Genomic DNA, 72089 nt, shown 5'->3' on the forward strand with positions numbered 1-72089 from the left:
CAGCCATGTCCTCAGCCCTGGATCACATAGCCCCGCTCAAACTAAGAAATAGCAAACCTAAAAAACACCTCAATTCTTGGTTCACGCCCCACCTAAAAAATCTTAGGCTGGCCAAAAGAAAACTTGAAACTATTTGGAGACTTTCCCCATCAGTCAAAAATAAACTCAACCTCTCCAAAGCCTCCTCCCAATACAAGAAAGAAATATTATTAGCCAAACAAGAAACCTACAATACTAGAATATCCAACTCAAAATCTAGTGTCAAAGAACTGTTCAGCATTCTGAAAGAATTGGAAACACCCATTGTACCCCAAGAAAACTGCACCAAGGATAAAAAATGGTGCTCTAGCATACAACTTGCTTTAACAAACAAGGTAGCAAACCTACAAACCAAAATTGCCATCAAGAAGGCATCACTAACACCACACATCCCTCAGAGCTCAGCGCCACCGCCACAACCCAAGTTGGGAGCCCGTTTCTGCTTCTCTAAGGTATCGCCCATAGAGGTAGAAAAGGTCATCCTGGGACTCAAACCGTCTAACTGCAAAGGCGACCAATGCCCAGCACAACTCATCAAGGATGCTGCGAGAGAACTGTCGCCATTTATAACCAAACTAATCAACTCTTCCTTCACCTCAGGTTCAGTACCGATCAACCTAAAAGAGACCTGGGTACTGCCACTACTAAAGAAGCAAACCCTTGACCCTACCATTCCGACTAACTTCAGGCCCATCACGACTGTGCCCTTTCTCCTAAAAATTTTAGATAAAGTGGCTTACTTGCAAATTCAAAGCTTCCTAGAGTCTAACCACCTACTTGGAATCCGTCAATCAGGATTCCGCCCGCAACATGGGACCGAGACAGCGTTAATAGATCTTAAGGCCCAAATAGACGATTGCAGAGACAATGGCCAAGCGGCCCTACTTCTCCTCCTGGACCTATCAGCGGCATTCGACTTAATGGACCACACAGTGCTCTGTAGTCACCTCGACTCGGCAGCCCACTTCTCAAAAGAGGCCATAATTTGGATCAAGTCATTCCTGAGTAATCGGACCATGAGAGTCTTCGCTCCATCAGCCTCAGCAGATCCAATCCCTATAACATGCGGTGTTCCACAAGGGTCTTGTGTGTCACCCACCCTCTACAATGTCTTCACGAAGCCTCTCTTTGATGAAATGGATCATCTGGGTATCGCCTACACTAACTACGCAGACGATACCCAGATCCTCCTCCCGCTCTCAGGAGACTACGCCAAGGACCTGGCCCTAGTGAACAGGATCTATAGCATCGTTCAGGCATGGATGGCCACACACGGCCTATGCCTGAACGATGATAAAACTGAGCTTATCATCCTGGGCACCACTACCTATATATCCAAACTCAGCCCTGATTATGACAACTTCATTATTGATGGGAACAACATAAAAGTAGCTCATGAAGTAAAAACCTTAGGATTCTACCTAGACGCCACCATGAACTTTACCAAACAAGTTAACTCTCTAGCTTCTGCCACCGCATATACATGCAAACTTATCAGAGCGAGCAAACAATTCCTCTCCACAGATAGTTGCATTACACTTGCCAGAGCCTTGATACTGTCCAAATTAGACTATTGTAATGGACTTTACATTGGAGCTAATAAACAGACCATCCACAAAATTCAAGTGCTCCAGAACAATGCCTTGAGAGCAGCACTCAAGATTAATAGAAACGAGCATATATCCTCGACAAGAAGAGAATACAAATGGCTCGCCACCATAGACAAAATTCATCTCAAAATCGCTTCCCTCACCCACAAATGTATCAACAACAAAGCTCCACCTTACCTCATGGATAGATTACGCAAAAGGACTTCTTCCAGACCTACCAGAATAGCCAACGTAAACTGCCTCCAAGTCCCGCGTTTCAAACTTGCCACTATAGGAGGAAATAGCTTCCCGGTCAAGGCTGCGCAGTTATGGAACTCCCTCCCTCATGATGTCAGAGAACCTCAGCCTTTCGCAAAATTTAGACAAAACCTCACTAGGTGGCTGAGAGCCAACGACAGCTAACTAGTCCACTTGTCACATTGTACATTACTGTATATAACTTTATATTACGCGAACAGGAGCATGCTCCTTGCTCCCCTGTCCTTGATCTCTCCTTGTTCATATCTGCTTGCTGTAATATTGCTGATGTTTATGTCTACACTTCCTGCCTTTTCCTGTACTTGCAATTAGCCGAGCATATCTGTAACCAAGCTCAGCGCATCTCTGCACCTTCATCTGATTTCTATGTACCTGTAACCAAGTTGAGCATATCCTTGTCTGTTTGCGCCCTGATACTCCAGGGTATGGCGCGCTATACAAATAATAAACTAAACTAAACTAAACTAATATGGATTGGGGCTATTTTCCATATCATCTACAATCGAGATTGTAGATGATATGGAAGAGTGGCACTGTACAGGAAGTTGTTGGTGGGTAAGGGGACCAACTTGTATGGAATTATGGGTAGGGGATATGTTAAAGGTAATGTTAAATCAAATGCCCTGGTGGATCTGGAAAGGGAAGTACTTGAACTGCTTGGAAAAATTGGGGTGTCCCGAGAGCTATTGATTGCGAACCCTGTGAAGGTCAAGAGTTTATTGCAGCATTGCGACTGGAATACCACGGTCAGTGATGTTCTTCAAAAGAAACTTTATTGTCAATTGGTATCCAGTAATAAAAACTGGGCACTACTGAACCCTATTTAATTCAATTTCCAGAGAAAACGTGGAGGCAGGTTTTCCTGAGATTTCGGTTTAATGTGCTGTAGACAGGAATGATACTAAATATTAGGTCTGGTGATTAAACCACAGTCCAGCACTGTAGATTCTGCAAAACTGAAGCTCAGGCAGAAACATTGGGACATATCTTGACTGAATGTCTCGGTTTAAGGTCAGAGCGTATTAAAAGTTTTTCAGATTTTGTACCTAATACTGAATGTGTTGATCTTAAAGCCTTATGGCTTGATATCCTACATGGGAATCGAGTTAGACTCCAACTTGCTGTTCTTCGCTTCATAAAGACAAACTGCGGATTGTGATGATGATATTGTTGTAAGAATTGTATTGGGGCAAGATTTAATTGTCTTTTACCTGTGGATGTTATTTTATGAAGTGCTTTTATGTTTATCTGTTAGATATTAAGGTGCATATTAATTTCCCTGTATTTTTGTCATATGTTTGAATGTATTTTGTCTTTTCTCAAAGTCATAATTGAGTTTTGTTTTTGTAAAGGTTCCTGTGTAACCAAAACAAATAATAAAAAAAGACAATGTATGCAGTATGGTGACCTGTAGTGGTTGTGGCACCAGTGTGGTAGATTATGCCTACTGTTGTGAAGGTTTTCTTGCCAAGTGATACTTGCCCGTGTGTGAAGCTAGTAAGCTTGCAGATGATTTTCGTACCATCTGCGTTGTGCCTTAAAAGCACTAGTATTAAATATTGGCCATGCAAGTTTATGAGCATGGTGTAACGATTGTCTGAATTGCAAAATGTGCATAATATGGCATGATTTGCATTTTGCAACAGCTGATGAAATGGAATGGATTTAAAATGTGGGATATAAACATACACAAATTGTTCACTAGGGATGTGCTCTTGTAAAACATGGTTGCAGAGAGTGCATGTATGTTTCCATGTGTATGAAATCTGGAAGATTACTTTCATAGGTATGTTTTTGGTTTCCGGTACTTGTAAAAGGGCAGTAGATATTATTGTGAATCATCCTGTGTGTTTAAGGTGAATTAGCTTGTTCCTGTACAGTAGTCTACTTCTTGCCTTATTCCTGAGTCACTGTAAGTGTTTTCAGGATTATTTGTGGCATTTCTATGAAGGAGGAGCATTTGCAAACACAACTGGCCTGAACCGTTCAAGTAAATGTTTTTTAACAATTGGTAGCAATTGGAAGAGAAGATTGATTGCTAAATATGCATAGCAATTCACACCAGTTGTGTTTTGCGAAACTTAAATGGACCAGAGAGTTCTGTCTCTGTGTCATTTGCTGGACCGCCACTTGTGTTTTTAGAAGAAATGTTTCTCTTTCTATCTTCTGATGGATATGCAGTTCTGTTTGCACTAGACCATTTTGTGGTTGAACTGCTTGATGGAGTAGCAGTTGTTTTTTGTTGCTTTGGTGGTATTGTTGGGAGATATTTTACAAGTTCTGTTCTGTTCGGTTCTGTTTACAAGTAAAGTTTTTAAAACTTTAGCTTTTTGAGGAACAGGGTACATATCTAGATGGGGTGTGTAGAGTGTACGTAGTCTGCTGGACTCTAGGTTGCTAGGAATGTCAGCCTTAACTTTGTTTGCATCAAAGATGATTTGGAATAGTCTGTTGAGTGTACATAGATGGGAAAGTGCTACATAACTCATACCTTCATAACTTCTGACTGTGCTGCCAATGTCAAGCAATGCCTGATCTAGGGTTTGACCTTCAATTTGTGAATAGTGACAGCATATGCAAGAGACAGAGAGAATTTATCCCTGCGTGCATACATGTCTTTGAAAAGAAGGAATCATGCTGTTCAGCACCCTATTCTTTTAATGTATGCAAGTATGTCAAAGTGGATATTGACAAACCGAATGTTGTCATGTGGCTATGTTTGGAATCCAACAACTGTTCCAATTGCTCCATTGACTAAACCTTGTTCTACGTCAAGGCCACATTTAAGAAGTACTCTGCAGTTTAGACACAACATTAACATTTTCTCCAATCCAGCTGTGTTGGAGATATATTTTCCTAAGCTATTTAGTCATGCTGTTGCTTGTTGACACATAGGGAGTGTCATGCCATGCACTTACAATTTGTTTGTGGAGTTAATATGCAGTATGGGTTGCATTTGTTTTTTGACATTGTCTCGTTGACTTGACTACAGCTTGCTAAGATTGGCATTGAGGACATGCATTTTATATTTTGTTGAGTTAATAGGTCCATGGCATCAGGAGCAGATGTGTTATGCCCATGTAGCTCATGGATTGGTCTACTATTTAAGATGGATTTTGCATCTTTCGTATGCAGACCAGTTCAAAAGCTTTTTAAAATATTAGCATAGGTGAGGTCTGCAGATTGACACATGTTTTGAGTTAGTTATCTGTACTGACAATTTTGCCAGAAATGTACATTTCCTATGCTGTTGAGTGTGTTGCAGCATTGTTTGTTTCATAATGTTTTGAAAATAGGTTCTCCTTTTAATGGTGTTACCTGTAGGAGTCTCTGAAAACAATAATGTGTTGTCCATCAAGCAGTTTTTCATAGTCCATTTTCTAGGACTTCTCAATTTCTGAGGTGAATTAAAGCCAACATGAGGTTGGAAACCCTGCTTACCTCATATATAAGGTGCACTTTCATTTTGTTGCAGAATTCTGTGTACTTCAGTAGTAGCTACTGCTGATCATTTGCAGTATTCTAATTTGTTTTGGTGTTCTACTGGAAGGAGTAGTAATCAGTGCAAAGTTACATCTCCTATGTTTTAGGCAGCTAAACCTGTGGGGGCTGTTACAACAGCCAAAAGGTTGTTGTTTGTTGAGTTTTGTAGAAATGTGCTGATGATTTTCCCAGAACCAGCTTCACCACTTACATAGAGGAGGTTTATAATTTGTACAGCTACAATTTTTAGTTTCATGTTTAAAACCATGTTCAATTTCTTCAGTGACATGTAGATAAATGGCGAGTTGCTAATCATTTAGCTGTGATTTCAGCTCTGACAAGTCTTCTTCTGATTGTTTATATTGATACATGGTATTTTCTACTTCAATAATGGCCACTTCAGCTTCATTTAGAATGAGTGGTTGTCCAAGTGGTTCTTGGCTTCATGTAATGGAAGGTTGATTGCCTTCAGTAGGGTCTTTATCTAGCTGAGCTTCAATGTCTTCCTCTTGTTGGCTTTCATTGTACAACAATTCTTTGTATTGTTTGAAACGGATATTGTTTATACTGCTTTCATTTGCAATGAATAAAGTTTCAAATGAGTCATGATTACCTAACAAGTTTTCATTTTTTCTCCATGGTTTAAAAAGCTGTAGCCACGTAATAACGTTCCCCTTGTTGTGTATGTGTAAATGATAATTCATGTGATTAATTAGGCTTGGTTTGGTAGGTTTGACGAGGCATCTGTTACGCTCACCTGGTATCCACGGGGCACCACACGATATTGGATGGAGGTCTAAGCTACCCGGGCCCCTGTACTTGGTTAAGTGCCAGACGTTGGGTAGCACATATAACAGGAGAATGGAGGGTTAAGATACTGGTTCTGTGATGGGTGGACTCCCACCTTCCTCTGGTCCAAATCCACTCCCTTGGGGTTACTGCTCACCTTAGGTTTTTGTGCGTTGAACTCTCCGTCCTGCGTCTCTGCGCAGGGGCACGTGGTTGGTGCAGGCATTCCGTGGACCTAGTTGCTTCATTGGTCCGTGAGCCCTTATGTCGGGTCCAGACCGGCTGTGACTCCAACTCTGATTGCTGTCTTCCAGGTGAGTTATAATGTCTTTTCCGTCTTTATTCTGTCTCTTTCTTTCCCTCCGTTTTATCTGTCTTCTTGGCGTCTTGCTCCACTACGCTGTTTTCTAACAATGTCTCATTTTGTTTTCACAGGGAGGGTTGCGATCTCGGAGTTGCCACACCAATGGTGAAGACCACGGTGAGTTATTGATGTGTGGAGCGCTGCACTGTTTATTGGTGTTAATTGTTAACCTGTGTTCTCTTCCCTTTTTTGTATAGGTTGCGGTGATGTTCCGGGTTGATGAGCGATCATCAGGATTGTTCTGCTGTTGGGTGTGGTTTAAATAGCCCAGGTAAAGAAGTTCCAGGCCATGTAGTTCCAGGCCCAGCCACACCCAATGCACTAGACTGCATGGCTTGGTTCTAAAGAACTGAGCTATGTAATAGGCCTCCATGTTGTATTAAGGTCCAAAACTGGTATTGCTCTATTCCTGATAATGAGCCTGGTGCCAAAGGAGCCAGGACTGACTCCATGTGTTTCTGATGGAGTTTTAAGGCCCTTGGGGCCAGTGTGAAGGGCTTTAGCCCCACTGCTGCCAGAGGGCTGTTATACCAGAGGGGGTCGGGGCATGGATCGTGACAGTGTCCTTCACAAGTTGAGACTACATATTTGCCAGTTATCTCATCCGGTTTGACATTATTTATGAAGGAGTAGTTTCAGGCTATGTGGTACAGGCACATGCTTTTCAAAGCAGTACTTCTGTTTGGATAGTATGTGATGAGTAAATTGTTTTTTAAAATGTCCTGGATGTTGGTATCATGTGTGGCTATTTTTTCTATCTTTTGGTAGGATTTGAGTTCTCTTTTTCTGGATGAAGCTGGTCCAAGGTTTAGCCAGACAATGGGCCTCATTACGAGGTGGGCGTAAAGGGAAACTGGCACTGTTAAGGACATTGGTGCCAGTAATCCCTTCCCGCCCTATTCCGAGGTCCCTTAGTGGGTCCCTTCCTTAACGCCTGGTTTTACCAAGCGTTATGGACGGGGCCCGTTAAGGGACTTCAGAGCTAATAACGGTACCGCAAATTGCGGTACCGTTATTAGCTCCCTCCCCATTCCCATTGAGCCCTATGGGGGCTCAAATGTGAATGGGGATTGCCTTTTTCAATGGGGACTTACCAGTCCTGCAAAGGTCAGGCTAGACCGGTAAGTCCCCATTGAACAAGGTCGGAGTGGGAACCGGTTTTGGAGGCGGCCATGGTGCAAATAGCGCCATGGTTACCTCCAAACTCGGAATGAGGCCCAATGTGTTCATATTTGCCATATAAGGCTGTAACTGTTATATGGTCTGCAGCTTCGAAGCAGCCAAATTCTATAAGGGAGGGCATTTTTATACCAAAGCTGTACAATTTTTGTGACAGTGTTTTATCAGATGATATGTCATCTCAGAGGTCTTTTAGCTCTGTTTTCTCAGCTTTGGTGAGATAGGCTGTGATATATCTTGCAACAGCAGTAGTATTGTCTGCAATAGATTGTATGTCTATATTTCCATTCTAGAAAGCAGCAATGATAGCATGGTAATCAGTGATATACTTGAATGCTTTGTCCCTTTTAATGATGTATGTGTTTTTAGGCAATTTGCCTTTTATACTGTGTCTAACAGAGGACATGAAGCTATTTACTTGTCTTTTTGCCCCAACTGGTCGAGGGAAGACAAAGCAACATTTGGTATAGTATTTCCCTTTGTTTTTATATCTCTTTAAGCAGTATTTGCCACATTCATGTTTTTAGAAGCTTAAGATTTGTGTACTTTATGTGTGGTTTCTGAAGGGATGTTGCAGGTTATATATTTTTTCTATAAACTATAAAACGGTGGCATCACTGTCATGGCCAAATTTCGGAGCATCTGTTATCCACAAAAGCATGTGAATGTGTGACGCTCCTCTAGATTGATATTCTTTTCTCTAAAAGTAGTGTTCTACTTCTCTTAGTGGAGGGTTACTTTTATTGCAGATGAAGTGCAACATGGCAATAAAGCGATGGTGAAAGTACCATGACATGTTGACAGGGTCAAGAGAACAAAGTTCTCCTGGTATTTTGATATCTATTCCTACTTTGTTTTGGTTTGCTCTGCGTGAGAAGTTGTGTAAGTCATCCCATGCATATTCTGCACAATTTAATGTAACAAACCATGTGGGTGGGCCTAGCTACCTTAGCATACAACGTACATCAGCTTGGCATCAGAACAAGTATTCATTTGTCCCATGCATGTTTGCCAATAGATTTGTGATAGTTGACTGCAAAATGTCATCTTTGTCTTTTATCTTTAGAATCAGTTGGGTAGTGGACATGTTTAAAAGTTCGGAGCCTGTTTTTAATTTGTGTACAAATTCATAACATAGAGTTGCTAGTTTACTTTCAAACAGGAGGTGGAAAATGTATTCTACCTTTTGTGTGAATCGGGAGTCTTCAGAATACATTTGTAAAGAGCAATATTCTGATGCACTAATTTGTGTGGGCCTTTTGTCATATCTTTCCCCTTTTCCTGTAGGAAGGAGTAGAGGAAAAGTATGTGTTTCTTCACTTTTTTCCCCATATGCTCATTGGGAATCCTTTGGTTGGATGCATTTGATATGTTTCTAATGCATCTTCATTGGCGTCTTTGGAAAGTAGTGGGTGAATTGTATACTGGTCTAAAATGTTGGCTGCAGCAACATGATCTACACGTTCAAATTGGGAAATTGCTGGTTCATCTTGAATTATGTTGGTCTTTTCTTTTAAATCTTTCTCTATGATTATCTTTGTAGTATTCATTTCAGATATTGAAGCGCTTTTCTAACTTTGTTCAAGTCAACTAGTTGTTGCTGTTTTGTCATTTGTTGGTACACCAATAACTAGTACAATCAAAGATTGATCTATTGCTTGTTGTACGCCAAGAGTTTCTACATTTTCTTTAAGATTTAATGGCAAATATACTACTTTGCCACGGATGCCCTTTAGTAACAGAAATTGAGTTAATTTGGCTGTTTTCAGCTGAAGGCGTATTAAAGCTTGAAATTGCAGTATTGTTTGGATTATAATGTTCTCATACCAGTTAAGTTGTTGGGATAGTCTTTGGAAGTCTGAATATTTCTAAGTTATTAGTGATTGTAAGTTTTGGCATTTGGTTATTGTATATTATACAGGACGAGCAAAGTATTGAGAGGTCAGTTATTTTGTATTTATTTTCTGCTTTTAGATCTAAAGCTAATGGGAACCATTGTGATTCTTTATTGTCCTCTATTTTGTAGGCCATATCTACTGTTTTTGTTCTCTTTTTATAAAAAGTTCTCCGACAACAGACACATACTTGGTCTGATATTTCAATTTATGTGTTTTGAAACCTCCCTTTTTTCTTTTGTATTTTTTTGTTTGTTAGGAGGTTGGTGTGTGAGAGGTTTTTGGTAATGTTTGAACAACTTAAGTTCCAAAGTACTTACTTTGGATGTCCTATATATTTTGATGGAGTTCTTTGGCTTTTCCATGTAGGAGAATGTTATTTAAATGTTCTAGTTCTAGAGCAAGACTTTTTGCTTAGTATAGTCTATGCACAATATTTTGCATAGCAAAACTCTGTGTTGCTAAAATTTTGATGTGGTGGAAGGTGCTATTGGAAGCAGTTTCTGAAATTAGGCTAATGAATCTCCTCGCAGACCAGTGTGGCTGTGCACTGGACATGAGACCATGGTATGTAACGTTTTCATTCTACTTTTGTCTTTTAGTTTGACATAGTGATTGAGGACTTGTCTTAAATACTTGAAGGATGTTTGCCTTATGTTATACATTGACCTGCATGACCATTTGTACACTGGACAATTTGTTTGGGTGGAAGGAACATTTGGTTGAAATCTTGATTGGGACATTTCTTTCTATAAGGGGTTCTTTTGCCTTAATCTTGTCTCCTAACATGCCAAACCCTCGGCCATCACTGTCTATGGCAATTGTTTTTGGGTCTTGTTTATAAGCCTCTTCATTGAAATATGGTTCTGTGCTGCGTGTGTGAATCCATTCACCTTCACAGAAGTTTGAAAATGATTTATATTGACATTCCACATGTTTAGAAGTACTTTTTGTAATGTATGAATTCATTTAGTTAGTGGTTTCATTCTGTTTAAAATAAATATAACCATGTTTCTCTTTAGTAGAAATGTACTGTCAATTAGAGTTTGAAAAATGAGTCTCCTGTGGTACTTTCCAAGGGTAGATTATGACTTTTCAGTTTTTGTGATAAGATTGTAAAGTATTCCATGGTGGAACGTGATTTGTAACATTAATTTTTTGGATTGCTTTATAGTGGTTATTTTAAGACTGGTACATATAGGTCCTAATTCACAGAAGCATTTTATAATGGCAAAACCCTTTTGGAAAACATTCTGTAAATTAGGCCCATAGTTTTAGGTTAATTAGTAGGTTTGCTTTTCTATCTGGACATGTTTTACTTTTAATTTTTGCAAGAGGGGATTCACCTTTTTTAGTCATGTCTGGTTTAGTTTTTGAGTGAGGTTACTAGCTCTTTTCTTTTAATGTTTTCTATACATTAGGTCTTATTACAAGGTTGCCGGTCCGGTAAAATTGATGCAGGTATGGTAATACTGGCATCGTTTACCAGACCGGAGCATTACGACCTGCGATGCCGGTGTCACTGGCATCAGCAGGGTCCCGCCGTGACCGGCCTCATCCATGCCGGTATCAGCGTTGACACACGCCAGCCATGCCAGTGACACTGGCATGCCGCAGTTAAGTGCACATCAATTGTGTACGGACATGCTCTTACCGGCATGGACATGCCGGTAATAACGGATACAACGATGCCGTTAACACCGGCATCGTGTTGCCGGCATTAACAGGAATCTGGTGTGCAGAAACCTGCCACAGGTGGCCACAATCAGCACAGGTGGAGGCAATGGAGTCAGGCACAGCACAAAAGGAGCACACGCACACACCACACCCCTCCTAAAGCCAAAAGGCTACCATTAGCACTAGCTTTACTGGAGCAGGAGTACATGCATGAACAGCTACTCTATGAGGAGGCAGTGAGTCAGAGCATGCAGCTTATGGACCGGAGAAGGAGGGTGAGAATGGGCCAGCACATACCCATTGTGCAGACAGTAGTACCCCACAGACAGCACCAATCCCCCGCCTGAGGGCCAACCCTTTCAACCTGACCCCTGCCCAGATCCACACCCCGTACCTGCTGGACAGGGACACCATCCCCACAGTAGAGGACCTCATACACGATGACCTGGTGAGCGTAATCTACATCCAGATAGCCACCCCCCCTTGCTGAAGGTAGTGTTTGTGCAGGACTTCCTGGCCACAGGCACTTATCAGCACACAGTGGGCCACCTGCATGGAATATCACAACCCTGCTTCTCCCGTGTGCTCACCCAGGTCCTGGGTGCACTCCTGAATCATGTACACAACCACATAAGCTTGCCACCGACTGCAGAGAAGGTGAATGCTACCAATGTTTCATTCTATGCTATCGTAGGCATGCCCAACGCCATAGGTGTTCCCGACTGCACACATGTTGAGCTGGTGGTCAGGCATGCTGTGGAGGTAGTGTACCACAACAGGAAGCTGTACCATTCCCTGAATATACAGATGGTGTGCGATGCATGCAAAATAATAATGCATTGCTGTGCAATATTCCCTGGCTCCACACATGATGCCATGGTGCTGGGGAACTCCATGCTGCCCTGCTACATGGCACGACATGTCGGACGTCGAACATGGCTGTTGGTTGAGTCTAACCACTGGTGCATGAGGGGTGTTTAATGGGGGCAGTTAACAACATAGGCAACCTGTCTGCTGGGTGGGCCCTAAGGTGCGTGGGAATATAGCATACATAGTATTGCCCCAATGAGGAACCCAAGTGCACACTGCATGCATGAATTCATTGTGACTCCTGACAAAACCCATTAACATAACCAGAGATGCTATGAAGAGCAGAGAGAATGGGTAGGCCAATATAATGCTCAGTCAGATTTGGAAATAGAGCAACTATCCTCAACATTACCAACATGCACACCATGGACCCTCACACATTGATCAGTTGAAGACCACACACAGTCACGTTCCCTGAAGCATGATATCTGTAAATTACAAGATCATAAAGCACAGCTGATGCATGCAGAAATGCAATGCCTTCACAGCCGTCTCCACAATCAAATAACAGTCCGGAGCTCACACCAGCATATTTATCAGGTACATTTGTAAATCTGTACACATGTACCATAATGCAACACCCTGTACTGACAATGCATGAGATGGGATGTTTGGAAATTAAATCACGAGTCAGGATGCTCTGCCAGGAAGAAAACCATCTGTCACACACCCAAAATCAGGGACTGCACTCATTCCACTGGTATAACGCATATCAGTTTGCCAGTCCTGTTACCTTAAGGGACACCCACAAGTACAATGGTTTTAATATAGGAACACAGAAACGCACCATTGTTCACTACACCCAGATATGGCAGTGAGGTACGGTACACATCCACCATGTGTCCGGCACCATTCCACCATACTAGCACCCACCCAGATGTATCACTGTACCGTCACCCTCCAGCTGTGCCACATACTACCTATGGACATCTGACCTAATCACATGGGAGTATGTGTCGATGCATATGTACATGGATACCTGTGTATGTTTAATGCATAATGGGGAATATGCCTGCATCACGACGATGAGAGAAGGGAAATGTGTGAGTGTCATGGCCACAGAGCAAGTACCACAAGCTCCATCATGTAAAGGGTCCAGTTGGACCCAGTCCTGGTGCCTTTGGTGCCAGGCTCATGAGAAAGTGTGCTCTGCACACTTTTATTATGGTGCACATGTTATTTCCTCCCCTGCAGGGCCTCCACGTTGTGATGCTGGAAATGCATTGGAGGGACAGGGCCTCCCTGTCCTTGTCCTGTAGTATTTTTTCATTTGTGTTCTTTATTGTTTTCTGCCCAGGAGTCCATGTGGGACTCCTGGCAGTGCAGCTCTTCCTGTTTTTGGTTTGGTGCACAGACCCATGGGATATCCTTATGGCACCCATGGGTGGGGGTACAACCTTGTGCCCCTAGTGTATGTTTTTGGGCACCTGTGAGTGGCCCACAGAGCAGGGTATAGGCTGGTGGCAGCTCCATGCTGAATTTGACAGGTGCGCTGAGTATCCTCCATTTTAGGATACCCAGGCCCTGCCATTGGAATCAGTTGATTCCTGATGGAAAACAAGATGGCTCCTGTGGCCTCTTGCTTTCTATTGCCTGTTACCTTGTTTTCCCAAAGTCCTGGGAAGCCCTGACTCTGTCCCTTCCCCCTGACTGGCTGTTGGGTGGAAGTTCTGTATGTGGTGTTGTTGTGAAGTCCAGTCCAGACGGGCTCGAGCCTTCCCAGTGACTGTATGTTGTGGGTACACTATGTGGGTGGGACCTGGGTGAATGGAGTGTGTGACCAATATGCACTTCTTGTTGTGGCTGTCTGGTTTCTGGTATGAGAGACAAAGACTGAGACAGCCCTGCCCGAAACCCTGAATGCAGTGTGTACTGTTGAATGGCTAGGTACTTGTCCCAATCCACATTCCTTGTTGTGAGTGTCTGAGAGGGAGGAGGATGGCCGGAATGCACTGTGTGCCTGATTGGCTGACTGACTGCATGAATGCCCTTCTGTATGATTGGCTGCTGAATGTGAGCCAGCAGTGTGGATGAGAGACAGGATAGTATATCTGGAGACCTCCCACCACTGGAAATTGTTCAGAAGCTGTGTCTACACTTGAAGGGTAACTCGAACTGCTGATCCTCGATGCCCAGCTGGAAGAAGAAGACTTGCTGTTGCATTTGCTTCGACCTGATCTGAAAGTTGCCGAATTCGTCGAAGACTGATCCGAGAGAGGACCTGGTAAGGCGCCCTCTTTCCATGCTCCGAGGGACCATCGAGCACCGCTGACCTTCGCCGAAGCTCCCTGGAAGCCAGACCCTCGAAAGGCTGCCGACCCGACACGGGACCGCTGAAGAGAACGAGGTGAAGCACCCGGACTTTGCCGCCATCGAAGTCCATTGCCGTCGACCAGGGTTTGCAGGTTTGTGTAACCGCTGGAGGCCCATCAAAGTGTGTTGCCCCAGAAGAGGGGACCACTTGACGCTGTGCCGCTGATGACTGGAGCCGCCCGCTCCTTTGCCTAAGAACATTTGAATCGAAGGACCGCTTTATCCTGTAGGAGAGAATCAAGGTCGCTGACGCGCCAAGGAGAATCCGCCGGTGGGTTTCCCGCCACCTGAAGGCCACAAAGACTTCGACTACTCGACACCCTTGCTGGGCCACAGTTCTTCAGAAAATGTTTGCGGTCCTGAACAATCAATCGCCGAGGTGCCCCGCACACCTCATCCTCGCAGGACGTCGCCGATGAGCACTACCTGTATCGACGTCGTGGTCTCGACACCCTCGAACTTCTCATTGATGCCGTTGACGCCAAGTTCACCTTCTTCGACGCCTCTCGACGATCCGTGACTCCTGCTTGAAAGGGGGTCACTCAAGAAGGATCCATCGACGCTTCTTCGAAGAACTCGACTCCACGAGGTATATTGGGGGGGTAAAAACATTATAGGAGAGAACAAGACTATTGAGTAATATATGGACTTGGCTTGTGCTATATATCTTTATTTTACAGGTTGCCCAGATGGGGGGATCTCCACACAGAACTGTGCTTAACGGTGGAGGCCAGTATTCTGCCTATTGTTTCAACCATCTTCCTATCCCTATTCCTTCCTATCTCTATTGCTGGTTTCCTTGTTATTGATCTGTGTGACATTCTAACAGTATAGTGAATGCACTTTGATGCGATCTGATAATATTGGTGGTACCACTTTAGAATCGTGTATATTTATCATTGTTGATTTCTGAGTACAAAGTGCGTTATTGTGATAGTGTACATACCTTTGAATATTAATTATATAAAGACTGTGTTTTCATAATACAGTGTGTGGACATTCCTTTGTGGGGGTTCAGGGACTACACTGTACTTAAGAACTAGCCTGCATCACCTCCTGAGAAGCTAGTCCTTGATTGCTCATCCATTGCTACCTTATAGAGAATCTTGGCTGGGGTCCTCTGTGCCTCTCCTCTACCATATAGAGAGCAGAAGTACAGGCACCCCCCATCGGTATGTTTACACACGTGCATCCATGTCGGGCGTGGCCATAGGAATACATTGAGCTGCAGGTGCAGCATCTTCTGGGAGTGGCAGGGTGGGACCACAAGGCAGAGCAAAGGGGCATGGCTGGGAACAGGCTATTTAAGCCTGGCCCACCCGCATGCATGCGATTTGCTTTAGTCTATTTGTAGCAGCGTAACGCTCACCGCCGCCTGAATCGCTTCTTACCTGATTCCAGCAATACCATTGCCTGAAGCGCATCTTACCTTATTGCAGCAATATCATTGCCTGAAGCGCATCTTACCTGATTCCAGCAATACCAACGCATGAAGCGCATCTTACCTGACTCCAGCAATACCATCGCCTGAAGCGCGTTTACCTGATTCCAGCAATAATCATTGCCTGCAGCGCATCTTATCTGATCCCAGCAGTCACCGCAGTCAGAGCACATCCTTACCTGTTCCGGGCTTCCAACACTAACTCGAGAGCTCATCTCGGCCAGCATCCTCATGGATCCAGCCATCCATCACCCACCGGAAGATCTTCGGAAAGCTGAGCCCCTCTGACTTCGCCAGGCCATCCCTGCAGGAGAAAAGGACAAATAAGGTTAGAAACAACATAAAGCCATTACGCTAAGGTTGCGCACATCACAATCCTCGTGCTTGACCTTAGAACCAAACTTACCATCTATTTGGGACATCGTAAACTCCTCAGGTCTCCATTGGGGCTCGCTTCCAGCACTGCGACTCCGCTGGACCTCTAATAACCTATTGGGGAGAAGGAAAGACATTACAAGGGATACAGACAATAATCACAGAAAAAAAGGCATTGCAAAGTATATGGACAATCATCATTGTTGAAGAACACTTACCTTTGAAGTGGTTCAGCCACAGCCGGTCTGGGCTGCCACGCACATGTATTAGTGAAGAAACTAGGTCTATCTAAGGCGCCCCTGCACTTGAGAAGCAGGACGGAGAGCTCACCCTCATAAATAAACAGATGAGACTATATGGGTAGGCGCATGCTCACCACATTCTGGGAAGAAGGGTTCAAGGGAAACCACAGCCATATCACAACATTCTCACTGCCTCTCATATTCTCGCAGGGGCAGTATCAACAACCAGTGCAGTCCACAATGCAGGAGCAGAGGAAGAAGCTGGACCCAGGGGAGCTAGTTCCAGGGAGGACTGCAACCGGGCCCCAACATCCCTGCAAAGACCAGGTGAGCGTAACAGTGTGTAGACACTGCATATGCATACTCCTTTTTCTTTGGTAACACAATCCTGACAAGTGAGTCCACAGTGGTCTGTAGGACATGATTTATGCAGGTGCAGGTTCCCATTCAATGATCCATGTGTCAGCAACTCCACCTACCCCAACCCCCACAAGCGACAGCCTTACATACACTTTCCAAGCAACAGAGAATGTGAATTGCCATGTAATGTCATGCCATCCGGTGTTTCGATGTTTTTTTGTTAACAACACTGTACAGCCTGTGGTAACATGGAACGACCAAAATCATCACAAGTACCCTTTCTTTTGCTCACATGCAGGTGATGTCGGGTATCCCCTGATGGGCTCGCTCTTGACCCCCATCAGGAAACCACACAACAGACATGGGGAGGACTACAACAGTGCACATGCACGCACTCGCATGACCATTGAAGAGTCATTTGATCTGCTGAAGGGCCGGCTCCTCTGCCTCAGCAGGTTGGGGGGAGCACTCTTCTACAGTCCCGAGAAGGTGGGCAAAATTGTGCTGGTATGTGTGATGCTGCACAACATGTGCATCAGGCATAACGTCCCCCTACCCCCTGACATGGACATGATGCTACCTGAGGATGAGGATGATGAAGATGCTGGGATTCCTCAGCAACACCAAGTCCATGATGGACATGCCACATGGCAAGCATTAATTGATAATTATTTCTGATTGGATGTGGAAGACATGGAACTGGGTTTGGGTCACACTGGGTGCTGGACACTGTGCATAATTAAATTGATTCACACTCAAGAATCGATGTCCGATATATGTTTTTTGACACACCAGGTGTATTCCCCACTAGCCCTACACACAATGCCACAACACCCTCCCACTAGCCCCACACACAATGCCACAAGACCCCCCACTAACCCCACACACAATGCCCCAGCACCCCCTGCCCCACTAACTCCACACAAAATGCCCCAACACCCCCTCCTCCACTAACCCTTATTGCAACACCCACACCCCCACTACCACCTCCCAGATGCCCGCTGCCACCTCCCCCATAACCCCCACATCCCCTTCCCAACAACTTCATCCACACATGCACTGATTTCATGGCCTATTTGTGGCCCCTTTTTTCTGGATTGGGGTGAGGCCCCTGCGGCCGATTCAGTCTCTGCGAGCGTAGCACAGGGCTTCCTTGGGTGGAGCTGCTTGGTGTTGCGCTAGCTGATGGGCCAAGTGGTGTTATGATGGGCCGTTGCTCGGCAAATGGAGTCACCAGCATGTTTATTGACTCGGTTATTGATGACATCACCTCATTCCCCTCAAGCACACGCCTTGCCAGTTGGTTTATGCCCTCGGTTGCCCTGCCGAGCATACGCGCAGTGTTGCGGGAGATGTCCTGCATCATCTGGCGTGTCAACTCAGCCTCGGTGAGGTATTAGCTGACCAGGGCATGCAGAGCCTCTTGCCGCTCTTCTGTTCGACTGAGGCGGTCCTCAATGTCCCTGATGTGGGGCAGTCCAGGCAGTGGCAAGGGGGGTGGGCTGTGGGTTCTGGGGAAGTGAACAGAGCTTCCTCATCCAGTGCCACATTGCTCTGTGTGCCTGCCCCAGTGCCCTCAGTGATGCTGTGCGCTCCTGTTTCATCCGTTGCACTTCCTGGGTGGTGCGCCTTGCTGGGTGTGGAGGAGTCAAGATGTTCGGGCAGGCTCCACACAGGGGGTGGTGGGTCTCCTGGCAGGCTCTTGACAGGGGATTGTGGGTCTTCTGGCAGGCTCATGTCTGGGAATCCCGATCGTCCTGCTGCTGTGCCGTCTTGGAATCGTGTGTTTTTGGCTGATGTGCCGGCTTGGTAGTAGAGGCACGCTATGGTCTTGTGGCGCTGGTGCCTGACTCTGGCATTACTGGCTTTTCATTAGGACTTCACCATTGGCATAGTGGAGACATTTGTGTGATTTGGGATTAAAGTCATGGGCACTCACCGGCATCTCCTGATGAGGTTGCTCCTGTCTCAGCATCTCCGACCCTCTCAATGCTTTCCATATGTATGACCGAGCTACAAGTTTCCTGCCATGGCTGGAGTTTTATTGGGGGTGGCACACCGCCTTCTGTGGCCTGCCCCTGGCTGCGCAAGGCTGCTATGAGGTTTCGGACACTGAGACGCAAGTCGCCCCACTTCTTGTGGCAGTCTTTCACAGTCCGGGGTGACACTTTGGTGGCCACTTCCACCCATATCACCTTCTTCCTAATTTGGGCTGGGTGGTGCAGATATCCTCCAAACACAACATCTGCATGCTCTACTAGAGTGTCCTTGAGCATGTTGAGCTCGCCTTGCTAAAGCGTGGTTTGCAACAACGGATGGTTTCTTGTGTGGCTGACATGGTCCTCAGTGTAGCTGTGCACTTTGGATTTCAGTTGCAATCCTGTAGGATGAGGATTGCAATGGATTCTGATTTTATAGATGGCCGCCAGTGGATTTTCTGTTCTGGTGCAATGACGTTGCTTCTGGTGCCGGTATTACTGGTACCGTCCGTTAAAGCCTCATCGGTGCTGGAGTCGATGTCTGCGGCATCGAGGATGCCGGTATCGAGGGTTTGAGGGCTGTTACCGGTATGCCAGTGCTACTGTTACTGGCATGCTGAATATGCACATGCGCGCTGACTGATCATAGATTCCGGCAGCAGTGCTACACGGACAAGGTAGCACCGGCATGCCAGTAATTTTCTATTTTGACCGGCAAACTTGTAATGATGCCCATTGTTTTATAGGTGGATGTGTATATTGCTTGCTTTTATTTTGATCTGCTCTTTTTTTTCTTTCTTTTCTAGAGTTGCTTTTTAGTAGGCAATGGGCCTCATTACAAAAAGTTGGAGGTAGCCTTGCCGCTAAAACCGGCAAGGCTACCTCCAAACTTGCAAGAAAGTCCGACATACGCGAATGGGCAATTACCGGGGTATTCCAGCCCCGCTGGACCCGGTAATTGCCCTTTCGCAGGTGCCGGAATCGGGTGATCCTGGCGGAATGAAAGGCACCTGCGAGCACAACTCGAAGTTTGCCGGTCCAGATACAACGGTATCGGTAAGCTTACCGGTACCGTTGTATCTGGACCGGCAAAATCTTAATGATTCCCATTGTGTTGTGTCTGTTGGAAAAAAGAAAGTTTGGATTTGAAAGTTGTGGAATGTAGATGGATGTGTTGTGCATTGGTGTGTGAGTGAGATTGTAGAGACAGCATGTTGTGTGCTTGTGTAGTGGGATGATAGTTGTGACTGGGAAGTTGTAAGACCTAGAGTGTGTATAGGTGTGATGGGATTGGTTTAGTGAGTAAGAGAGTGGTGGTGCAAATGATTAAGTAGGTACATTGTGATGTTCTGAGGAAAACAGTGGGTATTATATTAGTGGTGTTGAGATGGGAATAGAAAGAGTGTGCATTTTACAATATAATGAGTAAGAGTGAAATAAAGTTTGTTGATTTGAAAATAACAATCTAGGCCAATATATAGTGACCCTACATTGTTACAATACTAGAGAGATGAATACTGTATTAATGTCCTTACGTTGTAGGATGTGAAGAGTGTTCTTTTTTTGGTAGCCATCTTTGGGAATGTTTGTTTTTGCTGAAATTGTAAAAGAAAGTTAGTAGGTATATATGGTAATGGTCAAGTACTTTTACTAAGCAAGGTTGTTGTTCAAGAAGATAGGACGAGTTTTTGGGAAAACAAGTTAATAAAGTTGGATGGTGTACTAAAGTATGTTAATTATGTTGTTAGAACAATTGAAGTATGAGTAGTGGTGTTTGGGGAATTAGAAAGAAAAGAGCAGATTTGGGTGTAAGAAAAAAGTGCATGTGTAGGTTACTTTAGGGCTGCTGATTTTAACCCTCTAACTGCCATAGTCCCCCCCCGTGCCAAAGACTTTTTTGGTGATTTCGGTATGTCGCCATTCAATGACTTGTAACTTTTTTGTTACATGAGATATCTCGGCCGAATTTGGGGCCTTTTTTTCCACATGTAGGCGGTCATAACGCCATACAGGAATCCTAGGTTGCTGCAGGGGAGTGAGAGAAAATAACCAAAAAGGGTGAAAATGTTAGGTTTTTTCAAAAAATGCCAATACAATGATGTACATGGTTTTTTCCTTGTAGAAGCTAGGAACAAATGGTCTGCTGTGCTGAATTCCCCAATTTCCTTGCTTTTTTTGATGTGGTTATCAACCGTTTTCTGAGTGGAAAGCGATTTTGGCCATTTTTGTCAATTGGACATGTGTGGATGGAATGGAAAAAAAAAGTAGGAAAGCCGAATTGGAGGACAGAAAGGCATACATTTCTGAAAAGTAGATAAAATTCCAAGTTTAGGAAGTGGTGATTTGCGCAGGTTAGGCAACAACTAGATAGGGGAAAATTCCATAGTTTGAGGAAAAAGCAGGAAAATGACCGAAAAAAAAAGTATGTGGTGGACATGGCTGGCCTGGTACGGCAAAGGATTCTATGAATTTTGAGAAAAACAATGCTCCGCTAAATTCACCAGACTCTTGCAGTTAGCAAATCACACATTGTTTGTAGTGTTTCACAAAAAAAAGCAGTACCACAAGCCAAAAACTGAGCCAGGGTACACAGGAGTTTTATGCTTATGGCCTCAACAGACGTACTTAGCATGTGTAAATCAGGAAAACCAATGTGGTGAGGAAGGGCAAGCATACATTTCTTGAAAGAGCACAGGCATACTTTTTCAAGGGTAGGGAACCTGTGCAGGTTACAAAAGTGTATGGTGCCTAAAGCAGCGACTAAATTTAGGGCACATTTGGGAAATGAAAGGGTTGTGAGACAAAGGGCACCAGCAAATGGGTAGAAACGTTATGATAACCAAGCAAACACAACAAATGCCATACCTTCCCACGTTCCCACAGGTTTCCTGATGAAAACGGTATCTCACATGTTTGGGTGCAGCTACCTGTGCGCCAAGGGGAAATCCGAAAACACGGATAAACCCAAGTCTTTTCGGACAACAGAATTTGTGGAATTTTGCTCATGCGCACACCATGCAAATATGGGCCTAGGGTGTCCAAGCCACCAAGGAAAATAGGAAACCCCATGCATTTCCGGAAAGAGGACACCCGTGGGAATCTGCAGAAGTCTGACTTGCGCAAATGGGTCCAGAATGTATTACCCAGAAACCCTGACAAAGTCCAAAATGTGGCAAAAAAAAACACAATTTCTGCAAATGCCACTCAGCTCACCCACCGAAACACACCTCCAACAACTAATGGCCTACCTTCCCTCATTCCCACAGGTTTCCTTACAAAAATGGTACCTCACATGTGTGGGTGCAGCTATGTGGGCACCAAGGTGAAAGCCGAAAATGTGGCTAACCCCAAGTCTTTTCGGACAGCAGAATTTGTGGAATTCTGCTCAAGTGCACACCATACAGATATGGGCCTAGGGTGTCGAAGCCACCAAGGTAAATAGGGAACCCCATGCATTTCCAAAAAGAAGACACCTGTGGGAAACCACAGAGGTCTAACTTGCACAAATCGCCCCAGAATGTATTACCCAGAAACCCTGGCAAAGTCCGAAATGTGGCAAAAAAATCCCCACTATTTCCAGACATTTCACCCGGCTCACCCACTGTAGCACGCGACCAACAACACATGGCCTACCTTCCCGCATTTCCACAGGTGTCACGATGAAAACGGTACCTCACATGTGTAGGTGCAGCTACCTGAGTGCCAAGGGGAAAGCTGAAAACACGGCTAACTCCTAGTCTTTTCAGACAGCAGAATTTGTGGAATTCTGCTGAAGCGCACACCATACAGATATGGGCGTAGGGTTTCCAAGCCACCAAGGAAAACAGGGAACCCCATGCATTCCCGAAAAGAGGGCACACGTGGGAATCTGCAGAGTTCTGACTTGCGCAAATTGGCCCAGAATGTATTACCCAGAACCCCCGACAAGGTCCAAAATGTGTCGAAAAAAACACAATGTCTGAACATCTCACTCGACTCACCCACTGAAACACACCGCCAACAAAACATGGCCTACCTTCCCGGCTCCCACAGGTGTCACTACAAAAACGGTACCTCACATGTTTGGGTGCAGCTACCTGGGGGCCGAGGGGAAAGTCAAAAACACGGCTAACCCCAATCTGTTCGACAGCAGAATTTGTGGAATTCTGCTGAAGCGCAAACCATACAGATATGGGCTTAGGGTGTCCAAGCTAGCAAGGAAAACAGAGAACCCCATGCATTCCTGAAAAGAGGACACCTTTGGGAATCTGCAGAGTTCTGACTTGCGAAAATCGGCCCAGAATTTATTACCCAGAACCCCCGGCAAAGTCCGAAATGTGGCAGAAAAAACACAATTTCCGCACATTTCACTCGGCTCACCCACCGAAACACTCCGCCAACAACACATGGCCTACCGTCCCGCATTTCCACAGGTGTCACAATGAGAGCCAGACCTTGTATGCGCAGGTGTGGTACCTGAGAGACAATGGGCAAATCATTTGTACTGTAAGTTCTCTTTCGGTTGCGCAGTAAAGAGAAAGTGTTGTCAGTAAGCCCATTCACATGCAACTTTGATCACACTTCTCATACATACAGGTCACAATGCAGTCGGACAGGCAAAGTGGGGTTTAGCACAAGGAGTATTGTCCTTGTGAGTAGTAATGCCACGGCAAGCAACCCACCGTATCACTGGCCATTCGTACCCCTTTTGCGTCTGCAGTCATTAGGCATCCATTTCAGCAGTTGCACCTCTACCAAATCACCTGCGCCAGAGCAAGCATACCAACACACTTACACGATGTGGACATCTGCTCACAATGCAGCCATGTCTCTAGCAATATCTTGTACAACATTTCCCAGTAATTTCATATGAACTGTGTCTGTATTCAAATATCATGTAGCTGCTTTCGAATCTGGATACTGATAGCAAGTGCACATTGGTTAACTTGGCTACCTGCCCTACAGGCGCTGTCTTTCACACCAACTTCGAGTATGGCCATAGCAACTATGTGGAAATATTCATATGTGCACCCTTACCCACAAAAAACATACACCCTGTAACATGGCAAATATTCTGCAGTGCTTGGAAAGTGCATTCAAAGAATTGACATCTGCATGTTCTAGGTAGCTTTACCTCATTCACACACCAATCATATCCAATTCATTCCTACAAAAGACATGTCACTTACACCACAAATAACCTTAGTTGAAATAAAACAATACAGAATACAGGGTGTTACGAGGTACGCAAGACACCACCGCCACACAGATGGTGACCAAGTACCACTTTCATGACAGTTAGGACTGAAAGGAGGGAGCCAAGTGGCATGTACTATTTTCAGAAGACACCCCTTGAGTGGAGAGTGGTGTCCCCTTCTTCTCCAAGGCACGCCTCAAGTGGAGGGAGCTGGAGTGGCATTCTTTTCGAAGATGCTCCTGAATTGGAAGGAACATGCATTGCTTTACTTTGCAAGTCACACCTCACACAGAGGGAGCTAGACTGACGTTTCCTTCTGAGGCAGACCTGAAGTGAAAAGTCCTGGGGTGGTGTGCCTTTCCAAGGCAGGCCTCAAGTGGAGGGAGCATGACTAGCATTGCTTGCCAAAGCACACAAAAGGGGAATGACCCACAATGGAGTTCCTTCCTTGTGCATGGCACGCCTCGAGTGGAGGGATCAGTAATTAATATTCTTTCGAAGGCATGCCTCAAATGGGAGGAGCCTGATTCACGTTCCTTTGCAAGTCACGCCTTGAGCTGAGGGAGCTAGACTGATGTTTATTTCATAGGCAGGCCTCAAGGGAAAGCTACGGCTGTGCTGTGCCTTTCCAAGGGAGACCTCAAGTGGAGGACTAGCAATGCTTGTGAAGGCACGCTAAATCAAGTGAAGTGAGTTGAAATCCTGTTGCATTTTTATTGTAGGTACACCTCCAGTGCAGGGAGCAGGAGTGCCATTACTTTATAAGACAAGCACACATTCAGAGGCTAAGAGTCCCATTCAAGGAATGATGGGCATTTTTGGAAATCAGTTGATCTCCCAATATTTTTCCTTTGTATGATACAAAAGGAAACACGGCTGAATGCAGAGGGCTGGCTGGGAAGGGCATTTGGGACAGTACACCCGAGTATCCTTCTTTTCTTTTTTTGCATACACCTTACATTTTCTGTAAGGTTGTGTCTTTGTCGCTCTGGGCGGAACATAATCACCAAAGTGTTGCTCTTGCTATCTGGCCACATCTTCTACCACCGGAAAGGAGGGAATTTGTACATGGACCATATTCAGAGATTGAACAATTGCTGTTTCAAAGTTCCTAAAGGAGAGGTTGTTTTGTGGAGTAGCTGCAAGGTACAGCACCCAAGCATTGTACGTTGCCATATGCACAATGCGTGTGGTAAACTTTTTGTACCAGAAGCACGACTTGCGTTCAGCACGGTATGACTCAAGCACTTGGTCGTTTTTATCTACCCCACCCATGTATTTGTTGTAGTCCAGAATGCAGTTGGGCTTCCACACTTGCCGAGTCTGCCCGTGCGGAGTGACTGCTGAAGTAATTACATCATGAATAGTACTTAGCATGTACATATCCCTTTTGTCACAGAATTTCACTGCCAACAGTTCATCCCACCACAATGCTATACATTCTCCCTTGGCCAACTTCTTACATACAAGTTGTCTGGGGAAGCCTTTGCACCGCATGTCAGTGTGCCCACATTGAACAATTCCTTGAACAGTGGAATTCCTGTGTAGAAATTGTCCACATACAAAGGGTGACCCTTGTGGAGCCATGGTGTGACAAGATCCCAAACTATCTTCGCACCTGTCCCTAAATGGGCTGGGCAGCCCGGAGGGTTTAGGGTAGAGTCTTTACCAGTGTAGACTCTCATGCAGCAGACATACCCAGTGGTACTTTCACACAACATGTACATTTTGATCCTGTTTTGTGTTCACTTGCTAGGAATGTATTGCCTGAACATTAGCCGACCTTTCAACAACACCAATGATTCATCGACGGATATGTTCTGGCTAGGAACATACACCTCAGCAAATTGGTGAGTGAAGTTCTCCAGAAATGGCTGGAGTTTGAAGAGCCTATCAAAGTTTGGGTCAGTTCTGGGTAATGCTGCCGAGTTGTCATTGAAATGCAACATACGGCGCAGTGCTCGAAAGCAATTTCTACTCTTTGTAGCGGGAAAAAATGGGCTATAAAGTGGCGTTAGAGTAGACCAGTACACTGAGACAGACTCTTCTGTCTCATGGGAATATCGCTTCTGCGATATTCCCCTGAGCAGAATGAGACCCCAAAATGTTCTCATCTCAACATCGGTTGTGGGAACCCATGTTTGTTCTCTGGACTGGAGTTATAGAGTGGGACCCCTCGACCTCAAGAACTGTGCAGCGTATAAGTTGATTTGCTGAATCACATCTGCAATGAACCCATCATCAACAAAAAGGTTGAAAAAATCAATAGGCTGAAACCCATCTGTATTCACTGTGCACCCTGAGATACCAGTGAAACAACAAGCTGGCCCGTTGCTGGAGGCACCCACTGCGACTGTTCAGCCATGTTAGGAACTGGCACATCGTGTGGATTTCCTGCATGTCCCCTCCCCCTTACAGGTCCCCTGCGTGTGGGAAGTGTGGGAAAAGGTGGATGTACTCTTTCATCCTCTTCGTCATCAGGTGATTATGATGAGCAGGAGGAGGAACTTTCATCAATGGACAACTCCCTTCTCCAATCGCTTTCCCTCTGACCCTCAGAAGCACTATCTGTTTCAGATTGCATATCCACCTCTGTGCCTTGTTCTGAGCCAGACTCCATCACATCAGCTAAAGCCTCCGCACCAGACATTGTTCAATGAGAAGCCATGAGTACTGTCACTATGGAACCCTTCACTGCCCAAAGACCAGATGAAGACTGAAACAATAAGTATGTGTGCTTCTTAAAGTATGCAAAGTAGTAGAGTAAGTGGTATTCACTGCCGCAATCCTACACCCCACAAGTACGCCAAAAGGTCCAGACTTTGCTCACAAACTGTAGCACCATCTGCAATATGACGTACTCTCTGGACGCTACAAGAAACAAAGTACTATTTTGCAAACACTCACTTGAAATGCTGAGTATCAGCCGACTGCATTCCTACAAGTGGGTAGAAACCTGTACCTAAAACAAAGACAACAAAAAAGCTAAGGACGATGTCCTCTTCCGCTATACATTACACACATACAAGTGTGGGGACGAGAATTGCATCCACACTACCAATTCAGAAACAGCCAACGTGCGTTGCACCATCTCCTACTCCATAGGATGCTGGTGGATGGGAAATGGAGGTGAGAAGCAACCATGCAACGTATTGGTGATTGGGTGAGTTAAAAAGCCATACGCAATCAAGACGTAGCCAGGGATGATAAGAAAAGTACATGGCAGGCCCTTCCAGACAATTAATTGCTGGCACACTTTTGACAAAAACGCCTTATCATTCATATAGGGTTCTGTGTTGAAATGGGGAAGGTTACAAGGAAAAAAATAATGCAAGGGCAAGCAAGTGCAATTAGGCTGATGCAAGTGGTGATGGGTAGCAAAGAAATAAGCAGCACTGACATACTGAAATCATTGACATGCCATGTACACAAACAATTGCTAGGAAGTGAGAGTCTCACTGTCAACATACTTACTGACATTTTTATTAGCATTTCACACAATCCTGTAGGTCCATCAGTTACAGGGCTCCCACGTCGCAACATAGCATCTGGGCAAAATTCAAAATGTCTTCAATGCACCCCGTCTCTGTGAAACATCACTTCACCTTTGATGAAGCCATGGTGAATAGTCTGAATTCTGTCATTGCCCTTTGTCAGTCTTGTGAGCTCCCCTTTGAGTTTCCTCACTGAGTAGTTGATGGCCCTTGCATTCCCTGGAGTTCTCCAATCCCTCCTGGGAATCATCTGGGACCAGGCCACCATAGTGTTTGAAACCTCTGTGCAATCCATTCAAGTTCTACCATGAGCTGCTCCTGTACCCCCTTCTGTCTCACAGAGGCCAAATCATTTCCTCCCAGGTGCACCACTAAAAGGTCAGGGGGGGGACATCTCCATTTTGCCTGGGCATTGCTGATGGCTCCTCTGAGCTGGTGAAGCCGCATCCCTCCGACCCCAAAACAATGCACTGCAAGGTCATCCCTGCAAGACCAAGATGTGGTTGACCCTCGGAAAAGTCATGAAGCACTTTCGATAAAAGAGTGGCCGATAATCCACACAACCCCCATCCTCACTAGGAAATGGAAACAGGAAAACCACCATGAAAATGGCCAGACATACAGTTTACCAATTAGCACAACGATTGCTTCAACACATGGCTCTTGCAACAATCCCAGACACACACTTCCCCCATTCTGACATGCACCTCTCATGTGAGGTAACAGTAGTTTGATACGTAATTGGCACATGCTTTTCGGGGGAACGAGGTGAAGCCCACAGTATGTCACATTGTGCCAATGACACAGTTGTGCTGGCGCAATTGTAATCAGTGAAGGTTTCTGCTCCTGTGGGCCACCGATTGCACTGCACGGTGGTAAGGTGACTTGCACATGGTGCACCGTTACACTTTGGCAGGGTGACTATTCTGACAGAGGAAATAAACTCCACAGCAAGTGTGCTTTGTATACTCTCTGAATATTGGCACCCTGACAGGATATGCGCCATTCATCACAAATGGATGCAACTTTGACCAGTTTCATTTTGAGAGCTTCAGCCACAGCTCCAGGACCCCTGGTGAACTTGAGGGCACTCAACAAACAAGGCAGATAGGCAGCCAAGGTCACACACATCAACCACAACCATCCTGCATCTCTTCCTGGCCAGCGCTACAGCTTTCCCCTCCAGGAAGGGACGAGAACCCTGCCGGGGCACCCTGCACCCCCTGCACCCACTGCTGAACTTGGGGGACAAAACACCCACATGGGAGACGGGCCCCCAAGGCCAGTGACATCACTCCCCAACTGTCCTGAACCTCTAGCTACCCTGCGTTACAGCTTTTACCCCTGCAAAAGGATGGGGACCCTAGCAGTGCTCACTGGCATCACTAATGGAAATGGACCACATAAATGGTGACCATTGCTAAAAAAAGGAATGAGCTCTCTACCAAGTGTGCATTGCATGCTCAGAAGAAATTACAATCTGCATTACTACCAGAAACATTTTTGAGAAATTGCTGCTAATTATTTTTACCAATTTTTTTTTCTGCAAAGCAGCCACCTTCCTCAATGCCAGGCACACTCATCCCTCCCCCCAGGACTTCCCCAATACCCATTCCCACCCATAAAACGGACACTGCAGCCACAATTCCTCCAATCACAGTACCCATCCACCCCCAAATTACCATGGCTATCAACAAAAGTAATATATGTAGTACTTACATAAATCAGTGAAAGCTTTCCAGTAGCCGCAACTGCAAAGGAAACAAAAACATAATTACATTCATGAAGTAGCCTAACAATACACATCCAAATTGTCTGGCAGCTATCTGCAAACTTTATGATTCCTTCCACCAGATACATGGCACATCTGAGTTATCTACCACCACGGAAGGCTGGACTGCACACTGATAGGAAATGGGAATAAGACCAATGGCCATGTGGCAAACCCCAGCACAAAAAACATCTCCTGGGAATCATCTGGGACCAGGCCACCAGTGTTTGGAAACCTCTGTGCAATGCATTCCAATTTCGCCATGATATCTCCCCCAGGGAGGGCCGCATGACATGGCCCCCAAGCCATTGTGGGTGGGGTGAGGGGGCCATGACCCCTTCCCATTAGAATATTCCCCAGTAGTTTGGGGTGCCCCACAGCCTCCCTAAAATGCTGTCTATCATTTTCACTTTTTTCCTTTATTTACCCAACTCCCCTTGGAGCAGATGGGCACAATCGTGTGCCATTCTACCCCCAGTGTGCCCAAGACCTACTGCCCCACCCATTGGGGGGCCTGTCCAACATTTTGTCGTGACCCTCTCCCCCCCACTCCAAATGGGGGGGCACCTCATGCAGGCCTCCCTGGGCCTCCTACGAGCGGCTGCATGCGGTACACCCCCCCTCCATTTGGGGTGAGGGGGAGAGGGCCACCAAAAATGGTGGTACAGATCCCCCAGTGGGTGGGACAGTAAGGTTTGGGCACCCTGGGGGCAGATTGGCACACCAATGTGTCCATCTGCACCAAGACAAGTTTGGTAAACAAAGGAAACAATTAAAATGGTAGACTGCACTTTAGGGGGGCTGAGGGGCAACCTAAACTGCCAGTGAATGTTCTAATATAAAGGGGGTAGCCCTCTCCCCCCACACCAGATGCAGAGGGGCATCTTATTCAGCCCTCCCTGGGGGGTGCATAAGATGGGAGATATCTTGCAGCCCTCCATGGGGTTAGACGCCCCTTCCTAGGAGCAGATAACTGCCCCCATTGAGGGCTGCATGACATGACCCCAAGTCCATTTTGGGTTGGGGGACAACCCCTTTCCATAAACAAAAATCCCTGGTGTTCTAGAGGGGGTGCACCATGATATGTTTTTTCGTTTTTTTTTCATTTGCCCCAATTCCCTAGGGGCAGATGGGCACCCATCTGACCCTGGGGGCCCTAACTAGCAGGCCCCATCATTTGGGGGTCCTGCCCACACTTTCCTGGTGCCCCCCCCACAATTGGATGGGGTGCCACCTCATGTACTCCTCCATGGGGTCAGAAATCTGCCCCCAGGGAGGGCGACAAGGGGTGCCCCCCTTTCCACTTAGGCTGAGAGGGAGAGGGCCACCACCCTTTCATGTCCTAAAAAAAATCTGTGGTGGCTAGTGCTCCCCAACACCCTCCCCATTTCGTTTGTATATTTTCTTTTTTGTCCCTTTTTCTTTCAAATATCCCCATCCCTGGGGGCAGATGCTCACCCATCTGCCCCCAGTGGTCTCCATACGTGTGGCCCCATGCTTTGTGCCTCGGGGGCAGGGGGCCGTTTACCTAGTAAGCAGCCCCCCTCCCCTCGAGTTGCAAACACATCCCTTGTGGTCTAGTGGCATTGCTGAGCGTGGATTGAGTGCTCAGCACCTGATCCGCGCACAGCAATGCTTACACAAAAAGAGTAGTTGGAAAGGGGAGAAGCTTGAAATACAGCCAGAGATCAAGGCAGAGCAAGGTGGACACTCACCTTGTGTTTTCACCGCGGTTAAAATACTTTCAGTTTCATGTCGGCATGCATTACTCACGCCGATGTGAAACTGAAGGTAATCCAGCCCCTGGGCAGTGCGGAGAGACCTCGCCCTCACATAACCCGGGGGTTGGATTACAGTTTTGTGCCTAAAAGGATGAGGTATCACGTCCTTGACAATAGGGAGGTAATCCCAAGGACGAGATACCTCACCCTTGGCATGTAAGGGGTAATGAAAGAAGTGTGTTTGTGGGCAATATATTTGTAATGTGTTGCTATGTTTTTAAAAATAAGGAACATTTGGCCTATTGCTAATGCAATGGCGGATTGTTTTTGCAGCACTGTTTGGTCTATTATAGAAGAGGTTGGACAAGAAGAGTACTTCATATCTAAGGTGAAGTGCTGTATGTAGATGCATTGGTGGTATGTACATATGTGTGAGCAAGCAGACCTTTGCGGCAGTGTAAGGGATTTAATGAGTGAGGTTGAAAGTGTGACATGTTTATGGAATGGAAAATGGAAAATAATGAGCGTTTACAAATGTTTCTTTTTAGCACCATTTTGATGAAAGTTAAAAAATGCATATGTGCTTTTATAGGAGCACTGTGTGCAACTCTTTTGTAAAAGAAAATAAAATCAGATGAAAGGATTTGTAGCACTTGGTGTATGTAAGTTTAATATGTTGGCAGTACATGCATGCTTGTCAACATAATACATTCTAATCTGTTGGTGGTTATGTACTCCAAGATTTTTTTGTTTGCCTTCTGGGACTTGTGGTTCCACTTTTCCCATTATAAAACTTGGACTCCAAGTTCCACATTGCACAGAAAAAAAACAGGACTAGATAAGCACCTACTGATTGGAAAGGATTATGTTATCTTAGTATGCATGTATTGCCAACATATTATACTTCCACATATGAAAGTGCCACTTATAAATGTTGTAGACATGTTTTGCATCTGCTTTTTCTTTCTTTTAAGAAAAAGTTACACAGAGTGCTGCTATAAATGCACATATGCATGTTTTTAATTTCATGAAAATGTTCCGACATAGATTTTATTTGGAACGCCCAGCATTTTTTATTTTTCATTCAATATAAATGTCACACTTTTGAATATGAGAACAGAAACATTAGTATTCCCTAGGTTAAGTAACATAGGCCCTCATTACAACAGCAGCGCTAAACCATGGCGCTATTAGCACCATGGTTGCTGCCGGTATTGTAACAAGTACGCCATGGTGAAATGGGGAAGTACCACCCCATTCCAAGGTTGGCGGGGTGGTACTTCCCCATTTCACCATGGCCCTTCCCCATTCCTATTTTTGCCCCATGTGGCATAATGGGAATGGGAAGGCGGGAATTACGTACCGCAAAATTGCGGTACCATAATTAGCACCAAGGTCCCTTTGCGGGTCCATTCCTTAACGGCTGGTAAAACCAGCCGTTAAGGTGGGAACCCGCAAAGGGACCTCATAATCAGGCACTAAGGGATTACAGGTACCGGTAATCCCTTAGCGCCAGGGTCGTAATGAGGCCCATAGAGTTGAAAGGTAGTTAACGCAATCTCTGGATTCAGACTCTTACTGTATCTCATAGAGAGTATGTCTTTGTCATTTAATCTAAATACACTATATTATACACAAATACAACATTTGAATACATCATAAATTAATACAATTAATGCAATCTAAAAACAAATGTTGTCATAACAATATTTGTGGAAAAACAACAACAATGCTGTTACAGCAGTTTTTAGCTATAATTTTATGCTACCACCGCTTCTGTTCTTCTGAACATTCTAAACTCTCATACTACTTTCAATGTCAGCATTCACTCACTTTCTGCATTCGCTACCCAACATGTTTCACTGCTTCACGCTCTCGATTTTTCGAGCAATGTGCCCGAAATTTCATCAGGGGTGAACTATTCTCTATTTCCACAATTCAGGTACATCAGACTGCCTTTTCTTGTGTCCTCTCATTAGATATAAGCATTTTATTTTCTCGAGTCAGCTCTTTTGCTGACTTCCATCTTTCATTTGATTCTATATGTTTCGAGTCGAATTTCAAACGGTAGTGTGTAAAAAGGTTCTTCAAACACACTTCATTTCATATATCTTGTTTTTTCTGTTCTTTAATTTTTCATAACTGAGAGGCTGCCAGAAAGCCACTTGTAGTTAAACTCCTGGGCTTCACATTTAATGCAGAATTCACATACATTAACTTAAATCTGTCTGATTGAGCTGTGCATTGCTGTGATGCCTTTAGCTTCCATTACGGGAGATGAATCATTGTGTGAGTTATCGCTGCCCATTTCATAACTTCGTCTCTGATGTAGAATCTATTTTGATGAGGTCCCTTCTTTATTCGTAAGTTTATGGTATTGCGCCCCCCTTTTGGCATGCGGCCGTAAATGTGTCTGTCCATTTTTCTTGTAGCTCAATCAGCAGTATTCTTTTGAATATTCCATTCCAGTCCTGTTTTTTCATTGAATTGTGGCAATTGCAGTCTGAGTTGTATAATGGGAGAAGTGGAATTACAAGTGATAGAATTCAAAGAAAATAAAGACTTGATAAGCACCTACAGATTGGAATGGGTCATGTTGGCAGTTATGTACATACTAACCTTGCATACAACTAGTGCCACTTAAAAATGTTTTACACATGTTTTGCATCTGCTTTTTCTTTCTGTTAGAAAAAAGTTACATACAGTTGTGCTGTAAATGGACATAAGAATGTTTTAACTTTTATCGAATTGCTCCTAAAAAGAAACATTTTTAAATGCACATTTTAAGTATTTGCTGATTGATGGGAACAGGTGCTGAATGCGGTGATGCATGGATTTTGCTGGAGTGGTTAAAAAATAGAATATGCTTATTGAGAAACTTATTACAGGGTAAGTACCAGGAACCCTTATATATATATATATTTTTGGATGTAATTGATAGATTGATTTGTGACTGTTTGAAAGCAGCCACTTATGAAGTTCTACAAATATGAAAGGGCAAAGGGGCTGCCCTTGTGTTACTAGGTCTGCGGGCACTGGAGTAGTCCACGGCCGGAACGTGCCACAACAGGTCTTTCAAGGATGCCTGGCATGGAAAGGGGACTGTGGGGATTAGCCAATGAAGTGTTCTAGTTGGGGTTTACAGGAAGAGAGGGTGGTAGATGTTTTGATTGTTGTGTGTAGGGAAGATGAGTGTGGCTATTGTTAGGACAAATCTCACTGTGTGGAAGTTGGGAGATTGTTGGATGAATACTTTGAAAAGGTACACTGAGTTGTGTGGCATCTCTGGAACTATTGGTTTGGGAGGAGTGGAGGTTTGGTGGTAGACAGTGTCTTTGCTAAACTGGGTGAGTTTACAATCATTTTGCAAGACAATTATGGCTCACTTTCAATGCCCACATATTATTGTTGTTCATTGTGGAGGAAATAGTTTGGGCTACATTACTGTACTATCTTTGCAGGTTGCAATAAAGTATATGTTGCAAAGTTTAATTGAACTATTGGAAAGATTATTTTTTCACAAATACATGGAAGGGACATATGGCTATGGCCAAACTTGTTTTGTGCACACTTAGAAGCAGGTGGGCACCATATAAGTAAAGGTGTATCTGCTTGTTTGAATGGTGTTGGCATGGCATCTTTTGAAAATTAAAACATCAAGTTGGATGGTGCAAATCATTTTCAGAGTGTAGGAGTGAATTTTACTGATTTTGGAAATAAAATGTTTCTTGTAAATATTCAAAATACACTGGGAAAGTTTATGTGAAAATGTTGTACAGTCCATATGAAAACATTTGTATGTAGTTCTAGGAAATAAAAAACAGAAACGCATAAAAAAGATTCAAAGCTGAAATAAAACAAAAAAAAAATGTTTTAACAGTCACAATTAAGTGTGAACCTCCCCACCCTCTTCAATTGGACACTCTGTCCATGGACACCACCATAGTACGCAGACGGCACGTGCCAGAGGCAGGTCTTTTGAGGATGGCTGACATGGAAAGGGGACTGTGTGTATTAGCCAATGAAGTGTTGTAGTTGTGGTTTAAAGGAAGACAGGGTAGCAGGTGTTTTGTTTGTTCTGTACAGTTGAAGATGGTTGTGTATATGGCTATTAAGAAGCAGATTGTGTGGATGTTGGGAGATTCTTCAATTCAGTCATTGTAGGTGTATGCTGAAAATCATTTAATCTTTGGAAGCATTGACATTGGCAGAAATTGATGTTTTGTGGTATGCAGTTGTACCTTAAACTGGGAAAGCTTGTCTTCATCCTGTGAGAGTATGGTTCACTTTAAACGTTCAGACATTATAACTGTGCATTGTGGAGGGGACAGTTTGGTGTATGTGACTCCAATGTATTAGCAGGTTGCCCTGAGGTATGTCTTGAAAAACCTAATGGAAATGTTTCCTGCTGCAAAGATCATTTTTTTCTGAAATGAATAAGAGACCAACATGGAGATGTCCAAACTTTCTCAGTACACAAATGGAAGAATCAAAGTAGCTTGTCAATCAAGCTGTATCTGTTTTTGTATATGCTGTAGGAATGTCATCTTTTGAGAATGACAACATAAGGCCTGATGATGTGAATTTTTTCATGAAGATGGAGTTCATTTTACAGATGTCAGAAATGGGATTTTTATTTATAATGTTAGGATTGCATTGACAAAGTTCATGTAAGATAATTGTAGAGTGTATAGTACCTCTGCACATACAATCCAAAAAAGTAAAAACAAGGTGGTTCTTAACAAACCCACAAAAAACACATACTTTTGAGAGCCAAACATAAAGTATAAATAACTGAAATTGAGTTTAAACTCCCCCATCCCCTTTGAGTGGCCACAAGGTCTGTGGACATAGAGGTAGTCTGCAGTCGGGACTTGCACATTCAGATTGTCTAAGGATGCCTCTCATGAAAAGGGGATTGTGGGGATTAACCAATCAAGTTTCCTGGGTGTGGTGTACAGGATAGAGGGTAGCAGGAGTTTTGTTTGCAAGAGTTTTGAGAACACAGAAAATGGCTGTGGCTTTGTCTTTGAGGAGGCAGAGTGTATGGATGTTGGGGGAATATTGGATCCATTGGTTGAAGGTCTATGTTGAGCACTGTGGATTGGCTGGAGTGTGAGAGATGAAGTGGGTGGACTTGCTCCCGTTTTGTTAGAATATGGTTCACTTAAAAACATCCAGACATCATTGTTCTTCAAAGTGGAGGGAGCAGTTTGGGGTACGATACTGGAAATTCGCTACAATTTGCAATGAAGGAGACATTTGGAAAGTTGATGGAAATGTTTCCAAACTCCAAAAAGATTTTTTCTCGAATTGCTCAGAGACAAATGTGGATGTGTTCAAATTTATTGTGTCAGCATATGGAAAAATCAAGGCAAAGTGTGAATAAAGCTGTGTGTGCTTTTTACAAGATGTTGGCATGACATCTTTTCATAATGAGAACATCAAATTTGATATTGTCAACTGATGTAGGCAGTCACATTTTTCTGGAATTTTCTTCAAAAGGCATTGAAGCAGTTTTTGTGAAAACATAACAATTATGTTGTGTAGATTCTGTATTAGTTTAGTATATAAAACAAAATATTCAAATACATATTTAAAAGTAAAAAAAGACATGGAGGTCTTGCCCTAGGAATACAGCCTAGTGTTACACAACTGAGTATGTTGTACTCAGTGCATTGAACCTTGGCTGCACAAGCCTTCGGTTCATTTCCAACCGTAGCGAAAAGCCGCCACAACCAGTACTCACTCCTGCTGCTGGAGTTAGGAACATCCTGCACTTCATATTCATCTTCCTTTTGATCCTCATCATCCATCCCCTGCTCAGCACCTCCATGTTGTTGAGGTGGTGGTGATGGTGAGGGTGGCTGGGAAGGAGCGATGGCCATAACAGATGACATGATGGTCTTCAAAAAGTTCTCCAAAGCAGCAAAACAGGTGTTATCTCATGGGTAGCCAGATTGAGAATGATAAAAAGTAATGGGTGTGTCTGTTCTGAGGAACCGTTCGTAGACAGTTGTGTTGTCACAAATAGGCTTTGAAAAGTTCTAAAAAGTTACCAGATCAACCAAGTATGGGTCTAGAAGCTCAAGAAGGGTAACGTTTCATCTTGAAACTGTCATGATGCCTACCCCCGGGGACCCAGACCAAGTCCAGCAACCCCGGGAGCAGACATCAAGTTATTCCAAGCAAGCCCAACAACCTCTGCTAGGGGCTATTTGGTAGCAGTCCTGGAGTCTATGGCACCAGGCTCATATGGAGAGTCAGTCCTGGCACCATAGGCGCCAGGCTCATAGATTAAAACTTACCTGATGCAGACCATGCTGCAAACTTACCTGATGCAGACCATGCTGCAAGAGCTCCAAGCCAAAAGAGGCTTGGAAGGGACAACTATACCTAGGGACTATTTTTTACTCGGGTGGGGCTGGGGAGGAATACTTACCTGGGACTACTTTGGAGGCTATTTAAACCACGCCTGAAGAGCAGCACACGCTTCGCGTTATTCTGCATCCAGCAGCATAACGCTCACCGTGCCTGCAAGTCTGCATCTAGTTTTCTGCCACGCCCGCCTCGAGTCTGGAGCTCCTAGAAAAAGGGAAAAAGAAGGAGAAAAGGTCAGAACAAGAGCAATACCTTTGATCCTTACCTTATTTCCCGATCCATCGCGCCTTCGAGCTGGAAGAAAGAAGTTATTTTATGCATGTCGCCTCGCCTGCTGCAGCGCCGCACTGAACTCAACGGCCTTCACAGCATCTTCAAATTCCACTGCATCCTTCTGCATGTTCCCGCCGCACTCCGGCACCTAAGGGGAAGACAAGAACAGCAAGGTGAGCCAAGGAAATACACAAAGGCAATATTAGTTACCCCCATAGACTTACCTGATTTTACCACCATGGTACTATTCCTCTTCACGGGTCGGCGCATCTTCTACTGCATCCTCGCCGAATCCCGGCCCCTAAGGGGAAACAAAAGGACATCAAGGTGAAACAAAGGGACAAACAAGGGGAAACCTCCTCACCACAATAGACTTACCTGATTTTACCGCCGGAGGCATTATTCCCTGAGACTTCATACTTTCTCTCAGTGCCTGAATAAGGGAGAAAGCAACAGGTTACATATTGACATTATTTTATCGAACTGTGTTGGATAATACAAATCCTTACCTGAATATTACCGGTTGCCACAAGGAATTCTTCGCTAGGGTCAAGCTGCAACCCGCAAGGAATTGGACAGAGTGAAAGTCAGACATTTGTACTCTTATGAACTACATACTTACGGCGTCTTGCTGGGAATCTCAGAGTCAATATTGTTCTGGAACTCACCAATTCCTTCGAGCCAGTGAAGCAACTGGTTATCTACGCGCCCCTGCGCTCAATCCAGGATGGAGAGCTCATCTTTCCAAACCATCAGGTGAGACTATAAGAGGGGACATCAAAGGTGATCAGTGGGGAGAACAGCGGGAGTGGGGGGGTTAACGCTCAATGCCACGGGTGGTTAATTCCCTTTCTCTATTTGCAGAAGAATATTCCTACGGGCCACGCAAACGAAGCTAGGTGGGCCAGTCCAGTCCGTCATCTCGGCACTACACGTCACATTGGTGGAGACCGCAGCTGTCCAGTTCAGATCGACGCCCCTGTGGGAGCCAGGTGAGCAAAACAGAAACACCATAGATTGGCAGAAAATGCAGTTTTAAACTGTCTGCGGCACAGACACTGTTCGTGGACACGACTCATGGGTGCGGACACATAATGACATCCGAGGATGTCTGCAGCCCTGATGGCCATCCGTGGACACCCATCTGGTGGGAATTGCAGGGCTTATGCGTGTGGTTGTCCGCAGAACAGGCACAATGTCCGCTGATTAATTAAAAGTGTGTCATGAGAAAACGGACATGTCCCAGACATCGCACCTCCATTTTGGGTGTGGAAGCCCCAGACAGTCACATAGTCCGGGGGCTCATAATTGAGCTTTTAAAAAAACAAAAGAGATACAAGACAACAATATACAACTCATTTTTAGTATAAAACATACATTCATTTATGAAAGGGAATTGGTATTGGAATGGGACACATAAAGGACGGGTTTAGGAATGCCTGTACAATAATGATCAGGGCAGGAAGGCAGTGAGGTTTCATCAAAGCCTCTTTGATTTTAATCTTGGGAATTTGATGGGGTTGGTTGCTGGGGACAAAGGGGACAGGTGCAAGAAGGACAGTAATAGGGAACATTTTTAATGACATAATTGTTCACATAGTGTAAAAGTTCCTTAAAATCATTACTTAGTTCATCCAATTTTGCAAACAAGTTCATGATTTGATTATGATCAGTTGGGGATCGGGCTTCTCTTTGTGATTATTGGGATTGTGTAAGATTAAATTGGGACAGATTTTATTGTATTGTATTGTAAGAAAAACATGAATTATTATTTTAGTGAGGTCTGTACACATTGCATTATTTGTTTATATTAAAAGATGTGTTGTATGCCATTAGAGATGCTATTGTCACTCACTTCTTCTTTTTGGAAGTTCTCCTCTAACCACACCGGTGTGTTTGCCATTTCTATCAACATGAAAATAGTGCTTTTACTTTATAATACATTTTTACATAATGAATGCTAATAATAAAAAGAAAATACAGTGTACTTACTGTTTGGGGAGAGATTAACTAAGAATAAGTGCATGGTGTATGTTAATCTCTAGGAACAGTTGTATGAAAGAGATAATATGAGGTGTACAGTTATGGTTTACGCTTGGTGCATTGCATTATATTGCATGTTATACATTTGAAAAAGTGTACATTTCAAGTAATCATTTGTACAAACATGTATATTTTGGTGCAGTAAATATAGATGCCGTCCCCACAGATGTATTCAAAGGGGGATTAGAACTGTGGGCCCCATTGCTGACAATCTGCTTTGATTCATTCCTAGAGTCAGGAGTATATCCGCATTCGTGGAAAAGTGCCAATATATACCCCATATTTTAAAAAGGTGATCCTATAGGCCCATTTCTCTGTTGGACACCTCCTTCAAGGTCTTGGAAAGTGCTGTCTTGCAACACCTAGATGAAAGGATGTCCCAAAGCCAAATCCTCTCGGAAACCCAAAATGGATCTAGGCCAGGTTTGTGTACTCGAGAACAAGTATTAAACTTATATCTGTTTGGGGCATCCTCTATATTTGCAAGGGGTGAACCAATTTATTTGGCATTCATGGACCTGAGCACAGCCGTTGACAGAGTGGACAGGGCCAAGCTATGGCATGGGCTCGGGTCCATGGGTTATCCGGCTGAGTTGTTAAAGGTACTGAAAATCATTCATGAGGACAATAGAGCATGTGTTCGTTTTGGGGAGCAAGAGCAATGTACAGGCTACTTTAAGGTAGCCTTGGGAGTGCGCCAAGGTTGTGTTGTAGCCCCTGTATTATTTGCATTATATATTAATGGTCTAAATAATGAGCTAGTGGAAAGACATGCAAATTTCCCTAGGGTGGGCACCAAAGCCCTGCCTGTATCGACGTACGTGAACAATACTTTTTTAATTGTCTGCACCCCAAAAGGTCGAAGGGAAGGCCAAATGTGATTACCTGGGAATTTGCTTCATTGAAAATTGGTGGGGGCTATCCCAATTATAGAAGCAGAGTATGAAACTGAAACCAACTCTGGGGGGTATCTCGTGCTCTAGGAGAATGTGCCAGGGTCGATTTTGGAAGTTTGCAAAGTTCAAGCCAATGCCACAACTAATTATGGAACAGCACTTTGGGGCGACGAAAAAATGACATCTATTGAGGTATGCCAGAATAACTTTTTTTAAACTATTGGGCCTCCCTTGTTCTGTCCGAACTATGCTACACATTCAGAGTTGGGTATCAGCCACATAGGGGATGACTGGTACGTGGCACTGCTGCTGCATTGGCTAACATTATGGTCAAAACCAAGAGCTAGCCTCTCCCATTCCATCTGCAAAGGTTGAATGAGGGGATCTTCTTGGAGAAAAATACCATGGCTGAATTTTATTTTGAACTGCCTTCCACAGCGGAATGTTCTACGTTTGCATTGCCCAGACACATTGCTATCCACTGTTAAGTCTAACAAGTATAAACAGGTGTTCCATACACTAGTTCTCTCAAATCAGGAAACATCTGGCTTTCTGAATGACTCAAATAGAAAACATATGCTAATCACTCAACCAGATCTAATTCAATCTTACCTACTGCATAGTAACAAAGTGATAGACTGCTCGGCACTGACCAGGGCAAGTTTCAACCTTTTATGGCTCAGGGACAATACGAAGAACTGGTTGGTCCATGAGCAGCCTGTGGGCTGTGGAAATCTTTGATGTCCTGGGTGTTAGTGCTAGCAGTGCACGGTGGCGCGAGTTATGGTTGCTTTTTTACCATAACTGCCGAATTTCAGGGGTTTTTTGGTTTTACTCTGAACCATAACGTCCCTTTCACAAAGTTTTTTTACTGAATTTGATAGGTTTTTAGTAGCGCAACGTAACCATAATGTCCCTTTTAACAAAGTTTTTTCACTGAATTTCATAGGTTTTTAGTAGCGCAACTTAACCATAACGTCCCTTTTAACAACGTTTTTTCACTGAATTTCATAGGTTTTTAGTAGCGCAACTTAACCATAATGTCCCTTTAACAAAGTTTTTTAACTGAATTTCATAGTTTATTAGTAGCACAACTTAACAATAATAACTTTGACTTTATGTACATGTAATATGGAACATACTGAACCCTTTCTACTGAATTTGACGGTCCGCAGACATGTTCGGACAACAGTACCAGCACCTAAAAACTCTGGAGGGGTATGTGTAATTGTTATATCATAACATAGGAACATTTAACAAAATCACAAAGCAGCACACATACAAAGTATATGTAGTAATACTTAAGAAATGTAACCCATATATGTAACACACTAACCATTCCTTTAAATACAATATGTTCTAAAATGGAATATACCAAAAGAAGATAAAGTGGCTTCCAACATAATTACCTCACAGACACTGCACAACTAACACCAAGACCAGACCTATAGACTACTGATTACATATCTTACCAGAAATAGTAAGTGCACTTCATTTTACTCATATATTTATATACTTTCTATATTAGAAAAAAAAACATATTACTTTTTTGTTTTCTCACAGAAATGTGTAGTACTCTGGACTGGCTAGAGGAGCATTTCCCACGAGACGAAATGTTAGAAGATAGTCCACCTAATGGTACACCCTTTACTATATAAACCAATTAATAAATATTATTTTGTATACATTCAACATATACATTTTCTTTTTACAGACCCTACAAAAATTGCAACTTCCAAAGAAAAAGAAGCAGTGGATAACACTCTTGAACACATTACCCACAAAATGGACAAACTTATGGCAAATTTTACGGATTTAAAGAACTTTGTGGAAGATCACCTAAAACCACCAACAACATACCATTGTCCCACCTGTACTTGTCCCCCCTCACCACATCCCATTCATTTAACCCCAAACTCTCTCCATGGACCACAACGTTTTAATGAGATTTCCATCCCTTCTTCACCTGATCCCACTTATATTGAAAACCCTAATTCTCCTGTTTTTGTTTCCGTTTCTGCCCCACCTTCTCAGTCATAAATTGTTTATATATGTTAAATAAAGTTACTTTTTTATATTGTGTTGTAATTACTTTCAGATCTTTGTGGTAAAACCAATTTAGGTGTCCACGGACCGCACGGTTGTTCGGAAATGTTCGTAAATAAACAAAAATGTAAGTGTCCTGAGGACACTATATCTGTCCGTTATGTTCTCATGCAAGTTGAAAATGTTCTAAGAACACTCGTAGTGTCCTGAAATGTTCGTAAATAAACGGAAATGGAGGTGTCCTTAAGAACACTATGCCTGTTCGTAGTGTTCGCTAGCAAGTTGAAACTGTTCTAAGAACACTCGTGGTGTCCTGAATTGTTCGTAAATAAACAAAAATGGAGATGTGCTTGAGACGCTATGTCTGTCCGTATTGTGCACAAGTAAATTAAACTGTGCTAAGAACAAACGGCTGTCCGTAACTGTTTGTTTTACGTGTGACGCACTTTTAATTAGTTCAGAACCCGAACACTGTCCGTAGAACATCAACACGCATGGGGAAAACAATGTCCGTACATTGGGTGTCCTGCGGACGGCTGCTACCTTAGCGAACATGCTCATCAAACAATCATGTGACCGCGCCCACGCTGATCACGTGTTCTGAATGCGGACACTGTTTGCATCCCCGAACACTTTAAAAGTACATTTCCAAGTAATCCACAATATTTCTCATTAAAGACACAACATACCACAAATCCTACATACTAATCCTAAGTTTCCAGATAGTTTTTGTGACTTTTTGAACCTTTTTTGGTGTTCGATCTGTCTTGCGAACGGCGCGCCTGTCTGCGAACCACGCACAAGCACCCCTATAAAAGACCACGCCCTAGAGCTCATTCTCATTGTGTTTCTGGCTATTCTACAGATTTTTGCTGCAACCTGCAGATTTCCATCTTCAACCTGATGGCTTCTGTGGCTCCACTGCTGCCACCTGGTGCTGTATCTGCCTCAGCACCACCCCTAGCACCTCCACCACCACCACCTTCCCAAGGGCCTGCAGAGGGGAACAGGAGTGAGGATACAGAGGAGGAAGAAGAGGATGACGAGAATGAGGTAGAGGAAAACCCTACTACCGCCCTCGGTGTGATTCTTGGGTGTGGCGGTTGTTTACCATTCATGGGAATGGTCCTAAGGCTCGTGCGAACCGTGTCACCTGCAATGAGTGGAAAATGGTACTCAGTCGCGGGAGGCATGGTTCGTATAGCTTTGGGACTACGACCATGAAGCGACAGCGACACCTGAACTCATTCCACACTGGGGCCATTTGCAAGGTTGTACCTTGCGAAGAGCGTAGTAGGTTGATTGCCTCTATTTCATCCTCCGTTTCTGATCCTGTCACCACAAGGAACACCTCTCTGAGACAGCGTCTTCCTCAAGCTGCCTCACAGGCCATACAAAATTCTGATGACCCTTACCTTTCGAGGGTCACAGTTGTATGTATGTACTGTGACACAGTACTCTGCACGGAGGAGCGACTTCCCAGTGCTTTTGAGACTATCGTCTCAGAGCACGAGAAGACCTGCTCACTACCCAAATAAAGCCCACTCTACATCTTCCTCTCTCAGCTCGCCCTTTCTTATCCCTGTGGTTGGTGTCCCCCCCTTTACCCTCCTTCCCCCTCCTCTCCTAGTATGTCGTGTGTAAAAAACCAAAAAAAATACAAAATAACAAAAAAAATTTAAAAAAATAAGGCTCTTTTCAGAGCCGCCTTTCACAGTTAAAAAACAGAAGTAAAGATAAATAACGCAGGGTCCTTTCTATTTCTTGAAAGTCCGCGGACAGTTCGCGAACATAAAAAAAATTGGGATGCTACCCTATTGTAACCATTGAAAACTGTTCCTCCCTTTGGAGAAGTGCAACACTTCTTTTGGAGAAAAGAATACCAAGCCAGAGGTGCACCACATGTCCACATGCTTTTATGGATTAAAGATGCTCCTAAATTTGGTCAAGACAGTGATGCCACTGTTTTACAGTTTATTGAAAAATATGTCACTTGTGAAATTCCATCAGAATCCGCAAATAGTGATCTTCATGCAAACATTTTACAATTCCAAAGACACAAATGTGGCAAATATTGGCGTCGCAAATATAAAAACAAAGGGAAATACTACACCAAATGCTGATTTGGTTTCACTAAACCAGTTACAAATACAGGTCAAGTGAACAATCTCATGTCTTCAGTTAGACATAGTGTTAAAGTTAAGTCACCTAAATACACATATTGCATTAAAAGAAAAGAAGAAGAAAAATATATCAATGATTACAATGCAATCATTGCCCTCTTATGGAATGCAAAAATAGACGTGCAGTACATTGCAGACAATTCTACTGCAGTTGCACGATATGTCACATAATACTTAACCAAATCAGAAAAGACAGAGCTCCAAGACCTCTGGAATGACCTGTCATGAGATAAAACAGTGTCTCAGAAATTATACAGCTTGAGCATAAAAATGCTGTCCCATAGAGAATGTGGATCCTATGAAGCAGCTGATCGATTAACTGGTACTGCATTGTATGGTAAATCTGCAAATATAGTATGGCTAATTCTTGGTCCAGCTAAATCTAGAAAAAGAGTTCTAAAATCATATAGAAACAATAGCCAAACAAGATCCCAACAGCCAAGGCATGTTAAAAAACAATTTATTGGACACATACTACCCAAACAGGAGTACCACTTTGGAAACCATGAGCATACACAACATAGCCCAAAACTATGCATACAAAAATAATATAAAACTTGATGAACAAAACCGTAAATACAAAGTGACTAACTGTGAAGGCAGATTAGTAAAACTCACCAAACCAAATGTAATTAATCATATCAAATTGTCATTAAAGACTCCTCAACATAAAGAAGTATATTCCATGTCCCTGCACAACTCTTTAAACCATGGAGGAAAAGGAAATACTAGATAACTATGACTCATATGAAGATGCTTTCAAAGCAAATGAAAGCAGTATAACTGATGTAAACTTTGCACAGTACAAAACAATGTTGCACAATGAACAGCAACACGAAGAAGAACTCCAGGCCCAACTAGATAAGGACACTCCTGACAGTAGTCAACCTTCTATCACAGGAACAGAAGAACCACTGGGAGACCCACTAATAGCAAATGAGGCAGAAATAGCTATGACAGAAGTAGAAAACACCATGTGTCAGTATGAAGAAAAAGAAGACTTAACTATACTACAATCAAATCTAAACAATGAGCAACATAGCATTTTTCAAGAAGTAACAAACGAAATTGCACATGGTGTACAACATGAAAACAAAGAATGCACCTGTCAAAATTACAAACCTATACTATTGTATGTCAGTGGTGAAGCTGGTTCTGGCAAAACATTCCTAATCAAAATCATCAGTAAGTTCCTTCAACAATTGACAAACAACAAACTGTCAGCTATTGTCACTGCCCCCACAGGTTTAGCTGCCTACAACATAGGTGGTGTCACTTTACACTGATTACTACTCCTGCCAGTAGAACACCAAAACAAATTAGATTATTACAAAATGTCTGCAGAACCTGCAATGGAACTACGCAGAGTATTGAAACAAATGAAAATGCTACTAAAAGATGAAGTGAGCATGGTCTCCAACCTAATGTTGGCTTTGATTCACCTCAGATTACAAGAAGTACTCAAAACAAACTATGAAGAGCTCTTTGCAGGAAAACACATTATTGTTTTCGGAGATCTTCTTCAATTGACACCAGTGAAAGGTGAGCCTATTTTTAAAACATTAGGACACAAACTCTGCCGTAAAACTGTTGGCAGCATTGGAAATGTCAACCTTTGGCAACATTTCCAATACAGAGAATTAACAGAAAACATGCGGCAATCTGCAGATCTCACTTATGCCAACATTTTAAAAATTATCAGAGTTGGTATACTTTCTAAAGAAGTAGAAGCAATATTGAAAACCCGGCACATTCATGCACTTTATGGTGATAATGCATGTGCTACAGATGTTACGGAACATTTAGCCCACAAAAATGTCAATTGTATGGCCTTAATGCCAACTCTTACAAGCTGTTTCAAATTCAATGAAATAATTTTACTTAAAGAAATGCAACCAATAACGGAAATTAGCGCCACAGACAAACTAGATGTACTTGGAATGACACTACCCATGTGTGACCAAGCCACAACAAGACTAAATAGTTTAGAAAAATCAATCTCAAACACAGCAGGCTTGGAAAAGATATTAAAATTATGCTTAAATTGCAGAGTAATGCTGAAACATAACCTTGAAGTGGACCAAGGACAAAATGCAAACCACAGTAGATTATGTCCCACCTGCAATTCAGATAATCGCTCCACGTTAGTAATACAAACACATAGTAAGTACGTAATACTAATGCTTCTACGTTACAATGCAGATGGTACCAAAAAGAACTGCAAGCTGACTGGATTCACACATGGTCAAATATCACTTGGTAGGAAAACCTTCACAACAATAGGTATAATCTACCACGTAGGAGCCACACCCAACCCAGGGCACTACACTGCATATATAAAAAAGAAATGTGGATGGTTTGAATGATATGATATGGCATTTGTAACGCGCCTATACACAGGTCTTTCAAGGCGCGAATGTAATGATAGTACCGTTACTCTAAAGCAGAGATTACCAGCAAATCTTACAAACGCTTATTTAATGTTCTTAAAACCAAACTTTGATAACTAAACTGTACTTAAACCTTAAGTACACTTGTAGTAAAAAAATATAAACTGTCACAATATTCCAGAAGCTATCTAACTGCCCAAAGATGCTACAACAACTAATCAGATAAATTAATACCACTCAAACAGAGCAAAAAATAGACAGTTAGAATACGCCAATTGGTATCTAACTGTCCCAAACTTTAGAAATATCCAAATAAGAGCAAAACATAGACAGTTAGAGTATGCCAATTGGTATCTGACTGTCCCAAAATTTAGAAATATCCAATTAGATAAAACAATACCACGGAATTATATAAAAAAATAAACAGTTTGAATACGCCTACTGGTATCTAACTGCTACAAAATTTTACAATATCCAAACAAATACCTAATATCTTACTGCTCCCAAAAACTGGAAAAATCCAATGTATAAAGCATTAGCCAGAAACAACAATTAAACACTGAAAACAAACAAAAAAATAAACTTTAGCATAACAGAAAAAGGTATTTTTTTAATCCAACATGTTTTTTTTCTCCCACAGACCCAATGATTTTAGCAACAAACACAGAAACTGAGCAATTTGCACAGTACTCTGGTTTGTCATCTACTAAATATGAGGGTCAAAAAAAAGAAAAAAAATGTGATTGTACAATGTAATAAGTCTTTATAAAATACTAATACTAACATGCTATTTTCTTTTATCACAGAAATGTACAAGAAAAACATGGACTCCCGTTACTAAACCAAATAGTAAGTATAACATGATAAATACAACCATCGCAGCATATCACACCCATACTGGTTTAAAACATTATTCCTTATAAATGTGTTTTTGACCCAAAGTTATAAGCCACTATGAGTGTGATATGCTGCAGTGCTTGTGGCCAGGGCACAGACTCTTGGGTGCATGGCATATGAGTGTGATATGCTGTGGTGGTTGTGGCCAGGGCATAGAGTCTTGGGTGCATGGCCAAATGGCCATGCACCCAACATTCTATAACCTGGCCACAACCACTGCAGCATATCACACCCATAGATTCAAGCATTTCAACTATTTTAATGTTGCGGACACAAGGAAGTTCCTAGAACACATTCAACTTGCCAGAGGACGATACGGACAGCGTCATCAGGACACCCCCATTTTCTTTATGTACGAACATTTCAGGACACCGCGAGTGTTCTTAGAACACTTTCAGCTTGACAACGAAAAATAGAGACAACGTCTTCAGGACACCCCCTGCGAACAGTCCAGGACCCCACGCGTCTTCTTAGAACACTGTCAACTTGACACCGAATCCATTCTGTTTATTTACGAACATTTCAGAACAGCCATGTTGTCCGCAGACAAATCGAACACAACAAAAGCGTCTAGCACATAAAAAAATACAACATTGCACCTATCTCATACTCCCCCACCCTCCCCAAACATTCTTTCACACCAACACACTCCACTAAATACAATTTTTAAACCAAGTTTCACCTCGCTGTCCGCGGTCGTCTGCAAATGCAAGATGGCGGGCGCCACCAAAAATCTGACGTGCTCCACGCCCCACGCCGTCCAATCAGCGAACACGTCGGATGTCCGCGGACATCTTACAAGCCGCTCGGCCAATCAGGGCACTGTCCGCGGAGCAAACAGGGAAGTCCGTCTGCGAAGCGAACGTAGATATCACTAATTTTTTTGCCTTACATTTTGGTCATTTTTTAAAAAACTACTGGACGGATTTACACCAAATTTGCAAAAGCACGCTTTCGGGACCAAGCCCCCGCTCCTGCCACAAATTTGGTGTAAATCCGTCCAGCGGTTTGGGCTGTAAGCATGCGCAAAGTTTTTTCCCATTATGTCTATGGGAAAAAACAAACGTTTTGGGACCCCCCTATAACTTTGCCCCCCCGGACCAAACCTCTCCAAACTTTGCAAAAAAATGCAGAGTCGGTCACATACTTTTTTTGCAAAGTTTGATGAGGATTCGTCCAGGGTCGTAATGAGGCCCTATGTCTGACTGAAGACATGAAGTTGTTTATTTGACCTGCTGCTGAAACTGGTCTAGGGAAACCAAAACGGCATTTAGTGTAGTATTTCACTTTTTTTTTATATATTTGCAACAGCAATATTTCCCACATTTGTTTCTTTGAAATTGTAAAATTTGCGCATGAAGGTCACTATGTGTTGTTTGTGAAGGGATTTCACAAGTGACATATTTTTGGATGAACTGCAAAACAGTGGCATCACTGTCTTGACCAAATTTAGGAGCATCTTTAATCCATAATAGCTTGTGGATGTGTGGTGCTCCTCTGGCTTGGTGTTCTTTTCTCCAAAAGAAGTGTTGAACTTCTCCAAGGGGAGGAACAGTCTTATTACAAATAAAGTGTAGCATAGCAATAACGCGATGATGGAAATATCATAATACATTTACAGGATCTAGAGAGCAGAGTTCTCCTGGTGTTTTTATATCTGTGTTTCTTTTATTTTTGTTTGCTATGCGTAGGAAATCATGTAAATCTTCCCATGCATATTCTGCACAACTTAATGTAACAAACCAAGTGGGTGGGCCAAGGTTTCTTATCATACAGCGTGCATCTCCGTGATGTTGGAACCAGTATTCTTTTTTACCATGCGTGTTTGCTAAGAGATTTGTAATACTTGACTGTAAAACCTCATCTTTTTCTTGAGCTTTTTGTACTAATTGCATAGCTGTCATATTTTGAAAATGGGTACCTGATTTTAATGTGTGTGCAACTCTGTAGCATAGAGTTGCCAGTTCACTTTCAAAGAGAAGGTCGAATATGTATTCCACTTTTTGTCTGAATCTGGGGTCATCAGAATACATTCGTCGAGAGCGATATTCTGATGATGTTATCTATCATCGTACCTTCCTCCTTTTCCAGTAGGAAAGAGTAGAGGAAAGGCCAGTGCTTCTATATTTTTTCCCCATATGCTGATTGGAGATCCTTTGGCTTGTCGCATTTGGTACGTTTCCAGTGCATCATCTATAGCATCTTTAGAGTGTAAAGGATGAATTGTATAATGGTCTAAAATATTGGATTCTGTATCAGGATTTAGAAGTTCAATTTTATCAGTTTCTGGTGACTCTTGAATCATTTCAATGGTTTTTCTCAGGTTTTCTTCAATATTAACTTATTTGTAGTATTCATTGTTGTTTTTTAGATATTGCAGGGCTTGTCTAACTTTATCTAAGTCCATGAGTTGTTGCCAAATTCTTTTGTCTTTTGTAGGTACGCCATTTACTAAGACAATTAAAGATTGATCTATTGGCCGTTGCACTCCTAGTGTGTACATTTTCTTTGAGATCTAATGGTAAATCAACTGCTTAGCCACAAAAGCCTTTGACTAATTCAGAGGGAGGTAATTTTGCTGTTTTTGGTTGGGGGTGTATTATTGCTTGAAATGGGTGCACTGTTTGAATTATGATACTCTCATACCAATTTAGTTGTTGCAGGGGTTTTGGTAGTGGGAGGGGGAGTTATTGTGATAGCACGTAAAGGTGTTTGGTTGTTGTCAAATTTTGCAGTGCAGTAATTGCAAAGTATTAAGGGGTCAGTAATGTCATATTTGTTTTCTGCTATAAGGTAGAGAGCTAATTGGAACCATTTTGAATCTTCATTGTCTTCTATTTTGTACGTTATGTCTATAGTTTTGTGGTACTTTTATAAGAAGTCCTGCGGCAACACACACACACATGGTTTGGTATTTCAGTGGTGGTACTTTTAAACTTTAGTATTTCCTTTTTGTGTGTGTTTAATAGAAAGTTGCTATGTGTACAGTAGATACATCTATTTCATTTTGTAAGAGGCTTTTCATTCCAAAATATTTTCTTTGGATATGCTCTATTTCTTTGAGTAGTTGCTTGGCTGTACCATGTAGTAGATTGGTATTTAAATTGGCTAGTGCTAAAGCAGGACTTTTAGGATAGTAGAGTTTTTGGACAAGATTTCTTATAGTTGAATGATGTGTTGATATCATTTTGATATGATGGAAGGTGCTTTTGCAAATAGGTCCTGAAATGCAGGCTAAGGAATGTCCTTGTAGTCCTGTGTATTTGCGCACTGGACAGGCATCCATATTTTGTAGTAGTTTCATTTTGATTTTGTCTTTGCTTTTTACATACTGATTGAGGAACTGCCGTAAAGATTTGAAAGATTTTTTGGCAATGTAACACATTTTTTCTGGTGATATTTCTGTTAGCAGAGTTTTTTGTTCCATAATGTTCCATAATAGTGTTAAGTTTTTCAAACCCTCGTCCACTGAAATGTATGGCAATTGGGTTTGTTTGATTTTGTTTATATGCATCTTCATTAAAATATGGTTATGTGGTCGTGGTGTGACTCCATTCACCTCCACAGATGTTTAAGAAGCTATTTTTGTTGATATTCTGTTTATTGAGAAGTCTTTTTTGTAGTTTAGTAATTTGTTTTTTTAGTGGTTTCATCCTGTTTAAAACTAAAATAAATCACTTCCCTTTGAGAAGGATTGCACTGTCTACGAGAGCTTCTAGGATTCATTTTCTATGGTAGGTTTTAAGGGTTGTGCATGATTTCTCTCCTGTTTTTAAAAAGTTCTGAAGGACTCTGTGGCAGAACATTTTTTGTAAAACTTTTTTTTGGTATGCTTACTTGTCACTACATTAAAATTTATAGGTGCAGCGTTAGCAGTAGTGGTAGCTGAGGTCTTGTTAATCACTTTCTGTTTGATTTTACATTTTGATAGACGAGGGAAAGTTTCTGTAATGGAAGCTTGTTTTGTTTCACTTAATGACTGTATCAGCTGTTTAGTTTGAACTTTTTGTACAAAATCTGTTAGAGATGAATGCTTATTTTGGACACTTTTATTTTGATTTGCTCTACTTCTGCATTGCTTTCTATGGAGTTTCTTTTTGGTAGGCATTCTTTGAGGTATGTTGGAGAAAGAAAATGTAGTGTGGATTGGGCTGTTGTGCAGTGTATGCGTGCTTTCAGCATGAGTGTCTAAGTCCGATGGTAAGTATTATTGTGGAGGTGTGTGATTGTGCAATGTGCAGCAACATCAAGGGAAGGCTATTCTTGTATTTGTGTGTTACTATACTGGGCTTCATTTAACAATAAGTATGCAACTGGTAAAGGGGAATCACTAATACTACATCTAATGGTAAAGGGTTAATATATTTGTTTCTTCTACAATACTAAAATGCTAGCGTGTTTAAGTAACAGTTAGAACATTATGTTAGTTTTGTACTTACTTTTTTGTATGGAAAGGGTAGGTTTCTTCTAAGTCCTTGTTCATACTTCAGACGCTGCTGCTTTTCAGGAGAGTGGTCTTCACTGATATTGTAAAAGAAAGAAGTTAGTGAATACATGTGTTTATAGCACTTTTGTTAATGTACACATTGTTTTGCACTTTGCTTTGCCTGTGTGCATCCTGTATATTGTATTTAGAATCTGTTAGTTTAATATGTTTTTCAAATGAGTATAGCAGTAACAAATAGAGCACACTTGTTTTTTTTAATGTTATGTTAATGGATGTTAAGAGATAGAAGAAATAATCATATGCATTTTTGCTATTTTTACAGGGTAAATGGAATAGATTGTACATAAAAGTATTCAATGTATGACTTTGTGACGGTGTGGGAAATACAGCAGAAAGAATTCATATAGAGCCAGTGGTGTTGTTTTTCTAGGAACCTTTCTAATGATATTGTCTGTGTGTCTGCTTGAATGAAGGTGTATGTACTGGCTTTGTGTAATTGTATAATACACTGGACAGACTTTTTTATAATTATGTTATTTTTCCCATCTTATAATATGAAACAATTTTTTTTATAGGTGTGTGTGTAAACAAAAATTTGGAAAGCTGAAAGGTATGGAATTGACGATTCATCATAGTAGATGGTAGAAATGACAGTAAGTTCATTTTACAGTTTACACAGGGTAAGTGGCAGTTACTCTGGTCATATTTTATTTATTTTATTTTACATTTTTAAAGCGCTTACGCAGCCCACGGGCATCGAGGCACTGATACAGTAATTGTTTTTTTTTTATTGCGTATGGTAAAAAAAACCTTTACAATATCATATGATAAACAATACAAACATTTTTAAGGGTATTCCAGAAAAGGAAAGATTTCAACAACTAATACCTAATACAACAATCTCTCATAAAAAACATAATTTCATCTCCAAAAATCACTTAATAACCACAAGAATCAACACAATTGCTCAACTACAATTAAAATTGTTAATACTGATAAGGATGAGCACATCATTCAAGTCATCACATTCCCCTTGTAGCTCTGTATGTTCATAAATCATAATGAACTGTTCCAAGACTAGCCAATGTAGGTATCAGTGAATTCATAAGGATACTGGATACTTTTTAAGACATCTGAGAATGAGTTCTATGCAAAGCAGTTTCTCACTGCAGGCATGTTAGGTATAGTCTTAAATAGCTTCTTCCGCCTCATTACATTCCAGAACATAACTGTCTAGTCTCTTGTCTAACAGTTTAGCTTCAATACTTGTAATGAATTTCGTTAGACTAAGGATCAGAGTTTGGGCTCATCCCCCACATACATCTTTGCCACAGACTTTCTCTACTCAAACTAGCATCAGAATAAATGTGTGCACCAAGTATTTGTCTCCTTTCAGATTCGAAAAACGCGCAATACACAGTCAAATGTTTCAAAGTTTCAAGGGTATTCTTTGTTTCACAGAATCTACATTGTCCAGTATTTAGATTATCTTCATGACGATACCAGGTCATTAGTTTTTCGTTGGTTTGTAATTGATTCAAACGGAATCTCAAATACGTTTTCCTAGCCAATTTACAAGGAAAACTTTTCTGGTACTTTGCCAGTTGTCCCCACTGCCGCGTGAATTTGGCATATTCATAATATGTCTTACATTTGTTTATGTTCTCAACTAAAGGACACCAATAATAACGTTGGAATTTGAGTTTGCACGAAGGCAACCCCATTATCAAATCATCCTTGGCAATCATAGTGAGTGATAATATAACAACCATTTTATTTTGAAATTTCAGAAAGGATCAAGAGTGTCCTTGGGTGATCATTATTGCCAGATCCTCATATAAGGATGCTTTAGGTGGTGATAGCATTTTGCCATAATTAGAGAGAAGACGCCAATGCCATTCCACGGACAGTGGTAACAACCCCAGCTCATGACAAACAATCATATTAGGCGTAGATAAAGCCAACCCCAATACTATTTTCCACATTTTGCCCTGTAACGCATCTAAAATCTCCTCCAAATCATAAAGACAAATGTCCAGGGCGTAAAGTAAAATGGGCTCAATTTTTTGTAAGTGGAATTTAAGGATTGGAATCAATGAGATTTTCCCAAGTCGTTGATAGATAATCCTCATCTGCAAAGTGAGCGATTTAGCTTTATTATTCAGAATTGCCCTCCAACGATCAATTGAGTATGTGCTAGATAAGTGATATCCTGGATATCGCATGGAGAGGGTCTGAGGAATAGAAATACCATTTAAACAATAGGCAAACTTAACACACCTTCTCCTCCCTTCCGTAAAAGTAATAATAAAGGACTTCTCTAGGTTTACCTGCAGGTTATTTTTGCGTGCATAGGTATAAAACAAATCCAGCTTGGTCTGCAGCCCAAATGGAGTCCGGGCAAAGAATAATAAATCATCAGCAAAGCTTAACAAGTTGACCAGCAGACCACCTAGTTTGACTGGAAAGATAATAGCCTCCTTCCATCCCTCGTCAAGATCCAATAAGTATAAATTAAACAGGACTGCAGCCAGGTTGCAGCCCTGTTTAAGCCCTATTTCAGTTGGGATGGAGTCGGTAAGTGCACCAGCTTTTGTCAGCCATATTCGATAAGTAGTTTGCTGATGTAAAGCTGCAATAATATCAACCAATTGGACTGAAAACCCACACTTCAGCATTTTTTCCCACAGTAAGGTTCTAATGACTGAGTCAAAAGCAGCTGTGAGATCTTGGTCAGCCATATAAATGGGCCCTGTTTAGAATGCTTCGTGTGCTGGTATAAATGTGCAATTGTACCTGTCTGGTATCATTTTTCAATAATAGGACAATGATGTTTTGATTAGCAGAATTAAGAAGCTCATACTTTAAAGCTTTCAGTTGTCTTTTACATGTCTGTACAATACGCAATTTCGACGCATGAGAAACATTGAGATCAGATTTGCTTAGGCAAAGCTGTCGTAACCGTTTCCGTTTGTCTTCTTGTAAATTCACAACCTTGATATTATAATGGTGCTGATAATTATGAGAAACACTCACCACCTCTGTTGACGTAATTTGAGTCATATGAACAGCAATTCTCAACAGATTCTGAATTTACGCAAAAACACAATTCCCAAAATAAATAATGGGTCATCTTGCATGTTACGTATAACTTTCAGACATTTTTTGAATTCCACTTGAATGATAACCGAGACAGATCAAATTAGATAGCTGTCAATGCCGGGACAGTATCAAAAATACCCATCTTTAGTTTGAGTAGTAATTTCAAGGCAAAGTGATCCCCATCGTGTAAATTACAAATTAATACCGGATCCATTGACCTTAGCAACACTGTAGAGACAATCTATCATCGAAGTCCAACAACCTGTAGCCCAGGAATATTGATATGTTCCTCTTTCAAAGGGGGCCAATTGAATATCCCAGGCCAAGAAGTAGTCCACCCACTTTTTACCATTCAAAATAGATTTCTTACCAAATCTGTATTGGCCGTCCTTAACCTGTCTGGCTGAACATAGGGAAGTGGAGTTAAAATCCCCGCCCCCAATAATAACATTCAGTCTTGGATTGGAGAGTAGTGTCTCTTCAAGAATGGTATTAAGTTGTTTCGTGAGATTATCAAAGGAAATCTTAGCAATATTCCAATATAGATTAATAACTAAGAAACTTTGGCATTTAACTCCGATTAGCCTCATTTCAGCCACCAGTAAAGCATCGTATGTCCACACCAATGAGGACTCCATCCTTACATTTTTGTCTATAAGAATGGCAAGTCCTCCAGCCGGTCGACCTAGGGGACCCCTTGTAGCTGAATGCTGATAAATATAAAAAACATCTAGCTCAAGTTCACCCAGGTCCATATTTTCCTGAATCAAACAGATCCCTGGGTGAGATAATGTATCAAGCTGGTCAATCCATAACCTCAAATTATATATGCCACAGGAGTTCCATGACGAAAGTGTCAGCCCCTTTACTTCATCCTACTGTTTATCCTTCATCGTCTGCACTCGTGCCCCATTAGGAGGGCCTGAGCCCATCATTCCTGAAAAGGCAGCAGCAAAATTTATAAACTGCTTAAATAAATCCTCAGTGGACTGTGGCAAATCTCCCCCAGGTATTAAGCCTAGTGGGTTTTCTGGTTTTATCGGTGGAATAGCAATAAAGATCTCCGCCCATTCGTCTGAGGTGAATAGACATGGAAATAAACCTAGTAGTTCCAAGTCATCACACTATGCCTATATTATTCTCATTATGATGCGTGAATGGTAACCACAGATCATCTTAGTCGGATTACTATTTGATAGACGTACCCAGTCAATATCATCACTTCTAATCGTTCGCAACGCTGGAATTGCCTGAAAAGCCTTAAGCAGTCTTGAGCGATTTAGGCTCACTTTCGAGGTAGCCACAATCTTGGGTGGTTTCCCATCCCATGATTGCTGGAATATCAGGGGTCAAGATCATCTCCTCTGACTCAGGCATATACCCATGCGGGTGTTGACATAACTCAGGGTTAGATCTGTTTGCAATAGCAGTTATGTCACCATTCAGCTGTTTGGTAGATTGTGTCTCTGCAATGGTTCCCCCTTCATTTACTAATAGAGGTATGGTTCCCTTTGCAACAGTATTAGATGACATTCCCTGAGTCATAAGTTTTTTACTAAGTTCACTGTCCACATTTAAATGAGGAGTTGGAACATTGGCATTAAGCCCCACCGATTTCGGCTTATTCACATTTGCGTCGCTCGAGTTGTTAATAGGTCCTGCTACTTTTTAATATATAGTGCCGGAAAAAGGTTTATCATGTCAGTTTGTTTCTGTTTTGCTGTGCATAGGGATTCATCAGACGCTAGTTCAATGTTTCCCTTTCTGTTAACTTGTTTGTCCTGCAACTTTTGTGTCTAGGGCTGTTTTAACAGGATCAATATTCAAAAGAGCTCTAGACTCTTGATTGAGTTGCTGAAGGTCAATGTTCTCATCTTCCATAGTTATATTCTTTGCGTCAACTCTTAATGACTTCAATATTTCATTTTTCATGTTTTGTTTTTTATGGTATTTATATTGTTTGTTTGCAGAATCCTACGTTTGTCAGCTCTAACCATGAGCCTTTTTTGCTTCCTAGTTAGTACTGGTTTGTAGGTCAATTCTTGAACCATATTCTCTTTAGCTGGTTCTGCAGAATTATGGTTTTTCTGTAAGTCATCATCTAAGTCTATTAGGTTAGTTAGTGCCGAGGGGCTATCAGGATGATAGTCAGTGGTCACACATACCTCCTGTGATGATACTTCCAACTGACCTCGCGTTTCTTGATGGTTAATTATTGCACCTTGTAAAAATCTGTTGAATGGCAGCAGCATTAGCTGAAACCATCTTAGTTAATTAATTCTTTAACTGGCACAGTTCAGTCTCTACTTTGTTATCATAAGTGGCAGTGACAACTGCAAAATATTTCACTGCATTACCTGCCATTCTCGGATCAGCAAGGGTTTGAGTATCTCTATCAATCATAGCTATACTCGACTTTCGTTTCCTAATTGATAATGCAGCAACAGCATCACAAGTAAATAGGAGCCCTTCCATCCTATTTACTTTTGTTAAAACCTGCATTAGCAGTCAATTTGTGTGCACAATTTGGGAATGGGTCTGTTCATGCCTTTTATCAAGGAGATTTAGGATCCTTGTCAGCACAGGAAAATCCGCTCCAAGGGCCGAGGTCTCGAGCAGATTGCGTTCAGCCTCCACCTCAAGCTCGTAGTGCCTCGGTCCATGGACAGCAGGAAAAATAGCAATCTCTGGTTCAGATAAAGTATGTGCACCTACGGAATTAATGCTATCGCAGTTTTCAGAAAGTGAGCTAGATTCTAAATTCTGAAACCCCCTCAAAGCATCATTAGACTGAGGATAATTGTCTGTGGCCATAATGATTTTACCTGGCCTTGATTCTCTAGCAAATGAGTGGTTTCAGTATATACGTGAACATCTTCAATGCAATATTTACTCTGTTTTACCGGGGTAGAGGGTCCCCTCGAGAAGCGCATCCATTTGTCTAGGAGCGCCTCAACAGCCGGTGCAATTATAGAGACATCTGAAAATCTGGGTTTAGTAGTGGTTATACCCATTTTGCACAATAGTTCCCCATATTCAGGTGCATCCAGACATTCATGCCCAGCAGTATAATATTTATCTTGGTTCATATCTTTTAAATTATAGGTCTGAGGTACTAATTGAGAATCTATTATAACACTAGCCTCAAGCGGCAGCGTTTGTGGAACTACCTCATTAACAATAGCTACATCCTGTTGCAGCTTTTGTAGCCCAGTCCCACCTTGTTGTTCAGAGCAAATTGACGTACCAGCTTCTTTAGAAAAGTCTATTTCCTGATTAGCCAACACACTAACACATTGAGCCATACTGCAACTTGATATGGAGTCATTGATTATTTCAGTAGGTGCCTCGTGGATCTTCTGACCATTGCGAAGCCCATTCACCATTTTGTGTGAGGGACAATTACCAACACACAAATGCTCCTAGACCTCCTAGATTAACAAAAATACTGTTAATGATTCCAAACAACTGTTATATTAAATGGGGCAATGAAGTCAAAGTAAGTTCCTTAATACTGGATGCACAATCTCACAACCCAGGCTCTGGATGGATGGGAGCCTGTACTTACAATTAGCTGCCTGCTGCCCGGGCCCTGTCAAACAGTCAAACAGTCACTGTGCATTTCCAATACAATTCCTGGATGCGCGCACTTGATGCACGTGCACCAGGATTATGTAGCCATTTGAGACCGTATCCGGGGGCGGAGTTTGCAGGCAGCATCCTCAAGTCAAATAACGTGGATGCTGTCAAGGGACAAGAAATAAAAGGGAATCCGTTCAACACGTGGATGGCAGTGGATGCCAGTGCGAATAGCAGTGTGGCAGTATAATGAGGAAAACAAATAGGGAAATCCAACAATTACTTAGTCACTGATTACAGTGCCCGCTCTTCGTGTTCCGCCGCACAGCAACCTTCCTCTTGCCGACAGCCTTACAATACTCCTCACCGCAGGCTCTGCAGCTAAACAAACAGCAACTCAATCGGGCAGCGTGACCAGTCAAACAGTCACTGTGCACTTCCAATGCACTTCCTCAATGCGCGCGCTGGATGTGCGTGCACTAGGATTATGTAGCCGTTTGAGACTGTATCTGGGGCGGAGTTTGCAGGCAGCGTCCTTGAGTCAAATAACGTGGATGGTTAGTCACTGATTGCAGTGCCCGCTCTTCGTTTTCCGCTGCACAGCAAACTTCCTCTTGCCAACGGCCTCACAATACTCCTCACCACAGGCTCTGCAGCAAAACAAGCAGCAACTCAATCGGGCAGCGTGACCAGTCAAACAGTCACTGTGCACTGCCAATGCACTTCCTGGATGCGCAGGAATTGTTTCTTTTTAGTTGCGTAATTTTTTTTGTCTTAGTTGTGTATTTATAATGCACTTAAACATCCAGAGGTTTCTAAGCACGGACCCGGGGATCGAATTTGTGTTGCTTCGTGTTGTTTTGCTTTCAAGGCGCGCACGTTGCCGCTGAGCTATTGTCTCAGGATGCATTGTATTACTAGAAGAGGTGTACATGTACTGTGTAGGAAATATTCATACCTGTAGTCTGTGTCCATGCATGTGGATGTGCATGAATCTGTAAATCGAAATCTTGGTGAGTTTTATAGTAGTTGTTGCTGTAGGTCCTTTGCAGTCACAGCTGATTTGTACTGCGAGTGATCAATAGTACATCTAAAGTGCTGATCTGTGATGACAGAGTTAGATGTAGAGTTCTTTGATGTGATTGGTGGATGATTGTGTGACTGCTTAACAGTAGCAAATGAGGAAGTGGTGCAGAGAGTGTAGTGGAAAGGGTAGAAGGGCTGCCCTAGTGTTACTTATGTGCTCTGCGGACAGCGCAATTGTTCGCAGACAGGACATGCTACATCCAGGGTTTCCGAGCATGAAGTGGAAGTGTATTTTGAGGATTAGCCAATCATTTGTTGATGTTCCGCTTCGTATTGAGAGGGACTGTGTGTAGTGAAGATGGTGGAGGTGCAGAAAGTCAGGGTGTTGGTGGTTGGAGATATGTTTGTGAATGTTTTGGAGCAGTGTGCTAAATCTAGGAATGTGGCTAACCATTTTGACACAAAAGAAGTGGATGTGGTGTTGAGCACTGTGTCTGATTTGAATGTGCAGGCAATTCTAGTAGTTTGTGAGGATATGGCTAGGTTTCATAGTTCAAATGTAGTTGTCCTACACTGTGGTTCTGTGCTTTTGGGCTATGTCAGTGCCACTACTTTGTTGCAAGATCTGGTTCAGGCAATCATGAAAGTCTTTCCGAATGCCAAGGTTATTTTTTCTGCTTTGTTACCTAGAGCAGTATGGGACAATAGTTGTGTTTTCTGTCCTCAGAAAAATATTGCTAGGTGTGCAATCAACCGAGGCGTGTTTGCTTTCATGGTTAGAACTGGTATGTTCTTTTGTAATAATGAGAACATAGATTCTGGTAATGCTGTTTATTTTAAAGAAGATGGCATTTCTTTATATTTTATGGTTAATACCATGCTGTTTTGGAAGATAAGGGTTGCTATCGAAAAGCTAATGTGAATATTGTTGGAGGAAAATAAGAAGGGAAAATACAAAATAGAAGGTGTTTCTGAAGCATCTGCAAAGAAAAAAGGCTCTTTTCAGAGCCATCCTCAAAGGGGAAATGGGGCACACTATTTAAATTTTCATTCCCCAAACTCAGATTTTTCGATTTGTCCGCGGACAGCGCGATTGTTCGCGGGCAGCGCATATTACATACAGGGATTTTGGGATTGCAATGCATGCAAATGAGACTGAGCAGAGAAGGGATTGGTCAATAAGGTGTACTGGGTGTGTTGTGTAAGGAGAGAGTTTGTCAGTAGGTGTTTTTCCTGAGAGAAGAGTAGATAGCTATGGCTGTGTGTGACAGAAAGCAGATTGTTTGGATTTTGGGAGATTCGTGGATTCATTCGTTGGAGGTGCATGCAGATCGCTGTGGAGTGGCTGCACCTCTTGGATTCTTTCATGTGGAAGTGCACTGGCATGGAGTGTGTGGAATGAAGTGGGTGGATTTGGTACCTCTCTGTGCTTCTTTGGTGACACAGCGTCATCCAGACATTATTATTATTCATTGTGGAGGGAACAGTTCAGGACATGTGCCTGGAATCTCTTTACAATTTGCAATGAAAGAAGGACTTGGGAAAGTCCAGAGTATTTTTTTCCCGTATTGCTCAGAGACAAATGTGGCTGCGTTCTTTTTCATTTGGTCCACAAATGCAGAAAGAAAGGCGTAATGTTAACAAGGCTGTTTGTGCCTCTTTGAGAGATGTTGGTATGTCCTCTTTTCAGAATGAAAATATTGTGTTTTGTAGCACACACATTTTTCGCAGAGATGGAGTACATCTTACTTATGCTGGCAATCAGATTTGTCTGCGAAATATACAAAATGCATTGCAACCTGTTTTGGAATTACAGCAATCCATTTTGCAGTAGGTGTTGACCATTTGAAGTTTTTGAAACATAAAAAAAATACCACAAAAAGGCTATTTCAGACCCACCACTTACTCCCAGAAAAAAGTACAATGGTTGTGACAGAGCAGCATTGCACAGTTTTAAGATGTCTGCTGACTTCTAAATAATACACAGTTTTTAAACTGTGAAAGGCGGCTCTGAAAAGAGCATTTGTTTTTTTTGTTGTTTTATATGTTTTTTTTTTTTTAAACACGACACACAAGGAAAGGAGGGGAAAGGAGGGTAAGGAAGGGACACCAACCACAGGGATAAGAAAGGGCAGGTGGAGAGAGGAAGATGTATGGTGGGCCTTATTCAGGTAGGTCTCAAACCTTCTGATGCTCCTTGACCACAGTCTTGAAAGAAGTCCGAATGTTCTCCCCCATGCAGAGCACTACATCACAGTACATGTACAATATTGTGACCCTCGAAAGGTAAGGGTCAACAGCATCATGAATGGCCTATGAGGAAGCTGGAGGGATGCACTGTCCCACAGGAGTGTCTTTTGTGGTGACAGGAGTGGAAACGAAGGATGCTGCAGAGGAACTCAACCTACTACGTTTATCGCAAGGTACAACCTTACGAATAGCCCTGCGTAGAATGACTTTAGGTGTCGCTTCATTGATGTAGTACCAAAGCTATACGAACCAGCCTTGCCAGGACTCAGCACCATGTGGCACTGAGTGCAGATCGCCTTGTTCGCTTGAGCTTTTGACTTTCCATCAACAGTGGTAAATAACCACCACACCTAAGACTCACGATGAGTGCTAGTAGTAGGGACTTCCACTACCTCATCCTCTTCATCCCAGTCCTCTGCATCCTCACACCTGTTCCCCTCTGCAGGCCCTTGGGGACGTGGTGGTGGTGGAGGAGGTGAGGGTGCTGATGCTGAGACAGTAGCAGCAGAAGCAATTTGGGATGCCATCTGGAAGGTTAATAACCAGGAACTAGGAACGAGGAACCAAGAACAGCAACCACCACAATTGTCCTGTTGTGAATCTTGGAAATCCAAAAGCAGAATGAGGATCAGCTCTGGGGTGTGGCTTTTTATAAGGGTGCTGGGGCGCGCTTCACGGACACCCGCACCGTCCCCGAACATTTCAAATACCAAGAACAGGCTCAAAAAGTCTCAAAAAGTATGTAGATTGACAGGGACATTGTCTGGGACATGTGCAATGGTGAACATTTACTGTAAAATACAATACAGTAAATGTAATTCTAGAGCAGGTGGAATTAGTTTTCCCTACATTGCCCCTAAGCTATGGAACTCTCTACCTAGCACACTGAGAGCAGAAACCTCTCTCTCTGCCTTCCGAAAAAAGCTGAAAACCATCTTGTTTAACTAACTCCCTCTCCTCATGTTGTTTACTCTCTCCTCCTCCCCTCCTACCTCCTCTTCCCCCCCTGTAGACATGTCTCTTCTCTTGCAACTAAGAAATTCATTTCAATGTCTGTACAACTAGTCATCTGCATATCCTCTGTTTTCTGCTCGTGCAACCAAGTAATGACTGTAATGTATGTAAAATAAGTCATTTTCTTTTCCTGTAACAAGCGCCACGATGCCCACTGGGCTGCCTGTGCGCCAAACAAATGCGAATAAATAAATAAATAAATAAATACCTTGGATTGCTCAAAAAAGCAGCTTTTAAATGTTCGGGGGCATGGACAGTATCCACAAATAAGGACACACGCTCAGCGTGGGTGCGGTCACATGGTGAAGTCACGGACAAGTTTGCAAATGGGAAGGCTGTCTGCAGGACACCAAATGCACAGTGACGGTTGTACGTATGCATGCAGGTGTCCTCTGGACAGTGTTCGGCTCCACGAACTAATTAAAAGTGCGACACACGTGCGGCGGACAGTTGCGGAGAGGCACGATGTTCGTAGGACCGAAGTGTGTGATGTGTATGTGCGCGGGTGTTCTACGAACAATGTTGAAGTCTGTGAATAAAATAAATGTCCGTCAAATCTTTGCGGACAGGTGGACGGGATATGTGTTCTACGGATATATTCATTCTGGTTACAGACATTACAAACAGCGGGGGTTGTTGGTTAATTGAGGCCCCCCCGGACAGCCTTGCTTTCCACGGACACCCTGACTGCCTTTTTCTTTTTTAAACGCAGGCATATACTCAGAACACACTTACAATGTTATTGTTGTTTAACATTAGAAAAATTAGGAAAGAGAGGGGGAATCAGAAACTGAAACAAATACAGGGGAATTAGGAGTTTGGATATGGTGTGTGGGAGGAGAGGAAGGGATGGAAGTCTCATTGTACCGTTATTCTTGGTTGGGAGGGTTTGGGGATAGTTGGCTGGGACATGTAGAGGGGGAACAGGTACATGCCAGAGAGTGGTATTTAATGTTTTCTTTAATGTGGTCCACACTACAGTCTTTTAGTTGATTGAAGTGTTGCATTAACAAATCCCTTTTTAGTTCCATTCATTTCAGAGGATCTTCTAATATCTCTTTTGGTACATTATTTTTATTGGTTGTCTGGTCTGTTAAAAAAAAGATGTGTTAAGTAGACATAAAGTAATGGTTATTAATTGGCTTATATAGAGAAATGTTGTGTCTACCATTATTATCACTGCCTTCACTCATTTCCACTTGTGGGGAATTTTCTTCCAGCCATTCCAAAGTACTGGACATTTCTGTGTTAAAAAAATAAATATTAGTTTTAGTGTACATAATACAGAAAATGTATAAGTATATGAAATAAATATAGTGTACTTACTACTTTTTTAGAAACTTTTGCTCTTACTATTGTGTGAGTATGCTCTTGCTTCTTGCTGTGCAGTTTCTGTGAGGTAATTCAGTTGGAGGCATATTTATTTTGTTTTGGTATATTCCATTATATTGGAAAGGCTACTTCAGTGGATGGTTGGTGTCTTAAATATACAGTTTCCACTTCTTATTTATTATTAAATGTAATCTATTTATGAGGTGCTTTTTGAATATGTTTGGTGTTTTATTGTATGGTACAATAATATAAGATACCTCCAGAATTTTTGGATAGTGCTGATGGTGACCGCGTCCGCCCACGGACATGCGCACGGTTCGCGGATATCAAAATCAGTAGCGCGACAGGGGGTTTAATATATTCTATGTTATATAACTTTAAGGTAAGGGAGTCTTAGTAAACATTTATCACATTTACATTATCTTTATTTATATTCAGTGAAAAAAACTTAGTTAAAGGGACGTTATGGTTAAGTTGCGCTACTAAAAACCTATGAAATTCAGTGAAAAAAACTTTGTTAAAGGGACATTATGGTTAAGTTGTGCTACTAAAAAGCTATGAAATTCAGTGAAAAAACTTTGTTAAAGGGACATTATGGTTAAGTTGCGCTACTAACAAAATATGAAATTTAGTTAAAGAAATGTTGTTAAAGGGACGTATGGTGACAAGTAAAACCGAAAAACCCTTGAAATTCACCAGTTATGGTAAACTAAGCAACCGTAACTCGCGCCACCACCGTGCACTGCTAAGACTAACACCCAGGACATCAACGATGACATCATAAATATCATTGATGATAACACTGATGACATCACATGCCATCACGGTGGTGGCACGAGTTATGGTTGCTTAGCTTACCATAACTGGTGAATTTCAAGGGTTTATCGGTTTTACTTATGACCATAACGTCCCTTTAAAAACAATTCTTTAACTAAATTTCATAGGTTTTTAGTAGCGCAACTTAACCATAACGTCCTTTTAGCAAAGTTTTTTTCACTGAATATATATATATATATATATATATATATAGGTCCAGCAGTAGTTATGGTTAGTTGCTAAACTCATAGAAATAACACGTTTTCGGTGGCCTACAACTTTGATGGAAATCCTCATTAAGACAATGGAAAAATGTGCTTGTGTCTGCAGCCCAAACCACTGGACGGATGTTCACCAAATTTGCGCCAGGAGCAGCGGCTTGGTTCTAAAAGCGTGTTTTTGTAAATCTTTTGTAAATCTGTCCAGTAGTTCTTTTAAAAATGGCCAAAAAGTAGGTACACAAGAAATTAGTGCTATCTGGGCCTGGCTGTGGAATCACTTCCTGATTCGGGAGCTGGGGACAAGTCTGGAGCAATCAGGGGGTGGAGTGATCTCCACCGAAATCGTACACGCCCGCTGATTGGATGAGGAGTGTCATTGTTAGGAAAGTTTCCAATTTATGAGCAATTATTCCTCCAGTTGTGTATCCCCAAATTTTTTGCTGCTGTTTGAACACCATAGTCTGACTTTGCCAGTGGAGCACAGCCTTCAGCTGCTTTCCACTGGGCTTTCGCTCACTTTTATATGGGGAAACTGACATGCCCTTAAAGACAGTCACTACTGTTTCCCTTAGTCCTTTCCAATGTTGCAATTTTTCTGCAACATGTTACAAGTGCACAATGTACCTTACAGTACAGTGCTCTTGGGTCTTCCTTTCATTTCCAAAGACCCTAGACACCCTCAAAGGATTTTTTAGGAGAAGTGAAGATGTGCCTTCGACAGGGCTGGTGATAGCTTATCTTTTCTTGTATTTGTAACCCTTTCTTGCCATGCAAACCATGTTTACTGTGGTTGGCAGAGACAGGTGGCCTGGCTCCAAAATGGCCATTCCATGAGGTTCTTTGTCCTGTCCTTTGGCCATCTTGCCCCTTTGCCTTCGCCAGATTGAGCCGACCCAGGTCATTCCTTATTTGGGCATGCATTCTCCCGCGAAACACCAAGCTATCACGGGCTTCTGCAAGCCTTGTGTGTTTGCTCCCAGGATGTGGGCTGGACTGTCTAGTTCCAATACACAATACACATCCTGGGTGCCAGAGAGTCTGGTTTGCTGTCAATGACAGGGACCACCATGGTCCGTGATTGGTCCACGTCTGATGTGCCTGTATGTGAGTAGACATCCGATAGGGTTCTCTTAGTTTTGGCACGAAGGAGATTCTGGATAAGAGAAGGCTCCAAACACCCATACCAGGTCGATCTCTTGAGTTCTCTCCAAACCTAGGATAGGATCCAAGTATATTGAAACTAAGAAGCTGAGTCGAGGAACTGCTGGTGTCCTGCTGGAATGTTTGGCACCCTGAGCCTCTTGTGTTCATGCTGGACCGCTCAGCATCTGATCAAACTAGAAGGTCTGTGAAGACTCTTTGACCCATTAGAATAGTGGGACCCACTATTCTCGCCACGTTCATCAAACCCTGCAAGTAAGCCTTCTCGGAAGTGTCCGTAGGCCAACCAGTGGGCTGACAAGCTCGCGCTGAAACTTTGCTCTGACACCACCAATGTTTCGAGAAGACCCTTGAAACTTGGTACATTGCAAGCTATTTGTTCACGGCACTCTCACACCGAATTTCCTAAACTTGGCATAAAGAGAGAGCGGCCAAACCAGAGTACATGTGGTTACTGTGTCGCCCAGGCGTGGTGACAAACTTTGCAGGTGCCTTGCTGCAATGCCCCTCTGTGCCTGCTACAGTGAAACTGGCCTGATCCATCCACCAGGAGCAGAGAAATCACCACTGTCCCATTTGGGAATCATCGTTGTAACTTCACCACTGAAAGCCGCAGAGCCGCACAACTGCCACATTTAAACCTGCAACCGAAGTCAACTCGACTGCTGAGGTTTGGTCCGGAGTGCACTGGGAGTTGGTGAGTACTTGCAACCCTTACTGGTGGCCCCTACCGCATGCACCCATTTTTATGCACGAGTGTGCCCTGAGTGCCACTCACCTTTCCACAGGTAGCCTGAGCTACCGTTCCGTTCCCAACTCCTGGAACTTGTTCTGCCCTCTTGGGGAGACCCTCCAGGAATAGTGGAAACTTATTCTGCATGACCTCACCCACCTTCCTCAGCTTCTACAGACCCTACAAGAGACCCCGTTTTTGCCCTTCTGCACTATCGGGTGCACCAGCATTTGTAAGTACTTTTGAGCACAAGGCTCCACGCTTCGTAGGGAATGGACTGCTACTCAGTTAGGATTTGATGGTTGCAGAACTGCCTAAAGTATATTTGCATTGTTTGCTCCCTTTCCTGTTATGGTTGTGGGCCCAATCTCCACATTAACCCTTTAGACAACTTGGTATTGTATATAAGTATTATATTAGTGTTGTATTGGTTTAAAGGTATTATTGTTGCTAATTACTGTATGTTGAAACTCAAAGGCCTTGAATAAATGTACATGTATTTTTAGTATATATACACCTGACTAGGAGTTATTTGTAGTGTCCTGTACTCTGTGTGCTCATTGAGGTCTTTCAGTCACCCTAAGCCTTCCTGAGACCTGGTGTTGACCGCAACCAATGTTACCTTGATTGGTCTGGTTTGTCCAGAAGGTTACCCTGTTCCAAGAAACTAGGCTGGCCTTCTGAACCTCTGCCCAGCAGGTCAGAGTTCAGAAATTCATCTTAACAGTCATATTTTCTGAATTGGTCGCCATGTTGGATCTGCGGACAGTGGACGGTATCTGCAGCTAGCGCGATGGGGGGAAGTCTGGAAACACTGGTGGGGTTATTTTGTGGCTCAATGTAGGCCTGAAAAATGTGGGGTAGTGGAATAAAATTGATATGGAGCTGTTTTTCTAGGTGAAATAAGGGTTTGCAGATGCTGCTGAGTCCGCCAATGGGAGGGGGTTCTGGGTGAATATTGTTATGTGAAGGTATATTGTATATACTTGTTATATGGTTTAATTATATTGGGGCGGTTGTGGCCAGTGGACAGATTCTTGAGGGCCCAGCCATAGGCCATGGCCCCAGGAATCTGGCCAGTGGCCACATTCACTATAGTAATATGTTTATAGTAATTATAGGCACTGTAGAGGGAGTATAGAGTATTTGTAGTATGGTGGAATGATATAATTGAAGTCTATATGGTATTTATGATTGCAGTACAATTGAGGATAGTGTGTATGAAATATGTATTTGTTTATACTTGGTATGGTTACTTAGTTGCATACTGCAATAAAGCTGGAATCTCTGCTTCTTGTTTCTGTGAAAAAAAACAGTACAATTAGTTAAGCGGGATAGATTAAAAGCTTTCATTGCATACAATGTTACATGTACATTACTTTTACATTTACTTTTTTTGACCCCCATAAACAATACATTCTATGTACTATGTTTGGAAGAACATAAGAGTGTGCTACATTGTTGTTTTACTGACACGAAATAACCATTGGGTCATTGGGAAAAGAAATGCATAGACGATTAAACACAAATTATAATTATGTGAGTGTAAGTGTGATATTATGTTTGTTTGAAGTGTGCTATAATTAAGGGAATGTTTAAAGTAGTTAGATACGTGTTGGCATATTTTAACTATATTGGACTTTGCAAGACGTTTTACAGTAACAAGAACTGTGATGGCGTATTTGACATGTATTTCAATGAAGGGTATTTTTTAAGTAGTTAGATACCTGTTGGCATATTCAAACTACCTTGGCTTTTAAAAGTACTATTGTAGTATTATGGATGCAGTTAGATACCATTGCCATAATCTAACTGTGTATTGTGCTAACAGTTTAGTGAGTACATTTGTCAAATGTGTCTTTCACTCCTTGAGTATTACTTAATTCAATCTCCCCCTCCTCCTCACCTGCGTCTTCAGAAGAACTGTCCTGCAGGTGTCCCTTCTTTTTCCAGTCTCTTAGTTTTTCCTGAAGAGATACGACCTCCTTCGGATTGAAGCCACTCTGGCACCTTAATAGATAAGGTGGACAGAGGACACCGACCCGAGAGTGCCTTAGAGTGGAAAAACCAGTGTGAAGTATGCCCAGAGGCTGGAGAACCGTTGGAATTCCGAGATAGGAAAGATGTCAAGGTACTCCTGAAGAAATGGGCTGGGGCTTAACCAGGAAGGCAGAAAACGGAGAAAGAACATCTTCGATAGAGGAACAGTCTTTCTGAATGGGAAAGCAGGATACCGCTGATCACAAGGCAAGGCTGAATATTATTGAGTGCCTTGAATCCAAATAGAAGGAAGGTAAGACAGAGAAAAGAAGAGGAAATGGCAAGCACTGACGGAAAAGGAAAACTGGCCGTGAGGAAAAATAAAGGTAAGAAAGGAAGGTAGAGGCGGAACCGGAGTAAGGATATCGAGCAGAGCAAGAACCGCAAGTGAGCGCAGCTAGGAGAAGAGACGGGATGACCCGTACGAGTACAGTAAGAAAAGATAGATACAGAAAGGAACGTGGCGAGACCCGTACGAGAAATGAATAACAAGGGGAGAAAAAGAAAGGAAGAGTAAACTAGCACGAGCATGAAAGTAAGCAAGCGAACAAGCGCTTGAACCCAGAAAAGAAAGCAGTAGGGTTTCAACGCGTGGTGCCAAGGAATGGGTGTGGTTAAGAAGGCAAGAACACAGAGACAGACAGAAAGGGGGTCATTAAGAGGTTGGAGCTAAGGGGTTAACGGCGCCGGAAAAGGTGCCAGTGCCGTTAACCCCTTACTGCCGCATTACGAGGTCCTTTAGTGGGTCCCACTACGGACGGCGGTTTTACCAGGCGCCCTTAGTGGGAGCTGCTAAAGGACCAGCATGCTAACAACGGGCCCATTATTAACGGGCCAGTTGTTAGCATGGTCCCCATTCCCATTCAGCCCTATGGGGGCTCGAATGTGAATGGGGATGGGTTCCCTGAATGGGGAAATACCGGGTCCTCCAAGGTTGGAATGGCCTGGTAATTCCCCATTCAGGGAACCTGGACCCGGTATGCGGTAAGGGGGTAGCCATGGTGCAAATAGCGCCATGGCTACCTCCAACCTTGTAATGACCCCCAAAGACTAGAGCGCATAACCATGAAACAAGAAGAATACAGATTGCACATTTTAATGGCCGGGAAGCCGCCATGTATTCTATAGTCTCCAGGAAGGCAGACACATTTGACATATGTAGTATAGTGAGTGGCCTGAAGTGGTTGAAGCACCAGTGTGATAGATTATGCCCACTGTTATGAAGGTGTTTTTGCCAGAGAAACTTGGCTATGTGTGAAGCGTGTAAACTTACAGTTGTTTTTGGTACCATCTGTACTGTTCATTAGAAGCATTAGTATCACATATTGGCATGTGAGTTCATTTGTATGTTGGAACAATTGTCTGAATTACAAAAAACACATGATCTGCTATGATTTGCATTCTGCAGATCCCTTCCTAGGAGCAGATATCTGCCTCCAGGGAGGGCTGCATGACACGGCCCCCACTCCATTGTGAGCGAGGGCGAGGGGGTCACCACCCCTTCCCATTAGAAAATTCCTCGTCGGTTTGGGGTGCCCCACAGCCGCCCCTCATATGCGACAAAACAAAAACAATAGGGTCCACATTGCTATGAATGTAATTAGGAAATTGCTTAAGTGATGAGTTTAGTAGGTGTACCAAGATGGTATCACTGAACCAGCGAATTTGGGCTACAGCAGACTCAGAAAGCAATCAGGGTAGTCTCATGTTAAAAACAGTAAGCATATTTATTTTACAAAAAGACATCATGGAGAAGGAATAAATAAATAGCTGAAGAACACAGTTTGGTAAACAAATAAATACACTGGTCTGTTAGTTAAACAGTTGGACATTGCAACAAAAAAACAAGAAAAGGAAGAAGAGCAGTTTTCTTACTTCAGATAATAGAGACTGGAAAGAAACAAAATGCCAATTGTAAGTGATGACCTAAAACTGGGCCGACACTCTGAAATTGGGCTTATATTCAGCCCGCAATTAATTTATTCAAATTTTTCGGGGTTGGCAACGTTAGATTGTTCTATATTGTTCATTTTATTGACAGGTCTGCCTACGTGTACGTGTAACAAAAACATCAATTTCAATAAACATTTTAAACATGTTTCGGCAAAAGAGCCACCTGTCTGGCAAATGATTCTAAGAAATTATTAAAGTTGCCTTCCTCAGGGCGAGAAAACACACAACAACTGGACCCTGTGGGGAAGCAGACATGAACACAATAAATGA

This window comes from Ambystoma mexicanum, chromosome 3q (assembly GCF_040938575.1).
Source record: "Ambystoma mexicanum isolate Mex_15411 chromosome 3q, UKY_AmexF1_1, whole genome shotgun sequence".
Taxonomy (NCBI): domain Eukaryota; kingdom Metazoa; phylum Chordata; class Amphibia; order Caudata; family Ambystomatidae; genus Ambystoma; species Ambystoma mexicanum.